Raw genomic sequence first — 67,560 nt, 5'->3', positions numbered from 1 at the left:
CTGAGGTGCCGTAGCTTATAAGTTACAACTGTTGTGAAAAAAAAATTATAATTATGAAACAAAAGTTAATAATATATAGTAAATATAAATTTTAAATAATAATTTTGATAATATTATTAAAGATATAATAAATTTTATATTATACAAGTGAAAAATTATATCAACATAGCTTAAAAGTTACAGCAGTTAGTGTTTACCAAACACTTTAGTGCTGTAACTTTTAAGCTACAGCTAACTATGGCCAATGGGCCGTGCCGTGCCGGCCCACGAGCCCTTATGGGCCGACAATTGGTGGGTCGTGCCGGCACGGCACGGCCCATTGGCCATAGTTAGCTGTAGCTTAAAAGTTACAGCACTAAAGTGTTTGGTAAACACTAACTGCTGTAACTTTTAAGCTATGTTGATATAATTTTTCACTTGTATAATATAAAATTTATTATATCTTTAATAATATTATCAAAATTATTATTTAAAATTTATATTTACTATATATTATTAACTTTTGTTTCATAATTATAATTTTTTTTTCACAACAGTTGTAACTTAAAAGCTACAGCACCTCAATTTCAAAAACACCGTAAAACCAACAACTATACAAGTCTAGTCTATAATAAGTAAAGACATATTCTCATGCAAACTCCTACTTCCAAATCTCAAACAAGTGTCCCCTTCCCCCACGTGTACACCGCCACCACCTCCATAGAGCACAACACTCCCCCACCTCTCTTCCTTTTCATCTCTCTCATTATATATAATATTACTTTACTCTCTTGTGGAGTTGCAAGGAAAGCAAGGTAGATCGATAATCAGTACTGCAAAAGCAAAAACACAACAAAATCAATTCAATGGCCGAGTCACGCCAGACCCAGCACTACCAGCAACAGCAGCAGCCAAGTGATGCCATCAAAGGCATATTACCCGAAAGGACACCATCTAAATCACAACTTCTTGCTGTCGTTACCCTTCTGCCTGTTGGTGGCACTCTTCTCCTCCTCTCTGGTCTCACGTTGGCCGGGACCCTCACTTGCCTCGCTCTCGCCACCCCGCTTTTTATCATTTGCAGCCCGGTTTTGGTCCCCGCAGCCCTCGTCACTGGCTTGGCCATCGCCGGTTTCTTGACTTCCGGTGCTTTTGGAATAACTGCGCTCTCCTCCTTCTCTTGGATGGCCAGTTTTCTAAGGAGAATGCGGGCCCCTGGACAGACGGAGCAGGCAAAGCGGTGCGTGCAGGACACGGCGGGCGGCCAGAAGGTTAGGGAGACGGCCCTGATGACCCAGCAAAAGGCCCAGGATACAGGAAGGGAGGCTAAGGAAGCAGGGAAGACATAGGTTTTGTGCATCTTATAGGCCCAATGGGCTTTGCTGTCCTCTGTTTTTGAATGGTCTTTTCTCAGTGAAGTTGTGGGGCTGCATGTAATGGAATAATTATGTGAATGGTTTTGATAAGTATGTACCCTCGTTCTTTTCGTTTCCTGCTTGTGCTGCGGCTCTGTTTGTAAGAATCACTACCCCCCTTTTTTTTGGAATAAATTTTTGCAAATCTTGAAGTTTTTCATGCTTTCTGTTTCTGAGTCAACAACAAATATGCACAGCAGGACTGTAAAGTGTAAATTATGTGTTAGCCAGCCGTTAGAGTTGGAGAAAACAACATTATTAAGGCTATGGTATATTTGAAAGTTTGATATCTATCATGTATGGTTGAACCAACCCTTCGGCCTTTGGGTCAGTTTGGTAGTTCCCCCCGCAACACCCCCCCCCCCCCCCCCTCTCCAAAAAAACAACAAAAAAATAAAAATAAATAAATACATTTGTCGGCTGACACTTATTTTTTGAAAAAAAAAATCAGTAATTTATGAAAAATCATTTTTTAAAATAGTTTTCGTTATAATAGAGTAATAGACCACATCAATTTTATTAAATTACATTGTAATTAAATTTTATGTAATCAATTCATTTTTTATTTTGTTTAAAAGACTTATCGGGGAAAATAATACCAACAAATTTATTTTTCATTCTAAACAATATCATATATTTAAAAAGGAATGGGAAATTATTACTTGCATATCTTTAAATTGTCTTATTATTAAATATATTACAATGCTTTCAGAATAATACCACTTAAAGTTGAGAAAATGTATTTATCATTAGCTAACGTTTGAAATGGGTTGGTATTATTTAGTTCGGTTTGGTTTAGATCAAAATCCGAACCGAACCAAAACCGATCGGTTCTTACAAGTTGAAACCGAAGAGAAACCGAAGACGAACCGAAGTTTTCTGACCAATCCAAACCGAGTCGAATTATGTTGGTTCGGTACAGTTTTAAACTTTGGTTCGGTTCGGTTTCAATTTTACAATTTCTCACTAGAGATTGAACTGCTCACTCAATACCAATGTTTGATATAACATGATAAAATTTACCAAAATAAAAACTCATAAGTCAAAGAAATACATGATTTAGAAAAAGAAATTGATAATAACAAAAAAATCATAATAGTTTTTCATTATCAAAATAATAATAATACACCAAAAATCTCATAGGTTTCAAATCACCATTTGCAATAACCAAACAAGGACATGTCACAAAAATCTAGCAAGCCAATAACTGAAACAAAGGCCCAAAAAAAAAAAAAAACTCAATTTCTCAAAATTAATTTTCCTGTGATCACAATAGAGAAGAGCAAATCACTCCCTGAGTACTCATCATCATTTTCCAGCGAGTTTAATTTCAACAACCAATCAAATTGATATACTTTCAATGTTCCAAACAGCAAAAGAAATGGCTTTGACATCAAATCCAAAAAAAAAAAACAAATACAAATAAAAAAAGCAAAAAGCAAAAAGCAAAAAATAAAAAATAAAAATTTTAATATTGTTATTTTACTTAAACAAATAAATGGATCTATAATAGAAAGAGAATTAAAAAAAGCGAGAGAAATAAGAAGAAAATAAGAATTCTTGTGGGATGGTCGAGGGGTTGTGATGAATGAGGGATAAAGGATGGATGTTGTGGGGGTTGTGACGAACTATCGGTGGCTGATAAGCGACTGTGCTAAGGGTTGACAGTGGTTGTGTGATATGAGAGAGAAGCGGCTGCGAGTTGTGTGTATGGTGTGAGAAAAGAGTGGTTGCCGATTGTGTGTGTGTGTTGAGAGAAACAAGCGGCTGGTGGTGGTGGAAATGGGTTGTGCTGCCGATGAGAGTGTGAAAGAGTGAGGTTGTGAGTGTGTGCTGCTGGCGGTGAGAAAGAGAAGGTGTGTGTTGCTGGCAGCTGTGTGGGAGATGAGTGTGTGTAATTGATTTTAGGTTTAGGTTTTGTTTAGCTATTTACATGTTAAAAACCGATCGGTTTGTTGGTTCAGTTCAATTTTAATCCGAACCAAACACAACCAATCGTTGGTTCTTCAATTTGTGACTCATTCGGTTTTTGCTGGTAAAACCAAACCGAATCAAATTGAAATATTTTGGTTCAGTTCAGTAAAAACTGAACCGAATGCCCACCCCTAATTTGAATATTAACAAAATTGTTGTCAATTAACGATTTTGCCATTGAAACTCAAATTAATGTAAAAAAAAATTATCACTTGTATACTCTTAAATTACTATGTTATGCAATATACTATAACACTTTTATTTTGTATCATTTGTCCACCTAAAGTTGACAAAAGTTATTTGTCATCCACTAAATCGTTAGTTGCCGTTTGAATGTAACGACGTCAGGGATAACTTGATCTTTTAATATAAGATTATATCTCTTAGTTAATTAAATATAAAAAAAGACTCTTAGGACCTAATTGTTTATACAAGCTTAAATAAGTAACATAAAGAATCCTATCTTTGGCACCTGTACTATACTTCATTGTATGTTTGTAAAAATACTTCAACTCAAAAAGCTTGCATCTAAGCATTTGTCCTAAAAGCAAAAACAACCAATTAATTGATTTTTTCTTCTCAAGAATTGGCTTCACACAGTTGCATTGTTTGTAAAGTTTATAATTTCAAAAACTAGGGTTCATACAAATAGCCGATGGTTGGTAGCATTGACTTGGAGCGGTGATTGTCAAATTTGGTAGATATGGTGCCAGTGAAGGTTAACTCGCGACGATGGAGGTCGATCGGAGCAATAATGATTTCATGGACGGAAAAATGTATTTTGTTAACTTCGGGTAGACGAATGATATAATTTGAAAGTGTTGTATTATTTTGGATAACAAGTCAATTTAAAGGCATACGAGTGATACTTTCTCTTATTTCTATATTAAAACACTAGATTATCCCTTTAACATTATCATATTCAAACGGTTGCTAACAGTTTAGTGGATGACAAATACATTTTGTTAGCTTAAAGTAGACGACTGAATACGTGTTGTTTTTTCAACTTAATGAAAATTTTCAGCCATTAAGCCATTAAGTTATTAAGTTAATTTTTTTTAATCTTTTTACTTAATCTAAAAAGCTTGAATAATACCATTAAAAGATATTCTCTAAAATATCCTCATTTAATTACTTGAATATTATTTATATTATGATAATATATTATGTTATTTTTATTCTTTGAAATGTTTATTATTTGTTTAACATTTATAATTTGTAAGGGCATAAATGTAAAAATATTAGTTTTAAGATTTTTTAAGTTAAAAAATAGACAACTTAATATTGATTTTTAGTGATTCAAAAAAAAAATATATATATCATTCAGATTTAGATATTCAGCTCTATTCAGAATTCAGACTAATTTATGTCTATTAAGATTTCAGAGAAAAAAAACAAACGCCACCTACATCTTACAAGGATGAATTACAAAAATTTTCGAGAATTATTAAGAACTATGAAATAGAACCGCACTTCGTGCGGCTTTAAAAAATTAATTTAATATTATTTTTTATTATTTTATACTTGATAAAACTGATAAAAAATATGAATTATTTTTTTAAAAATGACGCAGCCTTATAAAACTAATATTATTTATGAAAGTTAATTTTTTTTTGTTATAGGTCGATGGTGTGAAAACACTTCCTGATGTCGAATTCTAAAAACCAGCGAGAGATTCCCCACTCTATTTATGAAAGTTAATTATTTTTTTGTTAACTTTAAAAATATATATTAATGTGTATAGTTAAGTGTACACAACCTGTTCATCAATAAAAATTATGTTCACACTAATCAACTCTTCATTTTTCTTGGTATTAATAGACTCCTACATTTTACAAAATCTAATCCTTATCATCCAACTATCTCTATCATTGTTTAACTCATGAAGAAAAGAATACTCTATGAAGCACACAATACAAAAAATTTAAATAAGTCAAAAAATAAAAAATATAATAACATTTTTAAAGAGGATGTTGGTTAAATAATTAAAAAAATCCAAACATAACAAATCTTAAATACTTAATATTTATATAATTTGAAGAAACCAAAAGACACTAAATAAAAGGTTGCATAATTAAATATGAAATTATGACATTAAAATTATGTCATAGTGGTATTGGTGAGGGAAGATGAAAGAACCTTCCTTCCTATATTAATTAGTTGATGTATTTTAAACTACTAAAGTTTAGTTGTTGGCTTAATAAAATAAATGAATATTTTAAAACTATAATTAATTTATTATTAATGGTTACATATTGTTGAATTTAAATAGAAAGAAGAAGAGACATGTAATCTTTTATAATCTACTAATTATTTTCTATTTTTAATATTTTGTAATGTAATTATTTTTTAATCTCAACCAATATATTAGATTATAGAGAATATAAAAAGATGAGAAATAATAATGCCACAAATCTTAACTACTTAATATTTATAGAGTTTGAAGAAGCCAAAAGGCACTAAACAAAAGGTTGCATAATTAAATATGAGATTATAGTATTAAAATTAGACTCCAATGACATTATTGAGGGAATATGAAGGAACATTCCTTCCTATATTAATTAATTGATATATTAAGCCACTAAAGTTTAATTGTTGGCATAATAAAATAAATTAATGTTTGAAGACTTATAATTAATTATTATTAATGGTTACATATTATTGAATTTAAATAGAAAGAGGAAGAGACATATAATCTTTTATAATCTAATAATTATTTTTTATTTTTAATATTTTGTAATGTAATTATTTTTTTTTAATATCAACTAATTTATTAGATGATAGAGAATACAAGAAGATGAGAAATAGTGATGCCATATCACCTCCTCTAATCCCAACTTTATATATATATATATATATATATGTAGATTTTTAATATTTTGTAATGTAATTATTTTTTAATCTCAACCAATATATTAGATAATAGAGAATATAAAAAGATGAAAAATAATGATGCCACAAATCTTAAATATTTAATGTTTATGGAGTTTGAAGAAGCCAAAATGCACTAAACAAAAGATAGAATAATTAAATATGGAATTATGACATTAAAATTAGGCTCTAATAGAATTGTTGAGGTAAGATGAATGAACATTCCTTCATATATTAATATTAATTAATTGATGTATTTTAAGCCACTAAAATTTAATTGTTGGCAGAATAAAATAAAGGAATGTTTCAAGACTTATAATTAATTATTATTAATAGTTACATATTGTTGAATTTAAATAGAAAGAGAAAAAGACATGTAATCATTTATAATCTAATAATTATTTTCTATTTTAATATTTTGTAATGTAATTATTTTTTAATTTCAACTAATTTATTAGATAATAGAGAATATGAGATGATGAGAAATGGTGATGCCACATCACCTCCTCAAGTCCCAGTTTTGTATATATATATAGATATATAGATTGGATCACATGTTAATCTTACCTTTTTATTTCTACAAGATTTGTGCGTGAGATTAAGATGACATCGAAAACTAATGTTTTTACTTTTGGAGCGATTCTAATTGAGCTTATAACTAGTCCGCATCCACTTTCCCGCGATAATAAAGAACCAATCAAAATGATATCACTAATTTTAGAAGTTGGTAGACTTTTTAAGTCAGCTCATATGTTTTCTTATATGACGTTTCCAATTCTATTGATGAGCTAACTAATTTAATACATTTTTTAAATATAATTTGTGTTTAATTAACAATAAGATGAAATTAATATTTCAAGATGAAGACTCAGAGACTGCTTTGGAAGCTATTATAAATCTGAACCTGAAAGGAAGCTGCTACCCCACGGGAGAAATATACAAGGTTAGGATAAAAAGCAAAAGGTTATATATGTGTATATATATACATATGTGAGTGTGTATCATGTATGTTTGTATGTATGTATGTATGTATGTATGTATGTATGCATGTATGTACACACACACATATATATGTAACCAGGGGCGGAGACATCATAGTGATTCACTGGGGGCTTATTCAACAGTAACATAAAATTTTTTTAAAAAGTAATAAAAATATAAATTTAAAAGATTGATACATTGTATTATAACTTCATTATTAATGTTATTAAATAAATTTTTTTCTATGTAAACAACCAAAATAAGTAAATGTTTAGGAATTTTTTATGGGCGTTGGATTAGTAGTGGAATTGGAAAAGTAAGATTAATAAAAAAAATTATTAATGAGTTTGTGGGCCGTCTAAAAATTAAATTAATATTAATATTTATGGGTTTGATTTTAGTTTGTAAAGTCCATCTTTTTTTATTTGAATTTAAAAAATTAGAATGTGAGAATTTAAGTATAATTATGTATTGTAGGCTTGACTATAAATTAGTGGGGGCTTTAGAAAAAATTATTGAGAATTTTATGAAAACTAAATTAATTATTAATTTTATTTTTTTTTCCAGTGGGGGCTTAAGTCCCCACTGGTCCTAAGGTGAAGCCGCCCCTGTATATAACCATTCTTAAGTGCGTGCTCCTTTATTTTTTTCATGCGGACACACTTGTAAGTCATGAGATTTAATAGAGTCAGATTTTAATATTATTGAACCACATGGTTTAACAGCGTGTTTGTATTAAAAAAAAAGAGAGGATACTTACACTTAAAAATTATGTATATATGTATGTGCGCGCGTGCGCCTTCTCAAATGGCGAAATTATCAATAAGGTGTTTGAGTAAAAACCCAGTAAACAGAGCAAAAAATGAGAGAAATTGTTTAGATACTTTCTCAAATCTTGATACCCTCGATTGAATAGGAAAACTCGCTTGACGGGGTTAGCTAGGTCTTTATAAGGCTGTGTAACGGTAGATAAATTATTATTACATGACTTCACCTACCTTGAAAATTTAGAATGAATTCATGCACTGTGCAGTAAAATTTTCACACGCGCATAGACATTGTTGTATAGCATTGTTAGAAATTATCCAAAACCGAACTCCTTTAATCATTCTCCGCAAAATGATCATCAATTTCTTCACTTGATTCTAATTTGAACACGAGCACACTTATCTTACAAAGTCATTGGAGATTGAAGAAATAGATGACAAAATGGAAAACAAAATGCATATCGCCTATCCTATTGAAAATTCTGTTATTGGTAACGCAAATCAAATAGGAACCGAAGCAGGAACGTCGTCGTACCAAACAATATCTGTTGCATATTTTGGGCCTGAGTTAGGAAACCATAAAATTTGGACCATTAATGGTTAACGGATCACTGGGCCTGGGCTATAAGTTCAGCTAAGGGACTAAACGAACCAGCTTTTCAGCTCAAGGGGGAAGCACGTGCGTAGCAGAAACTACAGTTTAATTTAAAATTTTTAATTGACTCGAAAAAACCACAAAAAAAAAAAAAACGTTCCAAGCGGCGTATACAGAAGGATTGAAGGAAGAAGGAAAGAATTTGCAGTAGAAAAGTTTTGTTCATTCAATTTGTCATTCATACTTGCACTGCAGCAGCTCGGATCTGGTGCTGGTGTTATACGCCGGTGAGGTGAGGCCCTTTCATCAGATGGCTGGCGCCGCCTCGGCGCTCTTCCTTCTTGACATCAAAGGACGTGTGTTGATTTGGCGTGATTATCGCGGTGATGTCTCCGCTATTCAAGCTGAACGCTTCTTCACCAAGTTCATCGAGAAAGAGGTCAGTGATTCACCTCTCTCTCTTCCACTTCCACTTTCATTTTCACTTTCTCTGTACGTATCCACATCCGCATACGAGCTGAGCCTTAGCTTTGCTTGTAAAATCATGCTTCGATTTGATATAAGCACTGCTTCATTGATTTTTTAAATTTATGCTCGATCTGTGTCTGATTTAAAATCGCCGAGCTCCATGATCTGCTTATAATGTTGTTTTAGTTTTAGTGAAGAGTTTCTGCTCTTTTTTTTGGTTGAATAAACAGAAAGTAGTTGCTGATTTGTAATAGGTTCTTTTGGATTTGAAATGATTCAGGGGGATCCGCAATCGCAAAATCCTGTGGTATTCGACAATGGTGTGACCTACATGTTTATACAACACAACAATGTTTACCTGATGGCTGCTTCGAGGCAGAACTGCAATGCTGCCAGTATTTTGTTATTTTTGCATCGCGTAGCTGATGTAAGAAATTTCTAGTTATTTGATTTACTCTTTGTTTTTAATAAAAATCATGTCATATATGTACCAAATTGTGCATCTTCTACACTGATGAATGTAGGTGTTTAAACATTACTTTGAAGAGTTAGAAGAGGAATCTTTGCGAGATAATTTTGTGGTTGTGGTAAGAAACTGACTGGTCTTTTCTTTGGAAAATCTTACACGCTAGTGTTTAGGAAGCACTTGATGGTTTTATACTGATGCTCTGTGCATTTGGTAGTATGAGTTGCTTGATGAGATAATGGACTTCGGTTTCCCTCAATTCACTGAGGCAAAGATTCTTAGCGAGTTTATTAAGACTGATGCTTATAGGATGGAAGTTACACAGCGTCCTCCCATGGCTGTGACGAATGCAGTTTCTTGGCGCAGTGAAGGGATACGGTACAAGAAAAACGAAGTAGGTTGTCTGCCTAAGCAATTTTTTTTTTTTTTTTGGGTTAATGAACTGAGATGCCATTTCTGATGGAGGCTCTGTTGACATTTAATCAGGTTTTTCTGGATGTGGTCGAAAGTGTCAATATACTGGTCAACAGCAATGGGCAGATAGTCCGTTCAGATGTTGTTGGGGCATTAAAAATGAGAACGTATTTGAGGTGAGTGCCTATCTTCTATTTGGTTAATGGTTGAAAACTAAACAACAGTCTTAAAGTATGAGTTTTTCTATATACTAGTTGTAATCGTGTGGCTTGTTTCATAAACTCAATGACTTAGAAGTCTTAGAATTTTAATATGAACTAGTATGGTTGTCAACACCATGTCTATGCTAACTAGTTTAGCTCACCTTGTAAATCCATTGATCTTAATTCAGCCGTAACCAAATGTTAGGCAGAGCCATTTGAATCTATCGCTTGTACTCAATATTTTTTAGTTTGGTTTAGTTCAGGCTGACCCCTAAGGTATAGGTTCTTAATGCATTTTGGTGTCCTTGTTTGATTTGGTAACAAAGATTGCTTGTCTGACAGTTGTGTTAAATCTTTTAGGTTTGCGCTTGTTTATTCTATCAGTTTGCTCTTTTGCTGATGAAATGCTTCATTTCTCGTAGTGGTATGCCTGAGTGTAAGCTTGGCCTGAATGATAGAGTACTACTGGAGGCACAGGGTCGATCAACTAAAGGGAAAGCCATTGATCTGGACGATATCAAGTTTCATCAGTATGTTGACTTGTTTTGTCATTTGTATCTTTCTTCTGGTGTTTGGTTTTTCTTTTGTTTCCTTTCAAATCCTATTACTTGATTGCTTATATCTGTGTTAGGTGTGTACGTTTGGCTCGTTTTGAAAATGATCGGACAATATCTTTCATACCACCTGATGGATCTTTTGATCTCATGACGTATAGACTCAGTACTCAGGTTGATCTCTCTTGATTTCTTTCTAAATGTTTTTCCAATGTCTATTATTGTCTTCCACTGATTTCAATAGCCATTTTCAAAATTTCCCTCTTTAGTGAGTCTGGCTGACCTGGTTATGACTTGACTTTAATTCTGTCAATATAACCACCAATTCTAAAATCTTTGTAATGTTTTTGTTCGCTCAATCATAAAGCTGCTAAGTGCAATTATTATTATTTTTCAGGTGAAACCTCTAATTTGGGTGGAAGCTCAAATTGAAAGGCATTCTAGAAGTCGAATTGAAATAATGGTAAAAGCACGGAGCCAGTTCAAGGAGCGTAGGTAAATTTTTTTTACCATTTATGAAATTTACGAAGGACCCATTGGGTCTCTGAGATAGAAGATTTGTAGAAATCTGAAAATAGTATTTGGAAGTAATCCTGTATTCCAGCCTTAAGAATTCATTTAGGTTATTTTAATTTTTAATAGTCTCATGTCTTAGTATACAATGGAAGTGAGATTGGGTTTGCTCAAGAAAAGAGCATGCCTTTCTATTCTATTTTTATAATTTTGGGGAGATTTTGCATTCTTTAGAAAATACCCTGTCAATAGCGTTTGAGATCATTCTTTTCTGTTTTGATAACATAAAGCTGTGTCAAGGTCCTTACATCTTAGATACGATGTCAATGGGGATGCTTGTTTTTGAACAAGCAATGGATGTAAAATTTACTTTTTATGTTTGCAATGTCTAGAATTTGCTCAGTGTCAATCATAGAATTTTTTATTGACTTGAACAACATCTTGGTGGATGTAACAACTATTTGTTACCAGTGGTGAAGCCACCTGTGGGCTTTGGAAAAATTTTCAAATAAGTCCTCTAATTTAAGAAATTTATATACAATTATAATATTAACATTTTCAGTATTCTTAATAATTTTTTCAACATTTTTTTATACTTTTTAATTTATTCATCTCAACCTCAACTCATTTCTCACTGTCTAAGCCTCTCTCACTCTTTACCCTCTAACTTTGATGATAAAAAAAAAAATTAAACATGGTGTTAAATGCTTGAATTTTATTTTATTTTCCCTAAAATCAAAGAATTTGATTAACAATATAATCATCTCCAGTTCAATTTCAATTTAATATTATGATTTAATTCACTATCTAGATTCATGAGAAAATTTTATGATTTTTGTCTTTCATAATTCTCTCAATCAAGTGCTTTACGATTTGTGAACCAACTCAGTTTCTATTTTTATTTTTCTTGAAATTTAATTAAAGATAAATTTCTTATTCACTCTTATTTTATCCCCTTAGTATTATATTTTTTAAGAAATAATTTCAGTATGGCCCACCCTAAAAATCATAACCAATACCTTTACTAAAAATTATTTTACCCACCCAAAAAAAAAAAAAAAAAAAAAATGGCCTTGCCTCTGGTTGTTACACTTTTCAATTTGTACCATATTTCATGGAGTTTCACTTTCTGGCATTTTAGAGGATTTAAGTGCCAAATCTCTTTTCTTGGTGATATGATCACTTTTGTGTTAGTGTCTACTCCATTGTTAAAATTGAGTGGCGCCTTATTATGCATGGTTGGTGGTGAAGTCTTCAGTCTTCCAATCAAGCAATTTTATGTCCTATTTGGTTAAGTTAATCCGGAAGGACCATTATTAATTTTTTCTTAATTTACTCATTAGTTACTTTCCGCTTCAGCACTGCAACAAATGTTGAAATCGAGTTGCCTGTACCAGCTGATGCAACAAATCCCAACGTTCGGACATCAATGGGATCTGCTCGATATGCTCCTGAGAATGATGCTTTGGTCTGGAAAATCAAATCTTTCCCTGGTAATAAGGTAGGATTTGGTTCTATCTATAGATTGTCAGCATGTCATATGTATTTGGCAACTGAGATTTACTTAGTGGCTTCCTTGCATTATCTCAACCATGTTTGTCAATTGAAATGTTTAGGAGTATATGTTGAGGGCAGAGTTTAGTCTTCCTAGTATAACGGCAGAAGAAGCAGCACCTGAGAGAAAGGCTCCAATACGTGTGAAGTTTGAGATACCATATTTTACTGTTTCAGGGATTCAGGTATGTCTTTCAACATCACTGTCTCCTTGGCCTTCCCACCTCTTTTCCGTTTGCCTCCTGGGTGCCTTTTGTTTTGGTATAAATGTAACCTAAAAAGAGGGTTCTGATGAACTATGCTTCAAAGCTATTGGGCTTTAGGAGTCATGGATTGATATGTTAGCTTATCCACTGATTGAAATTCCTTGCACTTTTCCACAAATATCATTATTCCTTTAGCTCAGGTTTGTGCCTAACTGGATACTTGTGTGTTTGGAGATAAAATGAAGTTAGTCTTCTGTTGGCTGTGCATTAATATGTATTGTATGGATGCAAGCTTGCTGAACCACTCATATTAGAGGCAGATTTGATAAAAGCATGTTCAAAACTTCCTCATTCTGGTCCCATACTTGAGTTATTATTGTATTCATATTATGTGTATACCAAAATTTTTTTTAGCAAACTGTGACATGCTTTTCATTTGGCTTTCTTTTTTATTAAAAAAATAATAATATTCCCTTTTTGAAATTTGATTTTTGTAGGTTCGTTATTTGAAGATAATTGAAAAAAGTGGATACCAGGCTCTTCCATGGGTTAGATACATTACAATGGCTGGTGAATACGAGTTAAGACTGATGTAAAGGTCCATACTTCATTAGATGTAACTCTAAAGGTCCGTTCCAGGCTCTTTGATGTGCGTAAATATATCATATGGCTTTGAAACTACAGAGGATAAAGACCTTTTTCATTTGGGAAGTTTCTTCTCATAATTTTGGTTTCTGTAGTGACGTCCTTTGGTGATATTCTTTTCTTCAAGCTGTGTGCTTTTACTTATCCTTTGAAAATACCAGTTTATTTCGTAGGGATGCAATGTTCTTCCAAAAGTTTTTCAATTATTTTTTGTGGGAATTAATAAACATTGGTTGTAAAATTGATCAACAGGTAGCTTTCTTTGTATTATGGTTGTTGCTTTATTTTATTTTATTTTTGTATCTAATCTCAATTTTAAATTATAAAATTTTGGTACAAATTTTGAGACATTGATCTTTCACAATTTGATAATAGATATTGAAAGTGAAATTAGTATTTGATGTTGTTAATTCATCCACTATTAAATTGCAAGAGATCAATGGCTTAAAATTTATGTAAAAAAATCAAATTAATAGTTTAAAGTAAACAAGCTTAAATCATAAAGTTTCCAGCTGTCTAAATTTATTTTTATGTTCTATAAATTCATTTCAATTTTTGTTTTCCTTGATCACAAATTTGATCATTTCAAAATAGAAGTCCTGTTTGATATAATTTTTTAAATAGAATTTATTTAAATAGATATTTTGTGAGTAAAGCTTTTACAAGTAGAGTTATCATAAAAAAAATTTAATTGTTTGGTTGTTAATGAGAGTTTTTATGAAAAATTATGAAAGTATTTTAATAGGTAAAATTTTAAAGTTATGTTATAAAAAAAAATGAAATAAGATTGTCAAAAAGTAAATGATGTGTTAGATATTTTAATATTTTATATAATTTTTTTCTACGTTTATTATCAAAAGCTTAAAATTTAAATTTTTAGTAAAAGATAAAATAAGTAATTTAATTTTCAAAAATTCTACTAAACAATAACCAAATAACAAAAAAAATTAAAAAGAGTTTTAAATAAACACTTATAATCATTAAATAAATCATATTAAACCGACATTAAATCATCAACTTACCAATTATCAAGAAATAAAATATATATTGGATAAAATATGCTTTATATTACGTATTCACTTGACAAATAGCGTATAATAATCACGTGAAGTGGTGTGATAAATCTAATCTGATCTTGATGTTAGAATTGATTGATGCTCATGTAAAATTAAAGAGGGTGTAGTTTAACAACAATTAATTGAGGAAAAAGAAAAAGGAAAATTCGGAAAAAGGACTCTAAATTTGTTAAACTGACAAATCCACTTGTCAATGAATAAGATATGCGCCATACACCAAATGGTTGTGGCTCAGTTGGCAGCACATGTTGAGTTTGTGGGAAGAACTCTCGGGTTTGATCCCTACTAAATACACTATTTAGAATGGATAAAGAGCTTTAACTGTAAATACACCCCAAATATGAATTAATCAAGGCCCAATGCGGTCACGGGACACCGGATGATTTACGACCAAAAAACGATATGCGCCATACAAAAGTGAATTCCATATATGAATTCACAACACCACTTGTCAACGGATACGATAGGCGCTATTAAAAAGGTGATTATTAACGAGAGAAATCACGTGACTATGTTTTGGATTTAAGTTAATTTTAAGTTCTAAATTGTTGTTGTTTAGTATTTTGATTCAGACGTCATATGAAAGGGTAATGGCATGCACTTGGATAGTTTGTAGTCCATGGCACTTGACCAATCATTGATGGATATGCATGCACATTCATCACAGATAAAAAAGTTAACCGACAATTAAAAAAATATCAAATAATAGTTAAATGCATCACATCATTTGAGATGGAAAGTTACAAATTATGTACTATAAGAATGTAGGTAGAATAATATTTATACAAAAATTTTTTTTTTAAATACTGATAATATTTTTGCTTCACTCGCATTTCGTAAGGAATAAATGTCACAAATTAATTTTACATAATCATAGTTAATTGAAAGAGATTGAATCCATGAGACTCAAATTGTGAGGGTAGTGTTTGGCCGAGTGGCACGATAGTCAGTTGCAATCACATTTTATTACATCATATTTCCAATTTTAATGTATCTCAAGATTTTTTTGAATTTTTATCAAATGTTAGGTCACGAATTTACCACTAAGATATACGTTTCATGTAGAGTGTACCGTTAACAAGTGAAGTCTAGTGATTATGATTTTAAATATCATATTTTAAATGTAATTTTTTTAATTCCTTAATTGCATGCATGTTACCTCGTTGAAGTCGCCTGCATCCTCATAAATACAAGCTCACATTTCTTCCAAAACCGGAAATTTTTTTGCATAATTCTTATATTAATTACAACAAAGTAATGTCTCTCTTTTTTAAGAGTAATGGTTCAAAGTTTAGAGCAGGGTCAAGTTTGTTGTACAAAGCTTAAAATGATTGTGTAGAAATGGATGACATGGGAAAACTGAGAGCTGTGATGCGCTCTGACAATACGGAGAATTATCGAAATATTTCATGTTTCTCCGTACATGAGGTCTGTATTATAAATCCTACAACATACATGTAATTGAGGGAGGCACTTTAAGTCCGTACCACAATTCAGACTAATCTCCGCTCGCAGCAGGTCGGCCCGTAAGGGGTAAAGTGCTGACCAAAGTGGTGACTCCATAAGAGAGCGGGGCTTGAACCCCTGACCTCTCTTAAGAAGTGAGAGTGCCGAACCACTTACACCAACCAATTTTGGTTATCGAATTTCTTATTAATTCTATTAATAACATGCATGTAATTTTAGGCCATCAATTTGATTCTTCTGTTATCATTTCCGGCCTCTACTAAGGGTGCCTTGGACTTCGACGTAGCTTTGAAAATTAACAATTAATACATTGACAAAGCTACATAAAGGTAAATCGAATTATGTCATCGTAAAACTAACAGAACTGAAAGATTAATTTCATTGACATTCATATATCTATCATCAGCTCGTTGAATTTGTCTCACAGGTTGAGGCTCTAATTATAACGGCCGCTGGGAACCATTTCTTGGCCAAGAAATGGAGGCGACGCAGCAAGCAGTGAACTGTCAGCTTCGTCGCACTAACAGCTATTTTGGATGGCTATTGTCATATGAAGCTGTGATATCATCTTCTCAATTGCAAATAGTTTGTTTTTGCCGCAGAATTCGGCCATGACACCTGTGCTTTCAGCCTTGTTCATGAATCATGAGAGCTTCTGATATATGAAGAAGTGAAAATGTACACTTATACACAATGGCGGGCCTATATGAATTTCATAGCGGTAATTAATTAACCTGAATCACATTGTCGTAAAATTTTGGAATAACAACATAAAGCTTCGTTTTATTTTTGCTTTTACTATTATTTTCCTTTATTTATTCATTATAAGAATGAATTTATCTGGCTTTTCTCGAGGTCTGTGACTGGCTTTCAAATAAATAATTGTTGACAAAATATAGAACATAAAGCTTCGTTTTATTTTTGCTTTTACTATTATTTTCCTTTATATATTCATTATAAGAGTGAATTTTACTGGCTTTTCTCGAGGTCTGTGACTGGCTTTCAAATAAATAATTGTTGACAAAATATGGAACCTCATATATTGTATCTTTCGTATAATATAAAAACTATATCATGCCTTTACCCCCATATTAAAAAAAAAATCATGATTAAGTCATGTGATAGTGTGGTATTTTCAAGTTACAAAACTCATATAGTGTTTAATCATGAACTCACCAACTTGAAATAAACAACACATGTTATATAAAAAGAGTATCACAAAAATAAGGGATCAAATTGTAGGTTTTGAAGAACTCTAATTAATTTTTAATTTATCGAAGCACGAAAAGAGTATCAAGAATCAGTGAAATTAAGTGATGTATATATTTTGTCGGCTTTTTAAATTTAAATTCAATTTTTTAATACGATGTTTTGTTTTGTTTCCCACTTGTTAATCTATAAGATATACGTTACGTGAAATTACTTGGTGTATTTTGTTGGCTTTGAAATTTAAAATTTAAAATTTAATTATATTTTGTGTTTTACCATTTGTTGATGTTTACGTAACGAAATGAGTATCGCGCGGGTGCACGAGAAATCCTGAATATTTCATTACAGTTCAATTGCATGAGTTACTTTGTTCAGCAATATTATTAATTCAATCTCAATTTTACTTCCAAAATCAGAAGATTATAGTCAGTTCATAATATACATTTAGATTGATGTCTCCCTAGGCTCCTCTCAAAAAAAAAAAAAAAAAAGATTAATGTCGCTTTTATGGAAGAATTACGGTTCAAATTTTAAAGCACACTGAAGTTTGTTCCACAAAACCTGTTACGTTTGTGGAGTTAAAGAAATGGATGCCATGAGAAAAATGAGAGCATACATGACCTTTTTTTTTTTTTTTAATGATGCAGAGATTATCTTGTTAAATGGAGAACTTAATTTTGAATTTTATTTTACATTTCTTCGTATTCAAGGTTTACGTTATGTTGCGGAAGCGTTATTTGTTGTGATCTGATATCACTTGTCCGCAAATGCATAATCAATACATACCAATTATTTATAATAAAAATAAAGGACACATGAATTTTGCATAATTCGATAATAAAACCTACATCTATGGAGGTAAGAGAAAATAATTATTTTACTAATAATTAATAGAGTATAAGTTTGAGTAACGAAACCTCACTTCCCAAATACCCAAATACACTCAGTACTCACACACACACTTAGAGAAAACATTTCCCCAAAGATGTACATTCTCTCACATATTTATAAATAGTGCAAAACTCAACTAAGCACCCAAGGAAACACACTTTCAAATTTTCTAAGAACTCATTTACGAATATTCCTTCTCTCTGGATTCTCTCGCAAAGAACTCTCTTTGCATTCTTTCAAAGGGCTCATCACCTAAGCTCTTGCACACTACGTTTTGGGGATGCTAACAAATGAGAACTACTTCTCTATTTATAGTTGAACTTCATCATTTAATGCATTTAAAAGTCTAAGAAATCGACAACAAAATGTCTTGAAAAACAACAATTGAATTCTTTATTTTTGACAAATCATGCATGCAGCTCAAACTCTTCCAAATTATCAATTTTTGCCAAGAAAAGCATGTAGATTCGACACATTCAAAATGAATCCAACATGTAAGCCCCCTTTTACTTTTGATTTTTCAATAATTCTCTACCCTCAGCGAAGATTTGTCCAAATCTGAGCCGACTACCAATAAACCATCATCCCCAAAGTAATCTTTATTAAAGATCCAAAACGGTTGTGTCGCTTGAATTGCCTACATACCTAGCCACTAGGTTCAAGCCAACCGTAATTCATGATTCATGAAAGGAAATGCCTTTACAAATTGTCACATACTCATATCCAGGAATCGTTGCAAGCTTGTGAATTTTACCTAGATTTACTGACCATGCTCACTGTTTGAAATATATCAGGCCTTCTACTCAACATCACATAAATAAGATTGCCTATAGCACAACATTATTAAACATGAGTCATATTCTTATGCTTCGCTTGAGGAGAACGACATGAAGAAGAGTTCAGGAGCTAGAGGAGTACAAACTAATTTAGTCTTTATCATTTATACTAAACATTTATAACACCTTTTTCAAAATAAACCATTGAGCTAACAACATGCTCTCATTCTTCCTGTTTTTATGAAATCTTCAATCCAAATATTCTTTGTGCATCAACCAAGTCTTTCATCTCAAACTCAGAAGTATCAGCTTCTTCAATTTTATCTCTATTCTTCAAAGTTATAAGTCTTTTGTTGACATAGAGTAACAAATGGATGAAAACTCCATCTTGTAGTCTTCTGAAGTAAACATAGTGATTGGATTCATTTCTGGTGAATTATGCCCTTGATCAAATCTCTTGTACCCTTATCTCTCATTTGTTTCAATCTGTACAAAGATTTAACCATCCTATACACTTGATTCTTCTTTCGGCAATTTTAAAACTACAAGATTGAGTTATTTACATCTCATCTTCCACATCCCCATGTAAGAATACCATCTTAACATCTAATTGAGTCAACTCTAACTTATAATCCAAAACTAAGGCAAGTTGGATACAAATAAAAGTATATTTCACAACTGAAGAAAAAATACCTTTCTTCTGAGCAAATTATTTTGCCATGAGCCTTGCTTTATAACGAACAATTGCTTGTTTCTAAGATCTTTACTTCTTGGTATAACTCTATTTATTGCTAATAGCCCTTAATTCTTTAAGTAACTCCACGAGTTCCCAATTCTGATTTTGATAAAGAGACTGCATCTCTTCACTTATGACTAATTTCCATTGATTATTTTCATTGTTATGTACCATTTCACTGAAAGTGGTAGGGTTGTCATCATTAGTAATTGGAAGTGTAAATGCTACCACTATGTAAGCCATCTAGGTTTCTCTTCTTGATTTCTTTGTTTCTATCATCTTTATCTACTTCATCAATTATTTCTTCCTCTTATAGGACATCAAGTGAAACAACATCTTCTTTAACTCTTAGTGTCATTTCCAAAGTTAAACTCTTCTTTGATATAACATTATTTAGTCATAGTTGCATCAAACTCCATCCACTGCAATATCTCATTGGTCTTGTTTTTCCACATGTTGAGAACTAGAAGCCTTTCACATCGAAACTTAATCAAAAGTAACATTTCTGTAATACACAAATTTTTTCTCTTCAAGATCCTAAAACTCCACATTTGAATCTATCAAAGATCGAAAGGAATCATAATTTTTACCTCTAATTACAGCAAATTACAAATCTAGTTTTCTAAGTGACTTGCGTAGCTTACAACTTCAGTTTAAAATCCCTTATCTAAATTAGCATTAGATAAGACACATCATACTTTCTCTAGTAACGATCCATACGCTCAGATCCACGGGTACATTTCATTGTGCAACGTTATTTTAAACTCACATTTTGGCACACTTACAAGAATTGATCACAAGTATATCATTCCCTATCAGTATACAATATTTTAATCTTTCTACCACGCTGAGCTTCTACTAGTTTCTTTCATTTAACGAACATCTTTAGAACCTTATCATATGCTCGTATAGTGTACACCAACATGTGTCTAAAGAAACAATAAAACTCAATAATGATTACCACCAATTGATGCAATCTATGTTGGTTCCTGATAACTTTATTAAATTAAAGTTATAATGTCACTTTTAGACTTAAATCAATAATACGTAAAGAGTAAATGATGTGTTTTTATTGCATTTTAGTTATATTTTGCATGAACATCAATTTTAGTTTATTTTTAATAAATTGAGTTGTTTTAGGATAATTTCTACTTAAATTATATGCATAACTATAGGTGACCGAAAGCTCAAGTTTTAAGTAAGGAATGCTGCTACAATAGACTTGCAAAGACAATGAAAGAACTTAGCTATAGAAGAATTGAAATAAGTCTAGAATAGTACAGATGTTATAGTTGTTACTATAGCAATTATGGGGCAATGACAGACTAGATTTCGCACGCAACAACTAAAAGATTGCGATATAAAATTTTTTAAAATGGAGGATACGTGCCACATACTTTCGGTTGCCCTAATTTTTAGTTATAAAATGAGCACGCGTGAAAAGAAAAAAAAAAAGAGCCGTCACTTAAGGAAAAATCACAGAGAACACAAAAGGAAAATAGAAAATAAGAGGGATTTGAAGGCTGCAACAGAGGAATCACATATCGCAAGATTGAATGGACTTCGACTTTTTATTTTATTTTCTATTTATTTATAAGGATGTATTTAATGGCTGAAACAATTTTATTTACTGTTTATCGCAAATTATGAACTAAATTTGATTGTGGTTGAGTGATAAGCAATCTTAATGGATGTTTGACTGACATATGTGTGTTGCTCTGTATTTGCTGTAGCATTTTGTCTTAATTGTATTTATTTCAATTCCCTATTTCAGCTAATCACCCATTTAATGGATACTAGATAAGAAAGAACCTAAAAAATGTCTAATTTAATTGATCAAATTAAGATAATATTTGGTTTTAAATCGGGTCTCCCAAGTTGAGTGTATCTTAATTTCAATAGGGTCATGCTTGATCTAAAATTAGTGATGAACTAGACATATGAATTCACATTGTAGGGTAAATGAAATTTAGGATGTTTAATGATATATTTAATGTTAGTGTAATAATTTGTCAATGCTAGGTCACATTAGGTATTAAATATCCAACAGGCGACAGCTGGGGATTCATGAAAGATTTTGCCCAGTAATGTAGTAGATGCTGTAGCAAAAGTACTATAATTGAAAAAACAGTCAGCGCTATTAAATGAATTTATTCACTTAATTACTTTATTCCCATTGATTACGTCATTGTGTTTGATGTGAGAATTTTCGTTATTTCATTTTTATTTCAATTAAGTTTGTTGGTTTTATTAGTTGTTTTATTTTCATTTAGAACAAAACTGCACTGTTAAGATTGCTGTAGCAAATCTGATAACATCAATCCCTGTAGAGACGATCTGAATATTCATCAGTATATTACTTGTTGTGTATATTTGCACATTAACACCAAAGCAATAGAAATAACCCAACAGTTCTCATACATGCTAAGTTTGATACTTGTTTTCCTACCTACCAAACGATACTCACATAATTCTATTTTACAGGTTTTGACACCTTTTTAGAAGTCCATATCTCATCTCAATTTGCAATGACTTTCTCATGCATGTCTCCGATCGTACACACTATAGCTCGGCGGTGTTATTGTGCGTCAAATAATGTTCACATCATCGCTTGTACTTCCCTTCCAATAATATAAGTTGGTATGCCAGACATTTTTACAGAATCTCAATTGCCCTATGTGTGAACTTTATTGTACTATCTTCAATAGTAACTTGTAGCCTTAGCTTTCAAAGCATCTACGGAAAATTAAATACTTTTAATAATATGAACGTACTTAACTTCTTCTAATTTTCTGATCACTTCATTGAATCATGACTCGAACTGTTTTTATCTTTATTTTTGCAACAATGTTGATCACTCTTCATCACAACTATACCAGATCCATAACACAAAAATCCGCCAATAATTCCCTAAAGTAACACAAATGATAGATTACTTCGATGTCAAGTATCCACTTGTTCAAACTTGCCATATACGTCTTAAGCGTAATGTTCAATGAATAATCAGTGTCGCATGCTAGGTTTGCTGATACTGGTTTCTTCCTATCTTTTTTCCTGAGCCTTCGAACAATTTTTCGTTTAGTGGCCCCTTTTACAGTAAAAAGCACACTCATCTCGGGGTATTCTCTTCTCGATTTAGTTCGAGAATTCTTTCCACCATGTTTTATCTTTTTTTTTCTTTATTATCCATCATCTGCTCATTCAAGCTTCAGATGATGCTTATTTAGAATATTTGTCGTTGTTTCAAAGCTCTAAATTGTTCAATGTTGCGCCGACATCTTTGAAGACGATCATGCTCTTACATGCAACAACATAATCAGAAAATGGTTGTATTATTCTGGAAGTGAGTGCAGAAGAATCTTAGCCTTAACTTCATTATTGATCTCTTCATCAAGATTGTTCAAATCTTAATACTTGTGCGTGCATTGACACATTTGGCTTCATTCGAAAGCCATGCACTTGGTTCATTATATGAATGCAATGCACTTTTCTTCCAAAGTACGTCACAGAATAATCACGCACTCATCATCTTTGACCCAGTACTTTACTTCTTTGAACAAGCAAGACTTAATATGATCAAAAGTCTTCCTTTTTATATGACCTCAAAACATCTTCATCACACTTATGTCTTTTGTCTTTCATAGCAACCTCAAGATCAATTTGAATTAGGGAATCCATAACTTCGCGTTCTGCATGCCAAAGTTGTTCCCACAATATTTTGAAAATCCATCTCATGGCTTCCTACAACCAGTGCTACATGACGAGGTGACCAATCTCGCCTCTAGGAATATTCCTCTAATCTAGCACTTGTACAAACAACTTTCGAAATAGTTAAGTAGATCTTCCATTCGACTTTTCTGCCATTTCAACAACTATTTACACTTGTGCATGAAAAATGCACCAAAAAAATTTCCAAAAAAAATTGGAGGGGTCACAATGGTCCCATTTAAAATTCAAACTCCGTAGGTAATTTTATACCTATTGATAAAATTTACCTAGACGTGTACTTATCCACACAACCATATTATAGGCTCTTGATACACCTAAGTATGAACTATTGATTGCATCGTATTTGTGAATAGTACCGTATTCATGAACAATACTATTCACCCGAAGTACTAACCTTGAACTACAGTGTATTCATGAACAGTATTGTTCACCCCAAGTGTGAACAGTGCCATGCATCTTAAGTACAAACCTTCAGCTTTGATACCACTTATTGTGTTGTGGAAGCGTCATTTGTTGTGGTCTGATACCACTTGTTCGCAAATGTGGAATCAATACGCACCAAATATTTATAGAAAAATAAAGGATACAAAAATTTTACGTGGTTCGGCAATAAAGCCTACGTCTACGGAGGTAAAGAGATAATCATTTTACTAATAATTAATAGAGTACAAATTTGAGTAACAAAATTTCACTTTCCAAATACTCAAATACACCCAGTACTCTCACACACACTTGAAATAAACATTTTCCCAAGGACACACATTCTCTCACATCTTTACAAATAATGCAAAACCCAACTAAGCACCCAAGAAAATGCTCTCTTAAACATTTTAAGAGCCCATAGATATTCCCTCTCTTTGAACTCTCTCATAGAGAATTCTCTCTGCACTCCTTCAGAGAGCTCATCACATAAGCTCTCATACACTACATTTTGGGGATGTTAGCAAATGAGAATTGCTTCTCTATTTATAGTTGAGCTTTACCATTTAATGCATTTCAAAGTTTAAGAAATCGGAAGCAAAATGTCTTGAAAAACAGCAACTAAATTCTTCATTTTTGACAAATCATGCATGCAGCTCCAGCTCCTCTAAATTGTCAATTTTTGTCAAGAAAAGCATGCGGATTCGGTGCATTCAAAATGAATCTAATATGTGAGTCCCTTTTACTTTTGACTTTCCAATAGTTCAGAGTTCAAACGATCTAGAGGTTCATATTTTATTTTTATTTTTATTTTATCATATTCTGATTTTATTTTATTTTCCTTGGAAAGTGAATATATCACCTTATTTCTTCTCTCACAATACACACACACACAAGTAGGTTTTTTACAGTTGTAATCTAAAAAATAGATTTAGCTTTAATTTCTTTATTTTTATTTTTTTAAAGGACGTAAATTTGGCTATCGTTCCAATGTTAAATAATATTTAAAGCTTTTACTTAGTTGTTATGAATGGAAGAAATCATTTAAAAACATGAATCGACTGCATTTGTCATTTATGAAATGAATCAATAACATCAATAGTACTAGCATATATTGCACAATTAATTAAGGCCTTGGGTAATCAATTTGATTCTTTGTTGCGAGATCTAGTCATCTAGGGATGGGAGAGAAGCTATAAAGGACGAATATTCTTTTGAGAAGCTTTTTATTCTCCCCTCTTCGACCCTTATTGGTTTTTTGGTATTAAGATATGGGAACATTAAAGTTACAGCCGGCATAAAAAAAAAAATTATAATTATATAATAAAAGTTAAATAGTGTATAATAAAGTTGATTTTTAAATAATAATTTTAATAAAAATAATGAAAATATTATAAATTTTTCATTACAAAATTGGTTGATTAAATGAACTTAATTAGTTTCCAAACTACCGCAGGCATTTCAAATACTTTGGTGTGTAACTTTTAAACTATAACTACTTAAATTTAATACCAAAATGGAACTTAATCTTCATGGTAATATGACCAACTGATAAAATGGAGGAGGTGGAATTGTTAAGTGCTTTATAAGATGTTCATCGCAATTATGTTTACGGTGCGGAGCTTATTACTGAAACTTTGTAACAATATCAAATAGTCAATTCAGTACCTCGTTTTCCTCATTCTTTATTAATTCTTCATCGATCTCCCAAAAAATAATTATATATCATAGAGTATTCATTAGAAAATTATTCATACAAAAATTGGATCTCAGTTACAAATTCTAAAATGAAGCGCATATTATATATAAAGTTTTCTGGAGAATGGATTATATTTTCCGATTAATTTTCATTTCTATTAGTTTTATATATGATGATGACACGTAATTGATTCATTAAATTTACGTACTTCAATGAAGCTTTAACATCCTTAAGAGGGAGATTAGAAGTTGACGCTGTCGAAGCTTCCCCCAAGCTGTGTCTTCCAAGAGGCTGGAAAGTGGAAACAACAGCAAATTAATTAAGAACATATCAAGATTGATTGCCCATGTTACCTTTACACGCATCATGCTAATTGATGGAATCTTACCATATTGATTCATTATTATAAAATAAAAATATAAACTGTTTAATTTGATTAAGTAATAATTCATAATTATATAACACCTCATCTACGGAGAAATTAACCTGAAATATTTCGGTAATTCTCCGTTATGCAAGAGCACATCAAGGCTCTCGAATTTCCCATGCCATCCATTTGTATACAATAACTAGCTTTGTCATATGATATCAGGTGTTTATATTTAGGTTGTTAATGTCGCTTGTTTTATACATGAACAAACAATAAATTAAATCTAAATATGAAGGTTAGGGTTTCAACTACTACCCTAATATTTTCTGTCCGGTTAATTTGACAACTTGTCTACAATTATCACAATATGTTATTTATTAATGTTTATCATATAAAGATAAAATTATAATTCATGATGAACTAATAAACAAACACTGTTGACTAATTGGTGCGGTAGTTACATAGATAAATAGTTACCTTAGTTGAGACTGAAATGTTAGAATAATAGGAACCCTAACATTATTGAAATCTCAAACATATAATCACAAAAGTGATAGTGTGTATAATTCATTTTCTTGTAAGGATTGCTTGGAAGTTCTTTTGTTAGTTTATACAGTGCGTGGGTCCAATTAAACAAAGGGCTGTGCAGGGGTTGATAATAAGCTAAGTGAGTTCTCGTACGTGCAGTGTGAATGTGCAATTGCATAAATTACCTTCAGTTTGGTAACCCAATTGTAAACTAGATCAAAGTGTTTTTTTTTTCCTTTTTTTTTTAATAGAGTTTACCAATTAGCACCCACAATTGAGACATCGAGTTATAGATCTTTTAAAATTTTCATTTACGTTTAAATGTTAATCTTATTTAGAAAAGTTGATACAGTTGACCAGTTGTTGAAGAATAAAGATAGGCTTTATGAAGAGAGAAAGAGTGTCATAATACAGTTTGTCAGAATCGATTTCTAAATCTCGGATTTGAGAATGCTTGAGTTCCATATGTTACCTTGTTGAGGTGGCCGTCGAGTTAATGATGTGTTCAAAGCATGTTAGGATGTTCTTACTTTTGATGCATTATGGCTCAAAATATGAATTAGGGTTAAGTTCAAATGGCCTAAGTATGAGGAGAACCATGCACTCTCACAAGATGGAGAATTTCCGAAACATTTCATATATGTTACTATTCTTCAAAATTACACCACATTTTCGTTGGGAAATTTTAATCCCACCCAAAATCTTATAAGTAAAAGTATAAAATTAATAATAAATAAAAAATATATAGAGAATAAAATCAATCACACAACATAAGAATTTACGTGAAAAAACCTTATAATAGAGAAAAATCACTACTATAAAGGATAACGAGAGAAAAATTTGACTACGTAAAATTACAATCATTCTCGTATTTTTCCTCACACCCAAAACCCCAATAACACCTAATTTCTCATTGGACCTATCGTTTATCTTACACTAAAACACATTTCTCTCACACTAGAAATGTCTAGATGCAGAGAAAATTATTGTTGTGTCACGCAAATAAATAGATTCAGCCTCCCTATATATAATAATAGTTACTTTTTACAAAAGAAGAATTCATTTTTTGTATAAGTTGTATCTATTTGGGAAAATTACTTAGTCATCTTTATTTAAAAAACAGACAAATTTCTTAACACATTCCAATCCTAAGGTATATGAAGGTGGAGACCTACCTTATGCAAGTAATATGGAGGTGGCAAGTTTTACAAATACGCAATATTACTTGCATACAATACCACAGCCCACAGGCTTCTGGTGTTAACTAAGCTTTACCAATTCTGCAGTTGTTCGAGAACATGTATGTATCACTGAAAATTTTGTCATGATATACCTCATTTTCCTTTAAATTCTTTTTTTTTTTCCACTTATTGTATCCTGGAAAATATCAAACATGACGAACCTTGAGATGCTTTTAGAAGATCACTATGCAGAAGCATCAACAAAAATTATTTCTACATCGATCTTATAGCAATTCTACCTGGAATTGATAATCAACTAAAGAGGGGAAAAAAAAAGTAGACTCCAGCTCATTATTCTACGTGTACATGATGAACTCCAGGACAAATCAAAACTAGTAGAGCTCTTACAAACAGATCAGTAAAATTGTGTCGCTTTCTTCTGTTAACACGTACAAGAATGGTTCAAGCCTCCCTTCTCTCTCGTTTATCTAATGAGTAATGTCATGAAAGGATCTTCAACATGTTTATCTAATGAGCAATGTCATGAAAGGATCTTCGACAATCTCTGAACAAAAAGATTGTAGTTTTCATCTCGATCCAACATACTTATCCTAACATATTTTGGACTAAACCCAAAGTGCTTCCCACTTCTTGTCAAGATCTTGTTGCCCTTAAGGAAGCTTTCACAATCTTCTATCTCTTGCTCACACTTTAACCAAGCAAAAGCTGAAAGTGATCAATTACTAGGTTAATGTCACTACATGAGTCTGCATTGAAGAGAGCTGTAATTCATAAGAATGTCACATGAAAACCATTAACTGAACTGTTACCAGGTTGAGGCTCGAAAGCTCGACCAAGAAATGTGCAGAATTGGGAGGGCAACTCTGGCACACTGAATAGACCACTCTTTTGCACTGCCATTCTCAGTTGCTTCCACCTCGTGGACATTTGATGGTTGGTGAATTCGAAGAAGCACTCGTCTTCGCTGCCGGATGGTTTACAGCTGTCAGAAACAACTTTTAAAACCTTTGCTGCTCGAAGCTGTGAATCCTTGGATACACCAATGGTGTTGAGCTCTATGTATTTGGTCATTTTCTTTGCCACCTCCGTGTCTTTAACCAGAGCCCAACTGTAAGATTAAAGATGTAGCACTGAAATGTTAGAAATTTAACTGCATATGCAGTCATTTTCTTTCCTAAACTTGTATATATCCTATCCATGCTCATATATATTCTTGGTTAGTTGTAGCCAGAAACCCAAAAGGACTGCTCCTAATAACCACTATGCTGTGAAACCATTAAGTTTATGTATTTATAATGCTAAACTCAATCTCCCTTGGAAGAAACTAATTTTTCATCTATATGATAATCAGTGAGCAAACAGTTGTCATGACAACAAGCAGTGTGATCAACTTACCCTATTCGTGTCCCAGCGTGGCCAGTGCTTTTGGAGACAGTGAACAGCATAAGATCATGGTCTGCAGGATAGGTTATCGAAGTGTACTGTGGCCAATAATATGCAAGGTCATGAACCAATATCCCTCCACTGCGATTCACCACAGATTGCCTGACAGATCCATCAGGGTTGTTTGGGGAAGTCACTAGTTCAATGTATGGACCATCTTTGTTGAATCTTTTAGCATCACCAGCCCACTTATACAGCCTAGATTTGACGCAATCGGTAATGGAAGGATAAGACTGCAAGTAATTAGCAAAATCAATATCAAGCCAACATATCTCAAAGCTCTAAACATCCAGCTGGGATGTGGTGCAAGCAACATTGGTATATGGAATAAAAACATTGAGGTTATATTATCTTCTATGTCCTTTGGCAAATAATGCTTGACTAGCACGAACATTATGATTAACTTTTCAACAAATAAAACCACCATCATTCTATCGAGCAGGAATTATTCTGACTAAGAATCCTTTGGTTTGACATAATAGAGGAACACAGGATAAAAAGTCAAATAGCCTTCTTGTACTATCGTGTAAAAGTATGGTACAAGTAATTCCCAATGTCTGGAAGAAAAAGTATATAAACGTGCAAGATCTCGATTTTCTAACTTGTTTTTCATACATCCATAGCATTCTTTTCATGTATCTATAGATCTAGAAATTTATTTCAAACAGTTGAACTCTATTGATCACATTTCAAAGTCAACAAAGGTCAGCCATTGGCAGGTTATTAACTTCCAAATTCAAGTAATCTGAAAGTGCAAAAAATATATGAATAACCATATGCACTCTAGATTATTTTATACAGTTTTCCCACATGGAAATATGCAAAATCTGTGTATGTCACATGCACGTGTTAGCATGATAGAGAGAGAGCAAACCAAAATTTAAAGGTTGTAAATATTACAAGGGAGGAGCAACTATAATGCCACTAATTATTTTTTCTGCAGTATTTTGGGGACACAAAATCAACTACAAAGTAACACAACTATGTTTTCAATGCACTTGAATGTTAAAAGATGACACATTCTGAGATCAACCACGATGGCAGATTCATTAATACCACAATAAGAAGTATCAATAAGAAAAAAGCACATCTACTTTTACTAAGTAATATTGGAACGCAGATTCATTAATACCACAATAAGAAGTATCAATAAGAAAAAAGCACATCTACTTTTACTAAGTAATATTGGAACGAGTGGCAATTTCCATGACTACTTAATTAAAGAAGACAATAATGTCAGAATTAGCTAGCAGACAGAATCAAACATATTATATTCACACTCACAGAATAATAAGGGGCTGCAGAAACTACACTAATGGGTTCCGATGCATCCTGTGAAGACAAAGCATACAGAGCAGCCTGGAAGAGTTGCGTTGAACCCGTTCCAACAACAATGTGATGATTTTCCGTTATTGCATTTCCAACCACTTTGTGCAATCTAACAACTTCCTTTGCAAACTCAGGCTCCAGGAACCAACATAAGTTACGGACATCAGAAAAATAACTCAGAGATTGCCAGCCAGGAATCACGATTGTGGTCTTGTCACCCACTTTTTGCCAATATTTTTCATACATAGTTGGATCCCCACTGTAAGAAACAAAATACAAATAAAATTAAAACCTTAAGCAAACTATTGGTAGTAAATTAAGCATATAAAAATCATGTATGTTACAACATAATATCAATAAATATATTCTGATATCAAATTTGAGCTAGAATATAGTCGATATACAACTCGTGCTAACAAATAGTCCTAGGCTTAGGTTATGATATGTGAAGTGAAACTGTAAAAGCACTGTGATAGCTGTACAAACTGTAAGAACAGTCACTGCATTGGGATTCTTAAGCTATCATCAGGGATATGGGAAGGCAGCATTGGCACGTCCCTATATATCAACAGATCAATGATTAGATATGTGTATGCAAGGCTTACATCATATCAACATAACACTAAATGTCCAAAAGACCAAAAGATGGGTTTGTATTTGTAATAGGCATACATCAAAACAGGACCCCACAAGGAGCAAGATCCAGACAACCCAGTTCCATTTACCTAAAAGAGACTTTAAAAGCAACAATTTGCAATATAAGCGGCCAAAGTTCACAGATTTCAGACAAATCAAATCCTTTAATGAGACTTTTAGATCTTCTCAAAGGCCACAACTACAAAAGAAATCCGCATGATATGAGTGTGCACAAAGCCATCTGGCCCCACAAACTAACATGCATCTTTTTTATTATTTTCTTTTCTTTTTCAATTAGCCTGCCACAAACATGCACTTTGTTCAAAAGCTATAGTGACCTGTGCTAAGCGCTATCTTGTGCATCTAGGAGCTCTTTTCAACTGGCTAAAAAACTGAAGCCTTTTTTTTTTTTTTGGGTAGAGAATTTGAGGTCCACAAACTAAGGTACATGATGATGCTGCTCATGGAAAATCGTCAATGAGTACCACCTATGCTGCACGTTAGTATGAAGAACAAGCATAAGCCCAGCCCCTCAACTTGGGAACAGACAGAGGACAAAAACAATCATCAAGTACCCAAAAAGGGGGGAAAAACGAAAAAAAAAAAAAAAAGCTCAATTCTAACATGCACCATTGAGAATCTCAACTTACAAACAATGACTCTTTGAGTTTGAGCTGTCTTTGTCTACCCTGGCAAATACTGCATCACTGGGACAAAGCATTGATACTGGGAAATGTTAACTCCTTACTGTCCCAGCAGCAGCAGCACATTAGAAAAATAGCAACTGTGAAGTTGGAGATGCCCAACTGGAAATACCACAATTCCCTTTTAGCCCTCTAAGCAAGTGCATTAAACCGTAAATCCCTTGGATTGGACAATTTTACCCATAAACTAAAATTTAACATAACAAAACTAAAACTCTATTATTGCAACACTTACTGGTCAACATTGATAATTCTTTCCCCTCCGTCTTGAGATTGAATGTCAGTACTAGTAAGCGAAGATGATGGTGATGGTGATGGTGATGGTGAAGATGAAAGAGACAGATGAGTCCTCTCGCTAACGTGCTCCTTTTCTTTTAAGACACAGCCTGCCATTACAGAACGTCTCTGCTGTTGCAGAGAGAAGCTACTATCAAAGTTGCATTTTTCACTCTCATGCATAGCCCTCCAAATCAAACTCACGTTCAAGGCTAGAGATACCACCAACAGGTTCTTCAAAGAGAACAAAGGCGTAATCTTGGCCATCTTCTAAAAACAACGTAAAAAACCAGAGTGCAAGAGAAGAGTATAAAGTTGTTTCGGTGAACGTGAACCTGTGGAGAGTAAAGAAGAGTCTTTATAGAAAATACCCAGAAGATGAAAACGAAAGATGGTAAGTAAAAACAAGTAAATAAAACATTTTGTCTTCTGGTGTGTATTTAAACTAAAAGAGGCAAACTTGACAAAGTAATAAAGGACTCAGCCTTTGAGCATGGAAATTTGTATTTTTTATTTTTTTGAACTTGAGAAAATTTTCAAAAAGAAGGTTTGTGTGAGTTCATTCGAAAGGCCAAATGGGTGTTTATTGATAGCTAAAAGAACACCAGAAGGACAAGAAGTTCCATCAGTTTTGGAGCTTGAATAGAAGAAAAGTCAATAGAAAAACAGTGCTACTACCATTTTGCTTAAGAGAAAGAGAAAAGGAGTGATGAAAGAGCTGGGGAAGGAGGAGTATGGAGCACAGAAGCAGAGAAGCCTTGACTACCGACAAGATATTTTATTTTCTCAAGAATCAAGAAATCCACTGAGATTTTCTCAGTTTCTCGATGCCTCCCACTCCCCAGATCTTTTAAATAACAAGAAGAAAACAAGCACAGAACCAACTGTAGATCACTGTTCCATTTTTCGAGTAGTGTATGTAGTTAGTGTGCGTCTGTGAATATAAATAGGGGTGTGCCGTGTGTGTGTGTATATATAGACTATGGACTGTGTTTACATAGAAGCGCGAGAAAGAAGGGTTAGCAAAAAGAAAGTTGCTTTCAGTTCATGTACAGTTTTGCACTTGCAGTAATCACTAATCACTATACTTTTCCATTTTTTTTTCTTTTCCTCTCTTTAACTTCTGTCTTTAGCTTTTTATTTTTGTAATTTTCACTCCATCTCGGCATCTCTGTGGGTTATTTCCTGCCTTCTGTTTTCAAAAGGACTCCTTCTGAGTTGTAAAACAAATTGAGTTGAGTTTTATTGTGATATGTCCCACTCCCAGCAACAACCATTTTTTCCGTTGGTTAATTTTGAAAATTTTTATTTGGATAAATTCCAAACTCTCTTCTACATCAAAAACTTTAAAAAAAAAAAAATTCTTAGACCCAAAGATGTAATCTTAATTTATCTAATCTTAAAAGTTAAAACAACTATCCTCTATGAATGAATATTGTTAAAGATGATCAATGGTCGGCACGACTCATCAAATCAAGGCTCATTAGGGTCCATGAGCCGGCATGGCATGATCCACTAAGTGAACAAGTCGTGTTATGCCGTGCCTAAATTTTTTTTTAAGGCCAGCACAGCCCACACAGCACGAATTCACTCATGTCGTGGACCGTGCCAAAAAAAGACCCACCAATATATTTTTTTTAAGTTCACATGTGTGGCGTGCTTTTTCAAATAAATTAGCCTATGCACTTATAATAATAATAACAATAATAACAATAATTATAATTTTTATTAAAGGAACAATTAGAATTTCATTATCAATTTATCACAATTTCACAACTATATATTTAATTTCACAATAACCAATTATTATACAACAATATATAAATTTAATTCCTTAAATTATAGCAATGATTAATACAAATCTATAAACTCAAGCGGCCAAAATATAAAAATATTCAAACAAATCATTCAAATTTCATTTATTCATTTAATAAGTATAAAACAATTAGAATATTTTTTTAAAACTAAGATTGCTTTTTTTTTTTGTCTAAAACTTGAATAGAGATGAATTAGTCTGAATTCTGAATAAAATTGGATGTTTGAATCTGAATCATATGCTTATTTTTTATCTTAAACACTAAAAATAAATATTAAGTTGTTTTTTTTTCAACTTAAAAAATATGAAAACTAATATATTTACATTTATGCCCATATAAATTGTAAATGTTAAACAAATAATAAATATCTTAAGAAATATAAATAAGTTAATAAATTATCATAACATAAATCATATTTAATTGAATACAACTCTTTAATATTCTAAATTATATATGTTAATCAATTTTATTATAGTTTCTGAAGTTTTCATATGAAAAATATTCATATAAAATTATAAAAATAAATAATGCTAATTTTTGAAGAAAACAATAATAATAATAATAATAATAATAATAATAATAATAATAATAATAATAGTCTACCACTATATATCATCACAAGTTATCTAAAGATGAGTAATAATGCTAATTATTAAATTTTATTTAGGAAAAAATTAAAAATTAATTAATTTCATAGTGATACTTTGGAGAATATTTTTTAATGATATCATTCATATTAAGTAAAAAAAAACTTTAAAAAATTGCTTAATAACTTAATGGCTGAAATTTTTATTAAGTTGAATAAACAAATAGACTTAATCATTTAACTGAATAAAATTAAGTCAATTAAGTCATTAAGTCAAAAAAACAAACGACTTCTAAGACTTAAATTAATTTTTAAAAGCCTATGTGCTAATAAAATATATTAAAATTTTTAATTTCAAAACATTTGTAAAATCATAACATTTTATATTTATTTTTCATTAAAAGATTTTACTTTGATATACTTCGGCTGGCCCACCAATGAAGAGTGTTTATTAAGTATTTTTTTATGTATTGTGCTTTAGCTCATCTCTAATTGTGTCATGCTTTTAAGTTTCACGTGCCTAAAATTCTAAGTCTGACCCAACTAACGTGCGCGTTGTGCCGTTCCACATACTCGTATCGTGTCGTACTGTACAGACACATGCTGTGTCACGTGCCACCCGCCCGTTGGCCATCTTTAAATACTTTCTTAGCTTTTTTCCCAAATAAATAAATAAATAATTATTGGGACTCGTGTTAATAATAATGGTCTGTTAGAAGCCGCACATTCCAACACCGTCCCATGAACAATTGAGGCATTCATTTGGCCCTTATCATTTGTATTTTGACTTGATGTTGTTTGAATCAAAGAGTTTAAATATCAAGTAAAAGCAGTAAGATGAATACCCGATCGACAATTGGAATCCAATTCATTTGTTTCTTGATCGTGCTTGCTTTGACCTCTTGAATAATTAAATTAAGGAACTCCAGAGATTGGAAGCATGAAAACACGAGATTCCCGTTGCAACGTGCCAAAAAACAATCATTATTAGTACCCAAGGAGTGTTTTACTTTTCTCAGTTTTCAGCCGTATGTTTTTTATTTTAAACAGAAGTCAATGCTAGCTTTTGCGAAGTGTTGCCTCCTCAACCGTTCTTTATTGCAAGATGTTCAGCCGGAGGTCAATGTAGAGGTTCAGTGCCATCTCCATATTGATTTGTTCTTTTTTCATTTTTTTCCATTCTATCAGAAATGTCATTAAAGATGAAAGGGATCACACAACCACATTCCTCACGTACAAATAGCCTGGACCTCAAGCTGATTTTCAGATTTAGGGTCCACAAAGATCATCAATCAATCATGCAAAAATAATAAAGAAGGTTTTAAGGTCTTGATTCTTGAAAGACACGGGACCAGTTTTGATGTCATTAAGAGCTCAGTAATGGTAATCCTCTCAAAACTCTATCCTCGATTTTAGGGATGGCAATTTTTTTCTACGGGATGAGATCAGGATCTTATCCCATTTAGGATAGGATCGGGATAAATTTTTTTTATCCTATAAAAAAATTTAAGGATGAAATTAAAATATTTTTTTATCTCAATTACATATGCGGGACATGAGTGAGATTGATAAATTCTGTCTCATCCCATCTCATTACCTATTAAGAATGAAAATTTTTTCAATTGGGATGGGATCCCGCATGATCTCATCTCTTTTGGGATAGGATTGAAACATATTTTTGTCCCAAAAAAAATATAGGGATGGAATTGAGACGTTTTTTCATCTCATTTGCATATACGGGATGGAACTGGGATTGGTAAATCCCATCTCATCCCATCCCATTGCCAACCCTACTAGGCCCCCACAGCCCAGTCACACCCTAATGCTACGGGTGGCAATATGAGTGAGGATTCATTTATTCGATTCAATGCGAATTAATGGTTTTGAATTTAAAAAAATTGATTCGTTTAATAAATAGGTAAGTTCGATTCGATTCAAATCGAATCGAATTCACTTACTTATTAAACGAATCAATTTTTTTAAATTCAAAACCATTAATATTAACGAATTGAATCCGAATTTGAAGATATTGATTCGTTTATTCGTTTAAGATTCGTTTAACAAACGGATTATAAACAAATCCAATACATGTCGATTTGTTTAAAATTCGTTTAATTAAATTACTTTTTTTGTCCTTAAATTTATTTGAAATTTTTTTAAAATTTGAAGGTTAATATTGTAATTTGGATGACTGTGTATTTAATCCTAGAATATGGTTTGGGTTATTTGTATTTTGTTGTAGGATATTAAATTTGTGGCTTTTTTATATTTTATTTGCTTAATTTTGTTTATTAGTTATATTTTTCTAAACAAATTGTAAACGATTCCCAATTCAATTTGATTCATTATGGATTGGAAATAGGATAAACGAATCCGGACGAATAATAAACGAATCCGGACTTGATTCGATTCATTTATTAATTCTACTAAACGAATCGAACCAAATATTGGTTTAATAAACCAATCAAATCCGAATCCTAAAATTTCAATTCGTTTAATAAACGAATCGAATATGAATCAATAGAATTTTGACCTAATTCGTTTACGATTCAATTAGTTTATTCATTTTGCCACCCCTACCTGATGCATAAGACTCAATTTAAATACCGATTATCTTTTTTTATTAAATTGAGAATTTTGAAAAGTGAGAATTTTTTTATCGAGAGTATAAAGGACAAATAAATTTTTTATTTATATTGTAATGAAACTAGAAATCATAATCTCATTTACATATTTATTTTGTCTTAAATTAAAAGTGAATTATTTTAAATTATAATTCTACCCTTATATAAATAACTATAATACTTAATTACAAAGTGGATAAAAAAATATTTCTAAAATAAAATATTTAATTTATTATTAATTTTATTCATATAAATTAATAATTATTATTAATATTCTTAATTACTTAAATCATAATTTTTTTATTAATTTTAATTTTGTAAATTAAAAATTATTGATAAGAGCAACATAAATAAAATATTATTATGAATAATATAGGAGAAAATTAATATTTCTTAGAATAAACTATATATTAATATTAAATAAATATAATAATATTATATTTTCAAATAATAATATTATGTTGTAATATTATTGACTCTATGTGAATATAATCATATTATTTTAAAGTAATTTTAACTTAGAATCAATGCAAATTATTATTTTTAATAAATAAATAATATAAATAAATATAATATTTAAATAATATAATAATATCATTTGAATAAATATGATATAATTATTTTTAAATAAGTGTAACATTATTTTATTTTTATAAATATCATTATATTATATTATATTATATTTAATATTTTATTTTAATAAATATAATTATGTTATATTTAAAGAAAAAGGGTTAAAAAATAATATCTCACTCTCACCTCCCCCATGGGAGTGGGAATCCCACTCCACACTCCAAAAGTAGGTGTGACCTACAGATTGAGATTCTCACACCCACTCTTAACTAAGCATGTAAACACTAGAGTGTGATTAGGGATGGCAATGCGCCCGCAAACCCGCCCGCTACGGATAATTTTGCAGATTGTGGGCAGGTTTGATATTACAAATTGAAACCCGCACTTGGATGCAGGTGATTTTGGTATTAGTCTAATATCCGGTAAATACCCGCATTGATATCCACTAAACCCACAATGTCTTTTTAAATATTTTTTATCTAATTTTAATTAAAAATATATATATAATTGTGCAAAGTGCAAAATAAACAATGTTTTTTTTTTTGTATGGTCTATTTTTCTTTAACTTAATGCATGAATTATTTCATTATAATAATTTTTTTCTTCGAATTAATATTTGAAAAGTATTATTCTTTGGAAAATATTAATCTTAATCATTATTGTAGGCATAATGTTGAATGGGTGCTAATGATGGTGAATGAAATAAATATTTCTATTGGAGCTTGTGTTGAATGATAATATGAAATATAATTATTAATTTTAGATACTAGTTTGTGGTTTTTCTTAAAGGATTTGTGTATTTTATACTTACATTTGAGAATTTGTGTTGGATTGATGTTGAAATTTTATTTTTTCATTTACATTGGTTAAATTTAAAATTGAGTATGTTATATGGAATTTGAAGTTATTATTATAAATTTATATATTGAACATTTGTGATTTTAAATGTATAAACCCGCAAAAAATCCATAGGATATCATTGCCGATTTGGTAATTGTCAAAACCCACAGCGGATGGGTTTTTTTAAAAAAATTAAAACTCGCTATGGGTTGTGGGTGAATTTGGTAATTTAAATTTTGTATGGGTTTGGATTTAGTAATGGCAAACCCGCCGCGGACGGTGCCCATTGCCATCCTTGAGTGGGATGACTCTTCACTCCATATTCCCACTCCAATAAGTAAACACACCCCTAATGAGTCTCAATTTCTTTATAGTGGAAGTTATTTCTCCCTCCAAAAGATAGACTAGTTTCTTCTTTAAAGTAGGGAGTAACCATAATAAAAATTACACGAATTGATCATAAACCTACTTCACATGATTTAATGGCTAATCTTAGCAGCAATCAAAGGGATGGTCACAGTAAAAATGATAACAATAATTATGACAATAACAAAATGTGGTCCTCTATATAGGAATATATTGATTATTGAGTCCTGAAGCTGCAGCAATTAAGGGGATGGTCCTTCTCAAGTTGCAAAATGCCAATCAAATCGTAAGACCATTGAAGCGGGCATTTTGTCAAGGTCCCCTACTGGGTTTCTGATCCGTGGAATGATTGTCATGGGTGGTAGATTATGAACTCAAACCCACCAAACGACAGGACCATCAACAGAGAAAAGAGAACAAAATCGTCACAAGTTCTTCTGAGCCACTAGAAATCTAATGTAAGCTCTATGTAATTCATGGAGTGGACCTGTTTGAGTCGCTTGGACCAACCTAACCTCCGGTCTTGTCTGAACAGTTTGAAGAACTCTAGATAAGTTGATTGCATGTCAAGAAAAGTAACGTTAAGCAAATTAACAGCGGTCTAATTTACAAATCTAAGCAGAAATCAGCTGCATAATGGCTTCAGCCTTCAGTTTCTATTTTCAGCATGAAATGAAAGATTTTAAAGTCTGAATCACATCATTTGACTTTTAAAGACAAATTTCTGGGAAAAGATTGCCTAAATTTTAGGAGCAAAGTGTTCATTCTACCTAAGTTCAGACTCGGAAGTGCTTAAAGCCAACCAATACGTGGGACCCAACAATACCAAGGCATTAAAAAGACACCTCAAAAAGTGATAAAGTATCACCCAAGTCCAAGTGCGAGATTATCAAGAGCTCTCCCAATAATAAATTTGGTTAGCAACTGGACATGGGGCCTTAATATCCCATGTACAACAGATCTTGAAAGGGGCAACTCATACTGACATACAAGATATCAACTTTTCTGAGGATGATTTCCACCTAATTGCACTTTCTCCCATTTATTTGCCCACACGCATCATTGCTAGCGTTTAGACAGAACAAGGTATGAACCGGACTCTTTAGAGAAAACTTACACAAGTTGGGCAAACAATTTTTACACTGCGGCCCAGAACCGATCAAGTTTATTTTTTGTTATAGCAGCACCACAAATGGTTAAAATATAGCCATGCATAACACGGGACGAAAAAGGGTTGTCCCAAGGGTGATTGACTGGAACATATACCTAAAATCTTGGCCACAGCCTAATAAAAAAGGCAAGGCATTTCAGGGCATTTTGCCCGGATGAGAATTGGGTTCAAGATGAATACTAATCTAACATCCCCATTGCTTAAGAAGAAATATTGAGAATTAGTGAACTAAAGGAATCTTGAGAATTAGTGAACTAACTCCTATGAAGAAAGAAAATACATTATTAAGAACTATTATTGGCATGCATAATCAGTGTGTGTGTGTTTTTTTCCTCTCCCAATAGAATTCAGTGTGATTTGTTGGTACCACATTAATATGTTAAATTACACATCAACCCAATAAAAAAACAGTATGAATGATCTCCTAACTCGAAAATGTTGATACAGAAATGTAGTTCGAATTTTATACAGACCAAATCAAACCAAGCCCAGAGGGAACACACAATAACACAAGCTAACCTATCATTCCAAGGCTGGACTTACCCATTATTCATCAGCTTGTCCAGCACCACATTGAGGTCTACCGACTGCCCATTTTCTGTCAGTTTTCTCACAGTTGCTCTCACCAGGTCTCTCCGGAAGCCCATTGTGGCAACCTTGTCAACAACATCATCAACAGGCACCCTGTTTGCACTCCCAACAGAAGCTGATTCACTATCCACACTAGATGCCATTGGAATAGCATGAGGTAATATCTTGGCTGTTGGCAATTGAGAGAAACTACTTCCACCACTAGGTTCCGAAGGAGATGTTGAAGATCGCAAAAGTTTCATATTTGTACCGCTGGAGCCAAAAGGTGATTCACCATAGGGATAGAGATTCTTGGAATTTGAGTGCTCTGGCATCAATGAATACCCAGAACGGTACTCTGAATAAGGCCTTCTCGGAGTTTGGTCATGCATTGGCTGAGTAGAATCCACATTTAACTGTTGGGCTGGGGAAAACCCAGCAGGTGCTAGAGAGGAAGAGGATTGTCGGATGCTTTGAGATGGCAAGTAAGAAACAAGTCCAGGGTGCTGGCTTGATGGATGATGTGCTTGAAAATAAGCTGCACTGAGAGGTGGGTGCAGATGAGGCTGCTGGTCCAACTGTGACACTGATGGAGGTTGAGGTGATGGTTGATAAGGTTGATGCAGTGTTGGAGGTGGTGGCTGTGATTGCTGAGTTGAAGTCAAATGATACTGCTGATGTGTGGCTTCCATAGGTTTTGGCTGATTATTTTGATACAGTGCAGCAGCAGGTGGCTGTGACTGCTGATTTGTATGCGTATGGTATTGTTGATGTGTGGTTTCCAGATTCAGAAAAGTTGATGGGCTGTAAGACTCGTATTGTGGTCCTTGCACAAAAGAGGGGGTAATATTCTCTGCTAATTGGCTAGGAAGCTGTGGAGCAGTTGCTGCAGGCAGAGGCAGAGGGTTCTGATGATGTAGGTTATGAGGAATACTAGAAGGGAGAGAAGCAGGTTGGGGTGGAGAAGCAACAGGATTTGAAGGAGCATCTTCTTTAGATGAATCAGTTTGAGAGGTGCTGCTCTGCTTTCCCAATTGGGGGTCACCCTTGGACAATTGAAGTTTTGCCAGCTGCAGTTGAACCTCTGCTATCTCTTGTTTATCTTTCAAGTCCTTAATACCACCTTGAACCTGAAAGAAATCACATTAGATTGCACAGGGACACAAACCTTTAAAAGTAAATGCCAGCTAACACCAACATAAAACTGCAAAACAAAATCTGATGTTGATTGTCGACGGAACCTCCATGAGAAATTCTGATTCTATTGAACATACAAGTTTCTGTTGCTTCCCATTGACATTCAAAATAAAAGTCAATCATTATATATTAGTATATTACAAAAAAGACAATGATAAATCATGTCTGTCAATGCAAATTTGTGATGCACAACTGCATATTAACACAGTGAACATGTATTCGGCCAGATTACAGACTTGTCAAGAAATCAACTGCCATTGCAACTAAATTCACCTCTCTTAAAAACACTAAGTATGCCAAAATAGAAGACAGATAAAAACGAAGAAAATCCATGACTGTTTATGTCCCAAAATCACTCAAAAGATTACCAGCACTTAATTCTAGAACTAATCCATACCCTTTTGCTGATAATTTATACAGGAGCTTGAGAAGAAGATGTCTTTAAACATGTGACCCAGCAAACCAACTTCTTAAAAGATATTAATGGCAGAAAGTCTTCTCCAAAGGCAGCCTTGTAGAATGAAAACTGTTTTAAAGGATTGAATACAAAGGAAAAGCCTAGAGGACTGAATTGCAAGATTCAGATGGATCGATAGTGACCTTGAACAAATTTACACTGACCAACTGCATAATAAGACAACAATCCTCAAACGGAAAAATAAATAAATAAATAAAAACCACAAGAAATGAAGAAACAAAAAGTTTATAGCAATTGATAAACTGTTCCAACGCAATGTGAAAAGATACTACCAATACATGTGCACAATCATTAACATTATGATTAACAGTTACCATACGTACAACAATATCACAGACAATCAGCCAAGAGAGAGAGATTGCATTCTATGGGTACTCATGTATATCAATAATTAAATGAAGTTAAAACTGATTAATCTAGCTTTTTTATGTTGCTTTACCACCTGATGATTCCTACAAGATGGGTTGAATAAACAATTTTGCATTCTTACAACTTCAGCATATGCATGAAATTTAATAACAAAAACTACAAACTAAGCATTAACATCGCAAAAAACAAAAGACTTTGGATGTAAAAGAATACCTCTCTCATAATATTGTCCAGCTCCCTAAGCTTTCCATCAGTCTTCCCATAATTATATTCGATGGCTACCTTCAAATCGTCAACAGAATTCTCCACTCGACGCATCCTACTCTCTAACTGAGTCACTCGTGCACTCAGACCGCTCACCTCATGTAACACACTACCAACATGTTCCTTGATCTTCTGATCAATCTCAGAGATCAAATCCGCTTCACCGCCATCCACAGAACCCTTACTCTGCGTGCCATCATTCAAAGCACCACTTCAAATACATATAACCAACAATGAAAACACAAAGCAGCCACAACATTTATTCAAAAATTAACGTTTCTCGTGGAACTTAGCCATAATTTTAAAAATCAAACAATCCAAAATCTATTATCAATATGAACTAAATAAAAATAAAATTACAATACGGAAGGGGAGGGAAAAAAAAAGAAAAAGAAAAAGAAGTCTTTAATAACTAAAAACAAGAAATTCCTCGGAATTGAAAAAGGAAAACGAAATTGTAATGAGGGAGAGGAAATACCCTGAGGCTGACCCGTGTAGGTTTGTGCTTGGGCCGAAGCTGAATTGAATCAGAGGAAAGAGCTTGAAATCCATAGTCTCCGCCATCTGCTTCGTCTGAGGAATCGTCAGTTTGATGATGCGTTCTGGAAAGTTCTGTGATTTCCTTATCTTTATAAGTCCACGAATTTGAGTTTCTCATTGTATTTTTGTAATTCAATTTTTTAAGTTCAAAAATTATCTCCTCTTCCGCTGATGTTGGTTTAACAAATCCGAGGATCGTGAACAGTGATTAGGGAATTTCAATTTACTTCTCTTCCCTGCGCCACTCACAAAGCACAGTTAGTGATTTGCTGGGATACAACGTGATCAAGATTAAAAGGCCAGATAGAGTACGACACTTCACGGAATCTTCTATTCTCTCCCTCACGTTGATCGCACTTCCGTCCAGCAAGTTTTCCAAATTCGGCCCACTTTTAACAGATAATTACAATAAATTTACATTATTTTAAAAAAGTTTAAATAAAACAAAAAGTTTACAGAGTTAATCAAATATGAGGGCAGTTTGGGATTACTGGTTAAATAAGTTGTTTATGATGTGTCGATGTAATAAGTAATTAATTAAAAAAATAATTTAGTGTTTGATAAATTGTGTTGTTGCTATTACTGTGAGTTTGAAAAGCAGTGTACATGCGTTTAGTAAATTTTACTACAAACGTGTTATTTTATTATATAATGATAAAAATAGACATGCCCTTTTCTTTTTAAAACACTTAAAATTATATTAAGTAAAAAAAATTTAATAATTTGTTACATAAAATATGATAAAAATTCATATTAATATCTAATCTAGATAAAATAAAATAGTAATATGCATTACTTTTGCCTTAAACTTGTTGCAATAAACATTATAACTATAAAAAAAAGTATAAATAGATTGAATGTTAAAAGCCATGGTTATGAAATTGATTTTAAAAATTATGGTTAATTTTCATGTGAAATTCTTCATAATTCAAAAAACCTTGCCAAAAAAAATTATATAATTATATACAAGCTTTTTTTTAATCTTATAGAAAATACAAGTATAATATGAAAAATATGAACTTACTAGATCAAAACTTTAATATTAGAGATAATATATAGTAGTTGTGGTGGTAATATTATATTTAATGGCTCATATATTAGCGTGTATGCAAAAATATGACTAACTATCTTTATTAAATATTAATTAAGGTTATAATAGAAACTTTAAAAAGATGTGGTAGCTTATTTAATAAATTGCTTAGAAAAAACAATTCATATATGCTTTTAAAAGTTACCGTCAAAATAGAGAAAATTATTAAATAAACAGCTTATTAAGTTTCAACCTCAATCTGAAATGAGGCCATAATTAAATTTTAAAAATTATTAAAATAAGATCTCATATTTTTTAAGACAATTTAGTCACCTTATATTATAAAAGGTAAACTTATTAAATAAAAGACCCAGACAATTTGAGCCCATTAATTTATGTTCTCATGAAATTATAGAGGCTTTATGATTGATGAGAATTTATCGTTAATCATAGCAAGTTAGAATGTAAATGAACTGCCAATAAAAATTTTCGAGAGAAGAGATAAAGTTCATCAATGAAGAAAGAGAGAGAAGATATGGTTCATAGTGGGAAAGTACCTTTATTTTTTTTAACTGAATTCTCTTATCCTTAAAAATGTAATTTTGTTCAATTAAATAATTTATTAATTAATGAACCTAAAGAGTGAAATCATGGGTTCAAATAACCACTTCCTATATAAAACTCATCTTAAAACCAATCTTTGTGGTTAATTTAATCAATAAATTGTCTAATTTTTTTGTTAATTTGTATATCTGAAAAAATAATATATGTAACTTTCGTAGATTGGATTACAACAATAACATTATACGAGTAATATTACTCAAATTTTAAATAATTTAAAAGGTAAAAGAACTTAATCTTGTTGTTATTGTGATTATAGCAAGCTCTTTGCGTTTAAAGATTTTTCGTTTCGTAGACAATAAATCTTTTTTTGTTTTTCCCTCTACTAATCATTATAATCAGTATCAAACGATTTTTAAAGAACGATTTGTTTTTTCATTTCTATATTATTCACTCATTCGTTATGTTGCCTCGATAATATTGGGAGAGAAATTGCATAGATTTTAAAAGGCAAACATTTTGCTCATAATTTTTCTAATATCTTGTATTGTATTTTATTGAGAGAGCGTTTGAATGTGGCTCTTTTAATTTAATCAAGGTGCAATTTGTGAGTTAAACAATTACTTTTTGTGTGTGGTATAAGTGTTTGTACAACAATTGGCCGGTATATAAATTGATACAAAAACAAAAACACTTTATTAACGAAAATCCAAAAACTATAGCCACATTACTCAATGCAAGTTATGTTATTAAAAAATAAATAAATAAATACAGGGAACTTGTTTGTTTTGATGTCTAAAGTTTTAATTTAATTTAATTAAAAATGTTTGATATTTTCATTTGTTTGTTTTTGTACTCAAATCTTATTATAAAACATTTTTATCCAAATAAAAAAACAAATTTTCATACTTTTTTTCAGAATAAAATATTTAAATAGATAATCAATTTTTTTCTCACAAATACTCTCATGAAATATATTTATTTCCTGCCAACTATTAAATATCATATTAGAATTTACCTTAATCTTAAATTTTACTTTGGTATTAAATACTCAACATACATTCAGTTTGAATTTTAAACAAATTCTCTTACGAACAAATAATAATTTTTTTATACAAAGATACTATGTTAAATTGTAAAAAATAATGCTATCAATTTTTTTTTATAAATTATATATCATATGCTTGCCTTATAAATATTTATAACATATAAAAATTATTGTACTAGAAAACACAATAAATATATATCTATTCAAACTTTAAGTATATATAACACTTTCAAAATCATAAATGTAGAAATATTAAATTATTACATCAAGTATAGATGTTATAAAAACAACAAACTTGTTACTTGAGACATCATAAAATTAAAAAATATAAATATATTATTTTAATATATACATTTAGACCTATTTATATTTCATTAAGAGCCATTTAAATTTCATATAAAAAAACAAGAGCAGTGTTAAATGAACGAAGGGACGACAAATACGACAGCGGGCGCTGCCGTTTTTGTAAGTCCTACTTCTATTTCTCTTTCTGTTTAAAAAATAAAAATAATGAAAATAAAATATTAAAATAACAAAGTTCACGCGTCTGCCTCTTTCCTTTCTCCTTCATTACACTGCTTTCCTTTCTCCCTCATCGCAACTCTTTCTTTCTCGTCTCCAAGTTGCCAGCCGCTACCATAAGCTCCACCGCAGCAACCGCTTTCTCCCGTCTGCATGCAGTTGCCTCATTCCCAACAGTACAACAACAAGTCTCTTTGCTCTCATACCCTCACATACACAACTGTCTCATCCAACGAATCGATCTGTTAACATCAGTTGGGTTTTGAGGGTGGGTTTTGAAGAAGTCATTCAAGGCGATCAAGCTTCACTCCAACTTCCAAAAGCTTGGATCTAGTAATAATGTCATCACTGAGCCTTTTGTTGTTGTTGTTCTTGGCTTTTGTTCTTGACTTTGCCATTTATCTCTTCCATCAACTTTGCAACCTCTTGAGCTTAGATCTTTATGTATATTGGTCAAATTATTCTAGTTTGTTTATCAAATTTATTGCCCACCGTTGCCATAAAAAAAAAAAAACTTAGAGTTTATAACTTTGATCAAAATTCCCATGCTTGTCAGTTAAAGTGAAGCTTTTTTTTGTTGTTGTAATTTTTGTAGTGTTTAAAGCGACTATGTTGTTTAATTAATTATTTTTCTTCTTTTCCCGTGTTTTGTTTTAATTTGCTTCTTTGTGTTGCAATCCTCAGCAGGATACTTCTAAGATTAATTACAATTTCAACGAAGTAAAATGTAAGTGGCCAGAAAAGATTAAGCAAAAGCACACAACTTAGTAAACAAATTAATTTCGTTCAAAGCACCAAGTAATACAATCCAAAAAAAGGAAAAAAAAAGCACTACCGCATCCTTCATTCTTAAAAAAAGAAAAACAAATACAAAGTTATTTTGTGAAATCACTTCTAAAGAGTTGAATCGCAGATGTGAGAGAAAGAGTCGTCAAATCACTTCAAAATACTACTGCGATTATTGTGAGAAAAGGGACTGTTGCGGTGGAGCTTGTTGCAGCGGCTGGCAGCTTGGAGATGAGAGAGCAAGAGTTGTGATGAGGGAGAAAGAAAAGAGCCAAACGCGAAGGTGACTTTGCTTGGAGATGGCAGCTTTGCGAGAATATTATTTTTCTTTTTTAAACTTATTTTATTATTTGTGGGCCCAATAAAAAAGAAATTATAAGTAAACGAAACGGCAGCAAGTGGCTGCCGTTTCTGTCTTCCTTTTGTCGTCCTAGAGTTCACTTATCATTTTCCAAAAAACAAACGGCTTTTTTGAGTCACTCAAATAAGAACTCGACCACGGTCAATTTTGAAGAATTATTAGGCCACGGAACTTGAACTGTGGCCATCTGATCTTCATAACTAAACTCAGCACTTGCTCCATCAACCTTACACATCAATGGTTTTTCCGAAGCAAACACCTTCATTTCTCCACAACCCTTTACTTCAATTCTAACCAGATTCTCATCATCATCAAAAGCAAGAGACTGAACAGCACCGCCAGTGTTAAGCATGTTCACCAACCCAATTGGAGCAAATTGGATTGATCCTTTTGGCAGGACTGTTACTGGAGAAACTGTAAGCAACTCAAAATTGAATGGCTCCACGGTGACCTCCAAGTCATCTGAAAACTTTAACAGCTTCAACTTATTTTCTTGGAACTTGTAAACAGCAAACACATCCACTCCTTTAACTGAAATTGGGTCCTTCCCATTATTCCATTCAATGTCATTAGGACTAGCCAGACATGTCAGAGTGTTTGAAAACATAGAGAAGCCAACATTTTTCCTTGTTACAGAGCACCATCCTCCTCCTTGACAATTGAAGAGCCCCAGCACCCCCGTATGCTGTTGCAAATGTATATGAATTTAGAAATGTGATAATTATCAACTTTTGTCAAGGAAATTGTTCATTAATAGAAACGTGATGTAGTGTTTATGTACTTACTTTGTTAAGATTCCAAATCTTGAGCACTGTTTTGCCATCGTGTAAGGGATTTTCAAAGAGGCAATCTCTGGTTGGAAGAGCGTAAAATTGGCATCGTAAAATAGAGCCATCGGGCATCACCAGGGCTTTGAGCAAGTCGAAATTGTGGTTTCCAACAGAGTCGCTTATGTAAATTGGTCCTCCGGAGATAGCCCTGGATGCTGCGTGGAATTCGGCACAAGGGTGTGTAGATTGGAACATGTCCCAATCCGGCTGAATGACATTGCCCATCCACAAGCTATTGTAAGCGCAATGCACCATGTGACAACCTTGTAGCCAAAATGTCCCGTTTGTTACGCCCTTTGGGTCACTGCACCAAAAGTCATCTCCTGTGCAGGATACGTAGATAAAATTACGTTAGCTAGCCCATCATATTATTGTTGCTGCTGTAGAAGAGGAGAGGTATCTGAATGCAATTTTTACATAGACTCACCCACGCGCCCGAGTGATATGGTCTCTGTTCCAAGGTACATGAAGTCATTGCAGTGCTCCATGCTGGCTATCACACCATTCCCTTTGAAATGTTTCCTGACAGAAGCAGTTAGTGCTTTGTAATAAGCTTTCGCAAGCTCAACTCGACCACCAAAATCCTCAGCCACCATCTCAAGCAACTGTTTATATGTACCCGAAAAATTGCTCCAGTTAGAAATTTCTACCCAATTAAGGTTAGAACAAGAACCCTTAATTAATTCAAACCAATTATACTGAGGTCCAACTTAATTCGTTAATAATAAACATGATCGAGAAGAGAACTTTGGGATGCTAATGCACAAAATCATCCCAAAGTCGAAAGTGCTTTCAACAATGTGTTAGCAAGACAAGATTCCTAATACTCACCCAAGGATGATAAGCTAGCAGGCAACTCACTGAATTGACACGAGCCATGACAGTGAGATGACAGGGAATTTCTTTCACGTAGGTGGCATTATATCCTGCAATTTCATTTACAATAACACATGCAGTCGTTTTCATCATTTCATCATGCCACTCTCCTACATTCAATTTCCATAGATATATGTTATTATATTATGCCTCAATATCGTCACACTGTTCCCAAGCGTAATTATTTGTCCTGTATCTAATTTTTAAATTAATTTATGAAAGCATAGTTCAATGACCTCATTGGATCAAGCTATAATGGCACACCTCGCAGACGCAGACATTAAAACCGTAAAATTAAAAGATGAATTAATTAATGTCCCCTAATTAATGACTCTCTAGCCTTCTAGAAGCATCCAAGTCAAAGTGTTAATTTATAATTTGTACTATAAAAAAGAGGTTAAGAATGTAACAGCTTACATGAATAACATCAACTTTGACACCATCAATCCCCACTGATTCGAGATGAAAGTGAAGTCCCTCGTACAAATTTTGGACCAGCTCCGGCGGGACCAATCCAACGCCATTATCGACGATCTTTTCCACAGCCAAATCTTCCATAGTCGTGTGCAAACCCTGCGACAATTTAGGAGCAATGAGCCTAGACTCAGGCATGCCTGCAACATTGGGTCTAATCCCACCCCAATATCCACACAATGCATGCCATACATATACATGTTCTACGCTCTTAAACTCATCCTTTAAGTCCCTAACAAAGGCACCCATCCCTTTATTGGAGGGCACCCTGGGACTCTTATAGTCCCTAAATTTATAATTCTCTTCAAAATCTATGAGCCTGCATGGCATTTGTTCGCCAGCGCTCGTTCGATTCATTCCTTCTTGATCAATGATGGGTTCATCGTCATGGCAAATGGACTGCCACCCATCATCAATAAGGACCAGTCCTGGAGGGCACCCGCCCTCCACTAAGCCTTTGACTCCTTCATAAACACCCTTTGGGTGCACTTGAAGATAAAATGCATCCCAAGTGCACCAACCAAATTTGTCTACGATACCTGGCACTGTTTTTTCTTCAAGTAGCTTAAACGTCCCCAAATGAACCCTTACGACCTTCATCGCCTCCTTAACAAGACTGTAAGGATCGTCACCGACACGCATATACAAACAGCTTCTAAAGCTCGAGCCACGAATCTGTGAGGACCCACTTTCCACGCACATGTCCACGTAGTTGTCGGTTCCAGGCTGAAGAGAAGCTCTAAAGGGTCCCTCCAGGATTGGAAGAAGGAGGACGTAGGGGCGGCCCAAGTCATTTTTGTCCAAGATCATCAAGTGGGTTTCGTGCTCCATGTCTTTTCCGCTATTGCCAACCCAGTGGGTGGTCCACCAGGCTTTGAACCTAAATATGCTCATGAACCTGATACCATTGAGCTTGCCGATGGGTACAACGTGCCGGTCACTTGACTCGTCAGCGTCAAACCCCACGAAACAGCCGGCCATGTGCTTGGTCTTGTTTGCTGAGGTAAATGGTGATGGGGTGGCTATGATATTTATGGGTACTTGGGTGAAAATTGGATGGCCATTGGCGAGAAAGTTCGAACCTTCCAGAGAAATAGATGGTGGTATTTGACTGTCAAGGAGGCCAATTGCATCAAGCACATTTTTGCTTAAGCTTGGAGCCATGCACAGTAATTGTAAGAAAGTTTAATTGAGAGGACTGGAGAGATTTTATTATGGACGTCTCTAAGTTATTAGTTTGTGTGTGTCATAACGGCCAGAAGCGGTGGTGCATACTATATATAGAAGCTCAGGTGGGGAAAGATCGAGGAATCTATAGGTGACATTAGGTTATAGTAGAAGCTTGGTTGTGAATTGCTTGTGTGTGGAAACAAAGCAGAAGTTGGAGTTACTTTTGCTTTCTTGTGTCATTCAACTAACAAATTTTTATGGGGTATAACTGTGATTCCGGTTTATCCATTTCTAATCTTTACTAAAGAATGTGTCTATTGATTTTCGAGTCAGAATTAACATAAAAATTTGTAATTTTGAATTTAAATACATATTCAGATTATATGAGGAAAACCAATAAATTAAGGTTGTACTGCTGATTTATGGTCGGAAAATGATCATAAAGTTGGAAAATCTTCTCAATTCATGTTGCAAGAACCCTCTAAGCTTCTGTTGATTTGAATTTTCTTCAAATTACACTTTACTTATTTTTTGCTTAACCTCTTATCTATAGATTTACACTCTATTTATAACATTTTAAGAGTAGTGATCATCTTCCTAATGATCACTAAATAAGTTTAAACAATTGTTGGATTAATCATCTTCTTAATGATCACTTAATAAATTTCACTATAATATTTAAGATATTATAGAGTTGTAATTCAAAATGATCATTTACTCTTGGTCATGCTTCTCCATGGGTGACCTCAAAGTGATAAAACCCTATATATATATATATATTTAGATATATATTTCCAATAGTATCCGTAGACCTACCGCTAAAAGGTAATATTTCAACTGTTGTCTTGGATGTTACAGAAGTATGAAGCTAAGAATAGCATACGTTTATGCCCCTCAAATTCATGAGTTTGATTCTTCAAAATCCCTAGCTCGTGGGTGTATGTTATACATTGAGACCCTGGAGATTATTCGCTTGAGTTGAAGATCAATCCGATCCAATATTAATAGCAAATTTTACGTGCAAATGTACGTTTGCGAAGGTCAAGAAATCCAGTGTGGTTTCAAGATTTGAGAATTGAATGAGTACCTCTAGCTTGGAAACGTATTGGATCGGGGGACCATTTTTCTTAAAGCGGGGTCTATTATGAAGTAAGCTGTTTTGTTCTTTTTGCCCTTTCCCCTTTGAAAGATCAAAGATATTGTAATGTAAAGTAAGCCTCAGGGAACTAAAATATATTGGAAAATCTTTTCTTTGTTCACCCAGTCGCCGGCCCTCTAATTACGTCTTTATTTGCAAGTTGTCGAACTTTGCTTTTCAAGATGTTTCTCGAATTTCTTTACTGTATATGTCTCGATTGCAGCCAACTTGCAACTAACTGCAAGGAGACTCTCATCTCACACACTTCTTAACGCCACAGTCTTAATTGCATGGATGCTCTACTCTCATCCTTTGGCTTTATCAATGGCTGTCTCAAGATCTAGACTTGTAGCGAAATGTCAACAATCCAAATGCAGATTAAGCTGTATATAATGTCTAAAAACCAAAAGATTTGTTGATTAGATCAATCCACGATGGTTGATGCCGTCGAATAGTTTTTCTTTATTGAGTAGCGCACTGTACAAACCGCGATGTCATACTATTTAGGACGAGAGAATTGTGATTGAGAAAGTGAATTTTAGAGATAGATTGTTCAGTGCAATTTGATTAGTCGTACCACAAAGTAATAACACCAAAGAGGCAAAGAAATGTGTGTAAGCGACTGGACTGTACGTGAATGCAATTAATTAAATTAAAGTGGGAGTTGCATAGACCTATCAGAAAATGGCAATCCCTATAAAGATAGAGGATCCTCACAAAATTAATTTTAAAAAAATGATTTTACAGGGTCCCTTAGAAGTTTCTAGCTAACGGAGGCCTGTAGTTATTGCTGCCGCCCCGGGCCCATGCGCCGCAGTCGCGTTGGTAAAACGGGTCATTGGATTATGTTCGTGTCATGTCAGTTTCGTGTCGTGTCAAATTTAGGTCAACCTAAATTCGGTCCATTTAATAATCGTGTCAAAATATTGAGATCCAAACCCGACACGAAAAAATAATCGAATTACCCAATAACCCACTTAATATCTATATATTAAACAAAAGTTACATCAAATATTTACAATTTGTCATACATGTGTATGCACATACATACATACATCCATACATACATATATAATTTATCAATATTATAAAATATACATATCTACTAAAATATTACATACACTATTGAGGTTTTAATTATATATGTGTAAATAATATTATATATCGATATTATAAAATATACATGTCTACCAATATTTTATACATTTACACTATTAAAGCTCTAAATGTATTTAAAATTTTATAAATAAAATATTGTGTCTATATTCATCCTTTTAAAAAATAAAAAAATCATCCTAATATTTGAGTTTTGATGACAAGAATCTGTAAATTATTTTAAAATAGAAAATATAATCGGGTCATTAATCAGGTAAATGGGTCAAGAATTTTAACCCTAACCTGATACGGAAAAAAATCGTGTTAATCCGGACCCGACCCATTTAATAATCGTGTAAATTCAACAACTCATATCTATTTATTGCTGTCGTATTCGTGTCGGATAATCGAGTCATGTCAAATTTTGCCAGCTCTAGCGCCATAGATTAGCGAAACAAACTTAAAGCCTAACTGAATTGTATTTACTAATTTGTCCCTGATTGCAGAAAATTAGCGCGAATCGCACGCGCATGGACGGATGTAGTGGTGAAGCTACTACTAGTAGCTACTAGCCAGCGCAGCCGAGGCAGGGGCATTTCTCCATTTTCAAGTCCGCGTACGTATAGGTTGATTTTTATAAAACATTAATTAAAAATCACAAAATGAGAAACGCAAAGTGGCGGGGTTTGCGTTTGTCCGTGCCATGTCCTGAGGAGCACGTGGACATGAAGGAGGCCGAGCGTGACACGGATGCGGCAATATCTGCATTTATTCAGTCCACGAGGCGAGGGTGCAGCTAACGAGCCACAAATACAGTTTAAGCAGATGCCACGTCGCAAGTCAAGTCTGGCCTTACTAATGCTGATCAACAGTTTGAGAGCAGTGAGGTGGATGCATGATGCAGGGAGTACCAATCCAGCCAATCTATTTATCCAATTCTCGACGCGCGCGTTTGTTAATATGTCCTCTGTCCAGTACTCGTCTCCTTTCTAAAATAAGGTAAAATTAAAGACAAAATAAACCCACCGATTATCAGAAGCGACAAAGTTATGATAGACAATTTTGTATTTCCTGGGCGCCGAAGCCGATACTTTGTCATCATGTACCCTTCCCGAAATTTGTCACTGTGCACACTATGGTTCATTCGTCAGCTCTGTCTCCTGTAATTATTATTACACGACCTCATCCATTCAATTGTTCTCTTCTTATGACACATCATATTGGACATACAACATTCTTGGGCGTATTATGTCCTGTCGTGACTGCAGTACATTACCTCGTCATGGGCCCGTTTCAGGTTTTAAGCTTCCAAAGCCCAATCGCAACTTTTCGAACCTTTCTCCTCATTTGACGGGAATGGGGGTTTGCTCCCCTGGGCCGTGACCTAACTTAAATATGGAAAGAAAGTTGAGCTCTGGTCTCACGCGAGGCGCACGTGCAAACCTCAGTCAGCCCACTACTAATCCGAATTTTCAACTTATTTATTTGTTTTTGGTTTACCTGTTTGTGATTTTGGCTGGGAGGTCACCAGAGCCCGAAAAAAGTGCTAATTTCAGAAAAAACTCCGCCTGTCAATAAAACGCTGGGTGAGTTTTGAATATTCTTCCAACTTCAGCTTTTCGGAGCTGAACAGAGAGAAGCGGTAAAAGAAATGGCGGGAACAAACGAACCAGATGATTCGAAAGAAACAAAAAGCAGCGATCTCTTTGTGTGGGACGAAGCAAGTCAGCTCTTCTTTCATGCCAGGTTTATGGTTTTCTTTTTTCTTGTTCTTGTGTTTCTACCTATAGATTCTTTCTTTATTTCTTTATTTCTTTCTTTTTTATTGAGCTGCTTCGAGAGTCTCGTTGCCATAGCAATATCATATAGAATTACACCGTTTAAATTTTTTAACTTTTGTAATCGAATCTGCGTTTAATATATTTTCTGGATTTTACTCGGCTTAAGTAAAGTAAAATATGTTATTGAAATGCTTTTACCATTTATCATTTATTATGACTATTACTATTACTTTTTTACAATTCTAATTCTAATTTTCTCTGTCTCAAATTGCTGCAGTAGTGGATTTTACCATGACCCTAACGCTGGATGGTACTATAGTAGTAGAGATGGTCTTTATTACAAATTTGAGAATGGCAATTATGTGCTGTTGGAGTCTTACAAGGTAACGCCTTTATTAGATTTCTTTTTTTAAATTTATTTATTTATTTATTTTATTCAAGTAGCAATCATAAGCGCTGGTTTCGTAAACTGTCAGGTTGATGAATGTGATAGAAGTTCACGTGAAGGAACTGCCACTGAGAATCCTGTTCAAGATGAGCAAAGGAAACAAGTATGTGGTGATTGTGATGATTACTCGTCAATCCAGCTACATGAATCTGAAGATTACATGTGCGTAAGAAGTGGTCAGGATGAGTCCAGTCAAGGTGAGCCATGCTGACTGTTATGTATCATACGTACCATGTTGTTTGTGTTGTAAAATGTGATTTAGGAAGACCAATTCGTGATTTCTATACAAGCATGGCTTGGCAATGTAGTTATATACAACACAACTTACATGGTGCTGTACAAACAACATGTTAGCTGATGGTTGACGATTTTGATGGGTTTGTGCTTGTATCTGTAGTGTATGTTTTCTGGATCAAATGATCATGGTAATCCATTTAACTGCATCTTTGGCTTGTAAATTGCTGTTGTCATAGAAGTAATGGGTTCGCTTTAAGAATTTTGCCAGAGAGTCATGCATGTTAGGCATCTAATTTCACCTAACTCAGTATAGAATTACCAGGTTGGAATTTTGAGCTTCCAAATCCAATGGAACTAGTTGGGTACTGAGACACGCCCTCCTCCATCAGATACTGATAAATCCATCGTTATACTTAATATTAAAAGGGGAAAAGAAAAAGTTAGATGATCAATTATTATTCTATCTGACACACAGTTAATCTCCTATTTGCTAAAGCAGCTAGTGAGCCTACTTCGTAAAGTATCTTTTACAGTTTTAGTTAACAACAGGCATCTCTTCTTCGGTGGTGAGACTTCGATCAATTAACTAGTCCTTTCATCAACAGGACATATGGAGCACTCTATCAATCAAACGCCTGAAAATCCTCCTCCACCATCAGCATGGTAAGCTACTTCAGCTACTCCTGTTGTTGGTCCATGTTGCTGTTTTTAGTGTGGTGTTGCTGCAATATATCTTTCCTAATGATGGTTTTCATTGGATTCAGGTTAGAAGAAACACTGATTGACCTTTATCTGTCTGGTTATAACCAAGTAGCCACTGCTGATGATGGTGCAATGATAACTCTGGGGACTGATGAGGGGGAGAAATTTAAGGTTTCAGCTGATGGTTGGTTACATTTTCTCTGTACATCATTTTACTGAAATTTAATTGCTGTAATAATTTCAAATAGGCATAAGCTGTTCTATATTATTTGGATGCAGGAGATAGTGAGCTAGAAGAAGGGGAATGGATCCCGGAGGATGGTTTTATTCATTCAAGTGAGGAAGTCTCAGAAGAAGGTTTATCCCTTCTATCAGTTATAAATCACTTCATATCCATTTTGATTCCTAAATCCACTGCTTGTTTAATCTCTATGTGTTGTCGTCCAAAAAGCACAGATTTGTACCCCTTTTGCTAGATATGAAAAATGTTTCAGCTAGATTCAGTTAAGACTCATAAATTATCAACTCTTTGTTCTCTTTGGAAGACGTTTATAAATTCATAAAATGAAAAGAAAATGCATACATTTAGCTTGAAACTTACGAGCAACTTTTAGTAGGTGTTTGTTGGGAAGAAGAAAATTGGAGATCTCAGTATGGTCAAGTTACTCAACCTGAGGAAAACCCAGATCTGGGGCTCCCAGTTGTTGAGTTGTGGGAATGGTCAAGAGTTAGACAACGCAGAAAGCGTGGAAAAGATCAGGTGGCTAGACTGGTTGGGTACTTGGTGAGACGGTCGGTGAAGCTCCATCCTTCAATGCCTTCTGGTGGTGGTCTTTTGAGAACCGCTCCAATATGTGAGGTTCGTCGAGATCTGGTACGAGTTACAACAGGTTTGCATATGCCTTTTGTCCATTTAAAAGCATGTACAATCTAGTGATTCAAGTGGGACGTTATTGTTTGTTATTTTATATGCTTCATTTGTTGAGGACAAAAAGAACGAAAAATAATGTGGTGATTTGAAATTCTAAAAAACATTTACAATGTTGTTTGTGACTATATGATTGATAATTGTGAACTTATGTGGCTGCTTTTCAATATACCCCATTCAGGACAAGTGTACAGATTGCGGACTCCTAGTGCAAAATATCTAGCTTCCTTGTCATGTTACGATTCTTGTAACCCAACAAAGGACTGGGGCTTTCCAGAAATTTCTCCTCGGTCCGAACCGACTAAAAATATTGAATCAAAATCATCTGATGAAGTTATTGAGTGCAAGGGTACACCCAATTTGCCAGATCATCTTGCTGCGTTTGGAAAGGTAATCATTTGTTGCTGAGATACCTATTATATATCTTTGACGAATATATATTGTATAGAAAGTGCCTAAAAGATACTTGAAGAATTAGTTTTACTTGTGATAAGACATACTAACATTTCAAGGAAGATGGTTTGAGTAATAATGATGGTGAATTGCCCTATTGGCAGTAACTAATGCTGTTGCTCTTCAAAAACATTGCGATAGGCCAATCTCTCATTGTCATTTTTCTGCATTTTGTGTCAGCTGGATATTAGTAGGATTATCATTTATTCATTTGAAAAATTGTTCAGTGGAGTTGTTGATAAACTGTTTTTCGAATTCAACTTTTTTATCAATTGAGCGCTTTTTCATTTATGGATATACCTCAGTATCTTATGTATAGGACTCTTTTTTCCTTTGAGAGAATGTGTAGGACACTGCATATTCTGCATCAATAATGTCATCATGTTTGAGTCGACGTTGACTTTGCACCATGAGTGATGTATGTCAGCATCTTAAATTCAAATGTGCTCTGCTATTGCTGCTTATATATAGCCTAGTAATCACATGCAATTTTTTTTTCCCCTTTTCCTTGTTTCCTTGTAATGCTTTTTCCGCTCTATTGCCAGCATAGAAGCTGTGCATATAGGGATAGAGCAGCTGAGAGAAGAACCTTGCATGGTGGTATTGGTGTGGGTCCAGGACAAAAGAGAGCTGCAATCGGTGATGATGGAAGAGAATTATCCCCTGATTCTACTCGTACAGAGGATGCTGCAGCTGAAGCCTTAAAAATGTCATTTGGAACTGGTAGTTATGCCAGAAATATTTTAGAAAGCATGGGTTGGAAAGAGGTAATCAGATCATCGTATTGTTTTCCTGACATTCTGTTGAAGACAATAAAAATAAGAATCTATCGTTATGTAGAAAATAATCGAAGTTAGAGAGCCTCTACCAAGTAAAATAGTCTATATTGCATATAATTACACTGTTATTACAATGTGTCTGAACTAGGTAAAAAGAATAGTTTAATCGGCCCCAACACTAGTGTGAAGTGTCATTCAAATCAAAATATTTGGGACTATTTATTGCTTGTTTTGGTGCCAACTTTCAAATTAACGGTTTTAACAAATGAGATTGTTGACCAACTCAACGGCCAAGATGAGCTTGAAGCTGTTCTCATCTCTTTCTTCTGATATGAAAACCTCTGCAGGGGGAGACGCTTGGCAACTCAACAAAGGGGTTGGTGGAGCCTTTGGAAGCAATTGGAAACATTGGGAATGCTGGCTTAGGATGGCCGCAGGGAAGAACAAAGCACCACTGAAAACAATCAGAATCCATCTCGTGTAAAAATATAAGTACTACCTTCGTAGTCTCACTCGAGAGCTGTGAATGTATGATTTTTGACGTTCACTTGAGTTTTGGTTGAGCAACAGAAATTTTTACTGGACAACTTCGAGACCGCTGTCCTGCTTCCAATATGATTTCCCATTCCTCATGGCAGCGGATTGAGAGCAAATAGCAAACCTAGCAAGGAATTGCATAGTTAAAAGTTGATGCGTTGAAACAAGTCGTCGAGAAGAGTGGATAATTATTCCATCTCGGAGGTGAGGCGTTGTCAGAACTCAGCAAAACAGAGTGTTTACAGGGTGCTTTGAAATGGCTGATAAATGGAAGAATTGGGTCTCGAAACTGAACACGTGTCGGATACTTCTAATTAAATGGTTGAAAATAATATGTTGGCTTGTGGAGGCAGACATGTCCCATTTGTGATTGTGAGAAACACTCCTACTTCTCTGTCTTTGACTGTGTGCTAGTGTACTGAGTAAAGGGTTCATTTGGCATTAGGTGTAGTGTATTTTAATATAGTGCATTAAGTTGCACTAAAATATTTTTTTAGTATGGACGGTACTCTAGAAAATAGTATTGTTTTATATTAATGCAAAAAATAAATTAATATTATTTAGTTTTTAATTTTTTTTCCTTATAGAAAAAGATTATGAGACGGTGGCGAGGAGTGATGGATTTTTAAATTGCTTGATGCTATATTTAATTTTGACAGAAATAAAGAAAAGGAAAAAGTGAATGGAAAAGATGAAAAAATTAGCTTGAAAATGAAAAAAAAAAGAAAAAAGAACAAAGTGAAAAAGAAATCTATATTCTTATTTTGAAAAGAAAGAAAAAAAATACAAAAATTAATAATTTGGGTATAAAGTGAAATTTATTGAAAGCTTGGGTGCAAATTAGGATTTACTAAAAACTTGGGTATATGTAGAAATTTAAACTATATTAAAAATTTGAGTTTTAACTTTTTATCGGTTAGTTGACCATTGAGAACTTTTCACTTAACTGTAAAAATTAACAAAAAAATAATAATGATATGTGAAAGGTAAATTGAATTTTTTTCTATTTGTAATAGTATTTTTAGAGGTAAATTAAAGATTATTATTTTAATTGGGATAAATTGCAGTTTGCCCTCTGATAACATCTAATAGCTTTGAACATAACTTACACCTAAATTGTAAACTAGTTGACATGTCGGTAAACAACAATCCTTTACTTAACACGATTATTAGACGAATTATCACAAGACTTACTTGTGCGACTCTGATTCAAATAAACATATTTTTATTCAGATTGTCACTGGTCATCGCAAAAAATAATGAATTATTAATGCTCGCATCACGTTAGAGTGAATTAAAGTAGAATTTACTTTTTGGATTCGATTGAGAATCTTAACGAGTGAAAATTCTAGGATTGTTGAGATTGCAAGTGTGAAGTATAAGTAAGTTATTTACTTTCACTAGAATGGAAGTGTGGAATAAAAATCAAAATCTAATTTATGTGTTTACTTTATCTCGGATTGAGAGTTAATTATTTTAAATTATAATTTTTCCTTATTTAAAGAATTGTAATTTTAAATTACAAAGTGAAAAAAAATATTTTTAAAATAAACTATTTATTTTATGATTAATGTTAGTCATATATAGGGATGGCAATTGTACCCGCAAACCCCCAAACCCGTCCAAACCCACCCGCCAAAACCCGCCCGTTGCGGGTAATTTTACCCGTTGCGGACGGGTTTAGTATTATAAATTAAAACCCGCACATGGATGCGGGTGGGTTTGGTATTAACCTTATATCCGGTGGATACCCGCATGGATATCCACCAAACCCGTAATATTTTTTTCAAATATTTTTAATTTAATTTTAATCTAAAAATGTATAAAGAAAATAATGTCATTAATTAAATTACCAAATAGCCAAAGGCTCAAAGTTGTGTATGTGTGTATGTGGCCTATATCCTATTCTAAAGTCATAATCTAAAGTCCTTCGAATTAGTATTTGAAAATATTAATCTTAATTATTATTATAGGCATTGTGTTGGATGGGTGCTTATGGTGGTGAATGAAATGAATATCTTCTCTTGGAGCTTGTTTTAAATGATAATATGAAATGTAATTATTATTTTTAGATACTAGTTTGTGTTTTTTAAATGGATTTGTGTAATTTATACTTAAATTTGAGAATTTGTGTTGAATTGATGTGGAAATTTTAATTTTTCATTTACATTATTTAAATATAAAATTGAGTATGTTATATGGAATTTGAGGTTATTATTATAAATTTATATATTAAACATTTGTGATTTTAAATACGAAAACCCGCAAAAAATCCGCCGGATACCATTGCGGGTTTGGTAATTGTTAAAACCCGCTGCGGGTGGGTTTTTGTAAAAAAATTAAAACCCGCTGCGGGTTGCGGGTGGGTTTGGTAATTTAAATTTTGTGCGGGTTTGGGTTTGGTAATGGCAAACCCGCTGCGGGCGGTGCCCATTGCCATCCCTAGTCATATAAGTTAATAATTATTATTAATATTCTTAATTATGTAAATCACAAAATTTTTATTAATTTTAATTTTAGTTATGTAAATTAAAAATTATTGATAGGAGCAACATAAATGAAGCATTATGATTAATAGCAATGTGCAAAATTAATATTTTCTTAGAATAAACTATTCATTGTTATTAATTCTTAATATAAATAAATATAATGCTATAATTAAATAAATATATAATATAATATTTTTAAATAATTTTAACTTATTGCAAATTATTATTTTTAATAAATGTAATATTATTAAATAATATAATAATAGTATTTAAATAAATATGATATTTTTATTTTTAAATAAATGTAATATTATTTTATTTTTAAATAAATGTAATATTATTTTATTTTAAAATAAAGTAATATTATAATATATTTAATATTTGATTTTAATAAATATAATTATACTACATGTAAAGAAAATGATAAAAAAAGGAAAAGTTAGAAGTGTCTGTGAGAATAAGTATCACACACCTCACTTCGAAAGTAAATGGAAACAACGAAGCGAAATTCTCTCTTAAATAAGCATGTTCATGTAAACAGTAAACCAAAAAAAACCCCACTTCTTACTTCCACTCCAATAAGTAAATATACCCTATAAATTCCAAACGTGTAATGACATAAGGAAATCTCACTTCTACTCCCGTAAGTAAATACACCATGTTTGAAAGCTTTCAAACGTGGAGAGACACAAGGAAATATTACTACACTACCAGGTAACAAGTTTCTTCTAAAGACAATGTGAACTCGATTCAAACATGGCCCGAGGCTCTTACAGGAATAGTTGGCAATGCACTAACCATTTTTCTTTTTCTTTTTTAAAGGGCAATGCACTGAATTGAAAATTAGGGAATATTATCATTCGGAGTCGTCCAAAGGACTACTCAGATTCGAGAATTACTATTAAACTAAAAAATAAAAAATAAACTAGTTAATGTACACAGTACAAACAACAAAGCCCAAGGGGGAAGCTTAAAAACTATAAATATCCGACAAAATTGCTCAAGTCTACATCTCAGCTTACAGCTTCCCCAGATACTGTTACATCATTTCCAATATTCTTATCAGAAACTGAATCATTCTTGTCCTCTTCCAATACGCTCTTCTGGCGCAACTCATGTTTCAGCTTTTCAAGTTCATGATCATTCTCTTCTAGCTTCTCTCGTAACATAAGCACCTGACCGGAAATGCCATCAGTGTACAAGCAATGGGTATTTAAATTCACATGCACTCATTCAACAATAGATGTTCAACAAATTACAGAGCTATGCAGCCATTACTATAACAGACCTTGTTCAGACATTAAATAAATCTTAAATTCTTAAAACAAGGGGCTTCTTTATGTCTAATAGCTTTTCCTCATCAACTTCCATGGTAACCACCATTAGACAAATTGATATCCCTCTACATGTTCTTTTTTCTTCAATTGTGAACCAGATGCAACTCATGAATTTCCAGGTTTGACATAATACGTCAGCCAAAAGAACTCTTTTTTTAGAACATCAGCTAATGGGACACATGGTCTTTGTATGGGTTTTCCTGATCAAGGTTCATATTTATATAGTTCCTACTTAGGGATCCAAGGACTTCAATAATGAATGATAGATGATATGTAAGCATAAAACACAAAGCACAAATGCACAAATATATGTGCTCAAATCAATGGTGACAAAATCTGTGAAGTTTTGCTGTTAATGAGGAATGGTGTGATTCAACCTCTTTGAAACAATTTTTACTTGCTTCAAATTCCCACCAACAAGATTTCTTTTATCTCTGTCCACGAATTAGATTCCAAATAGAACTTATAAACCCTAATTACCATTTCTTTTTTCAACCCCATTAGGCAAACTATCAGAGGATTGTGCTGCTTCATTGCGAAACCCCAAGTATGCTATGTTTCATCCAAGTATACGAATAAATAATAGGAAAGGAATGAGAATGATGATACCATTTCATTTGATCTTTCTACATCATCCGTCAGTCCATCCATATGTTTATAGAGTGCTGCAAGCAACAGAATGAAAAATGATTCAATGGGATCGAACTGATGACATATTGCAACACAATTTAAGAGTCACTAACCTTCAAATTGACTTTTAAGTTCTGCATTTAGAGATTTTTGCAAAGCGAGTTTTACTGACAATTGATGTGTCTGCAGAACAACATATAGAAAAGAAATCAATACAATAAGTTAGAGCAAAGGATATAGATATGTCGAAATTTCTTCAACAATGTCATGTAGAATGCGTCACGGAATTTAATTCTGAATTCAAGCACATAAAATTGCATTTTAATATTTTAGTACTTTCAACAAAAAAGTAATATCGAAATTTAGCCATCCTCAGCAGTAAACATGTTCCTGTCCTACTTCAGGAACTCGCATGTTCAAAAACAAACTTTCGCTCTTTATTTACCACACCAGAGAACCACACCGCCCACCTTCTTTTACCCTTCTATATATAGACATGCCATTGTTTTCTACATGCATATGCAAACACAATTATCCATCAAATTTCTTTTGGAAACAAAATAAATATTATCACTAATAAGATTTATTAACAAATCCTTGAAATAACCACTCAGGAATAACATGATATTCGCAGAAAATATTACTTAAAAAGAAAAATAAAAATGGTTTTCTAAAGAAAAAAGTAAAGTTACAATACCTCGCCTTCCTCATTTTGACGACCAATCTCATCATTTTCCTCTTGCAAAGTCTTACACTTTGCCATCAGTGCTTTCCCCATCTTGCTGTTTGCAGTAAAAGAAACAGCAGCTATATTTTCCTCCAGCTCCTTCACTTTTTTGTCCTTCTCCTCAACCAAATTCTAGCATTGTGGAATCAAAGAAACCATCAACAACTTGTCTGATGAGCAAAAAGCATACAAAAGCAAGCTCACATGAAGGGTCCAAATTTTTACATGCAAGTATCATTCAAATAGTGGTGAAAATGGCAATAAAACTAAAGATCCATCATGATAAGACAGCAAAAAGTTCACTTTAAAGTTCAAAGTGTTAAAAAATTTAAACATCAGTTCATTGTAGAAAACCTTTTAAAGCATTTCCTGACAGCAAGTGAAGCAATTGTTAGATGTAATCTTCTAAGCAGCCAAATGGCTCACAGGTAAAGCACTCAGCATCTTCATTTTTATAAAAACGACAATGATGTTTCAAAAAACTTAATTAGTGATTTTTTTCCCAACAACAATCATCAATGAAAGCAGAACCATTAGTTCTACAAAGCTAAAAGTGCAACTCTTATCAGCTTCCTATGGTCTCTAGTCCTTTAAAAATCCTTCAACTTCTTTCCTTCAATTGAAACCATATCCACATGCAAAAGAAAGGATTTCAGGATGAGCGAGAGCTCCATATTAACATATGTTTGCAGAGCATCAACCAAGGGTTTCCTAGCAAGTGGCCCCGCATTACTCAGAATTTTCAGACAAGTTACTCCGATGACAAATATAGCATCAAAGAACCCAACCTGGTTAAAATAAGGTAACACATATATGAACTGTGGCAAAGAGAAATTTAAGTAGCAATCACGATTTTTAAGCACAAACCTTCAAACGTCTAAATTCTTCATGAATTGCTGGATCTAGCAGTAACCTCCTTGCCTAACACATAAAACACCAGAGAAAAATCAGCAGCCAGCAAGATCATTAAAACAGGACAGCAATTAGTGTCAGCCTTTTGATTGATCTACACAATTTTATTGGAGACACCTGATAGGTATAGATTTATAGTTTCTTATCAAACAATGGCGAGGAAATGACACAGTATAAGTTTATTCTATATAAACATCCAAGTCTGAATAACACAACATAAAAAAAGCTGAAGCAAGAACTAAATACCGCATACCCCTGTTACAATATTCTATAATACCTGCATCAATGGTGGCTTAAGCTGAGCCTTCAAATCTCGAACCGCAGACTGAACAGTAAGATGCAATCAGTGTTAGGGGAGCATAACATCAATTGAGCAAGCAGAATAAAGCTTAACAGAAGAGAAAAGTTCAGAATCATCATAAAATACTGAAAAACAAAAAGGAAAAATGCCTCAAGTTACAAGTTGCTAAATTTCCATCACTCAGAATACCCACACTCCATCCATGAAAATCTTATACCAATGTCTAGCAAAGGACAAACCTATTATTTGTACAGAGAAATAAAAAACATCAATTTAATTTGTTCAAGTCTCACCCAATAACCTATGCATCTCCAGAATAATATCAATTAAAAAGGACCATCAGTCAATCAGTTTCACCTGCTATAATACTTCATCTTCAATTAGCTTAAACTCAAGGAACTTGGCCTACATGACAGTGAACACATAAGAGGGATTGAAGGAAGCTATAAGTAATTCTCACTCTCTAGTTGAGGTGCCCTGGTGCACTCAGGCAAAATGAACCATGACAAACGAATCTCTCACGTGAGGTTCAAATGAACTAATCTTCTTTCTAATAAATATATTCCCAAAAGGAAATGCAACATGAAATCATAATATCCATGTTAATAATATTTTAACAAATAGACACATCAACCAAAAGATGGGGGGTGGTGGGAAAGGAACAAAAAGAAGTCTTACCTTCAACTCCGCTATCTCCTGCTCCCGTTTTGCAAATGTTACAATGAAGGCAGCTTCCTTTTTCTTTGCTTTTTCTAACTGATAACAAGAATAAAACATGGATGAAATCATGCAGGAAAAAATGCCTTCTCACATTACCTGTTACGGGTACAGAATTTAAAAAAACTAACCTGTTCCTTCAGCATCTCCTCGGAGGATTTTAGGGTCTGAAGATAATTGATGACTAATCTAGGTTCTACAAAGAATAGAAAATAGACATAAATTGTCTGAAACGTAAATAAAGAACTTATGATATGATTACCAAAAAGAAAAGAAAAATTACACGTTTAAATAAACTTGAAAATGAGCAAGTACAACAATCTATGGAAAGGCTAACCAGGAGATGTCCCAGGAGGTATGAAGAGCTCATTTTGGAATGAAGAATGCCACTTCTGAATCTCCGACTTCGCAGCTTCAAGTTCCAACTGGAAACATGGCCATAATTCAATAACTCAACAAAATTCTGGGAGGCATCAAAGGAGGCAGAACCATATTCTATGCCAAACCGTTTAGCATGTTCCAGTAATAGCACGAAATCTTCAAAATTAAATTCCATTTAGAGACAATTGCAATCTTGGAACACTTGTGACACCATCCAACATGTAATGTATACAAGTTTGATGTCCCGAATAACTAATACAAGTTTGTAGCTTCAACAGCCTAAAAGTAGGACAATTTTACAGAAGATTTTCTAAAAAGACCAAGCCAAATCTAATAGAATCAAAGGGGAATCATTTAAAACAATCACCAAACCACATCCCATGTAAGTTTGCATGGTCCGAGAGTACCATGTATTAACTTCAGCATCATCATAAATAAGGTTCAACACCCGGCCTTCATACCTTATTGGTCCTTCTAAAGGAAAACTGACTGATTTTCTTAGATGTTGTAAAATTTATACACACCGAAAGAAAAAAAAGATTTACAGACCTTAAGAACAAATTGCAAATACCGATTTTCCAAAGGAAAATTTATCCAAATTTAGTGAGATTGCAGTCTTAATCCTCAATGTCATAGCCTTATCTTTTAACATTAGCGCAAGTAACTTGGTAGTTTCAAGGACTATCAAGGACATATAGACACGCATCAACTAAAAATAAGACACACATTCATATAAAGAGAGAGAATTAATATATGTATAAGTATGCCAATTAATAGAAAATACATACTTGGCATGTTGCAAGTGTGTCCTTACAGTTC

General features: G+C 33.2%; 7 protein-coding genes across 11 annotated transcripts in view; 3 read left to right on the top strand and 4 right to left on the bottom strand.

Annotated features, from left to right (window-relative positions):
• The first annotated feature begins 761 nt into the window (after window positions 1-761).
• LOC112100311 (oleosin 18 kDa-like) lies at window positions 762-1,505 on the top strand. The gene has a single exon (XM_024189400.1). It carries the CDS (start codon window positions 846-848, stop codon window positions 1,326-1,328), a length of 483 nt encoding a protein of 160 aa, XP_024045168.1. The 5' UTR covers window positions 762-845; the 3' UTR covers window positions 1,329-1,505.
• A 7,194-nt stretch (window positions 1,506-8,699) lies between these two features.
• LOC18046976 (AP-1 complex subunit mu-2) lies at window positions 8,700-13,872 on the top strand. Its single transcript, XM_006439828.2, has 11 exons — window positions 8,700-9,021; window positions 9,331-9,477; window positions 9,575-9,637; window positions 9,734-9,910; window positions 10,003-10,106; window positions 10,556-10,663; window positions 10,765-10,861; window positions 11,085-11,182; window positions 12,560-12,701; window positions 12,817-12,939; window positions 13,458-13,872. Exons 1-11 carry the CDS (start codon window positions 8,893-8,895, stop codon window positions 13,554-13,556), a joined length of 1,287 nt encoding a protein of 428 aa, XP_006439891.1. The 5' UTR covers window positions 8,700-8,892; the 3' UTR covers window positions 13,557-13,872.
• A 14,192-nt stretch (window positions 13,873-28,064) lies between these two features.
• Window positions 28,065-33,194, bottom strand: LOC18046975 (tryptophan aminotransferase-related protein 2). 2 transcript variants are annotated; one of them, XM_006439827.2, is made up of 5 exons: window positions 32,056-33,194; window positions 30,436-30,739; window positions 29,104-29,384; window positions 28,518-28,816; window positions 28,065-28,413 (listed from the first exon to the last, which is right to left on the bottom strand). In XM_006439827.2, exons 1-5 carry the CDS (start codon window positions 32,361-32,363, stop codon window positions 28,229-28,231), a joined length of 1,377 nt encoding a protein of 458 aa, XP_006439890.1. In that variant the 5' UTR covers window positions 32,364-33,194; the 3' UTR covers window positions 28,065-28,228. The 2 variants fall into 2 exon arrangements, with proteins under 2 accessions (XP_006439890.1, XP_024044528.1); XM_024188760.1 differs by lacking the exon at window positions 32,056-33,194 and adding an exon at window positions 31,767-31,908.
• Window positions 33,195-40,457: 7,263 nt separating this feature from the next.
• LOC18046974 (LIM and SH3 domain protein Lasp) lies at window positions 40,458-43,865 on the bottom strand. Its single transcript, XM_006439826.2, has 3 exons — window positions 43,430-43,865; window positions 42,901-43,137; window positions 40,458-41,773 (listed from the first exon to the last, which is right to left on the bottom strand). The coding sequence occupies exons 1-3, from the start codon at window positions 43,607-43,609 to the stop codon at window positions 40,613-40,615; spliced, it is 1,578 nt and encodes a 525-aa protein (XP_006439889.1). The 5' UTR covers window positions 43,610-43,865; the 3' UTR covers window positions 40,458-40,612.
• A 3,929-nt stretch (window positions 43,866-47,794) lies between these two features.
• On the bottom strand, window positions 47,795-51,230 carry LOC18046973 (galactinol--sucrose galactosyltransferase). The gene is made up of 4 exons (XM_006439825.2): window positions 49,923-51,230; window positions 49,057-49,234; window positions 48,585-48,952; window positions 47,795-48,484 (listed from the first exon to the last, which is right to left on the bottom strand). Exons 1-4 carry the CDS (start codon window positions 51,141-51,143, stop codon window positions 47,915-47,917), a joined length of 2,337 nt encoding a protein of 778 aa, XP_006439888.1. The 5' UTR covers window positions 51,144-51,230; the 3' UTR covers window positions 47,795-47,914.
• A 3,637-nt stretch (window positions 51,231-54,867) lies between these two features.
• On the top strand, window positions 54,868-59,760 carry LOC18046972. Of its 4 annotated transcripts, none has more exons than XM_024189088.1 (10): window positions 54,869-55,128; window positions 55,441-55,546; window positions 55,640-55,808; window positions 56,454-56,511; window positions 56,613-56,734; window positions 56,830-56,886; window positions 57,168-57,440; window positions 57,660-57,868; window positions 58,477-58,698; window positions 59,058-59,760. In XM_024189088.1, exons 1-10 carry the CDS (start codon window positions 55,034-55,036, stop codon window positions 59,166-59,168), a joined length of 1,422 nt encoding a protein of 473 aa, XP_024044856.1. In that variant the 5' UTR covers window positions 54,869-55,033; the 3' UTR covers window positions 59,169-59,760. The 4 variants fall into 4 exon arrangements, with proteins under 4 accessions (XP_024044857.1, XP_024044856.1, XP_024044854.1 ...); XM_024189086.1 differs by having other exon boundaries at window positions 56,830-56,907; window positions 57,165-57,440; XM_024189087.1 differs by having other exon boundaries at window positions 54,870-55,128; window positions 56,830-56,907.
• Window positions 59,761-62,382: 2,622 nt separating this feature from the next.
• LOC18046971 (FKBP12-interacting protein of 37 kDa) overlaps window positions 62,383-67,560 on the bottom strand; it is a 5,955-nt gene continuing 777 nt past the window's right edge. The window contains exons 5-14 of the mRNA XM_006439823.2: window positions 67,530-67,560; window positions 66,698-66,785; window positions 66,492-66,556; window positions 66,322-66,399; window positions 65,620-65,667; window positions 65,298-65,351; window positions 64,401-64,562; window positions 63,817-63,886; window positions 63,683-63,738; window positions 62,383-62,911 (exon numbers count right to left, since the gene is read on the bottom strand). The exon at window positions 67,530-67,560 is cut by the window's right edge and continues 6 nt beyond it. Coding sequence (XP_006439886.1) covers window positions 62,750-62,911; window positions 63,683-63,738; window positions 63,817-63,886; window positions 64,401-64,562; window positions 65,298-65,351; window positions 65,620-65,667; window positions 66,322-66,399; window positions 66,492-66,556; window positions 66,698-66,785; window positions 67,530-67,560 — 814 coding nt within the window. The 3' untranslated portion in view covers window positions 62,383-62,749. The remainder of the gene's footprint in view (window positions 62,912-63,682; window positions 63,739-63,816; window positions 63,887-64,400; window positions 64,563-65,297; window positions 65,352-65,619; window positions 65,668-66,321; window positions 66,400-66,491; window positions 66,557-66,697; window positions 66,786-67,529) is intronic.

This window comes from Citrus clementina, unplaced genomic scaffold (assembly GCF_000493195.1).
Source record: "Citrus clementina cultivar Clemenules unplaced genomic scaffold, Citrus_clementina_v1.0 scaffold_3, whole genome shotgun sequence".
NCBI classification, from domain to species: Eukaryota; Viridiplantae; Streptophyta; class Magnoliopsida; order Sapindales; family Rutaceae; genus Citrus; species Citrus x clementina.
Note: the sequence above shows the minus strand (reverse complement) of the source record. Positions and strands in the feature narration are given on the sequence as shown.

Bases quoted from the DNA above. Each gene is read 5' to 3' on its own strand.
- LOC112100311 (XM_024189400.1), top strand. From the start codon at position 846: ATGGCCGAGTCACGCCAGACCCAGCACTACCAGCAACAGCAGCAGCCA.
- LOC18046976 (XM_006439828.2), top strand. From the start codon at position 8,893: ATGGCTGGCGCCGCCTCGGCGCTCTTCCTTCTTGACATCAAAGGACGT. The intron at 10,862-11,084 runs GTTGATCTCTCT...ATTATTTTTCAG, and splicing joins CGTATAGACTCAGTACTCAG to GTGAAACCTCTAATTTGGGT. The intron at 12,940-13,457 runs GTATGTCTTTCA...TGATTTTTGTAG, and splicing joins TTACTGTTTCAGGGATTCAG to GTTCGTTATTTGAAGATAAT.
- LOC18046975 (XM_006439827.2), bottom strand. From the start codon at position 32,363: ATGGCCAAGATTACGCCTTTGTTCTCTTTGAAGAACCTGTTGGTGGTA. The intron at 30,740-32,055 runs GTAAGTGTTGCA...TGTTTCTTACAG, and splicing joins AGAATTATCAATGTTGACCA to TGGGGATCCAACTATGTATG. The intron at 29,385-30,435 runs GTGAGTGTGAAT...AATTACTTGCAG, and splicing joins CTGCAGCCCCTTATTATTCT to TCTTATCCTTCCATTACCGA.
- LOC18046974 (XM_006439826.2), bottom strand. From the start codon at position 43,609: ATGAGAAACTCAAATTCGTGGACTTATAAAGATAAGGAAATCACAGAA. The intron at 43,138-43,429 runs GTATTTCCTCTC...GATGGCACGCAG, and splicing joins CTACACGGGTCAGCCTCAGG to AGTAAGGGTTCTGTGGATGG. The intron at 41,774-42,900 runs GTATTCTTTTAC...GATTTCTTTCAG, and splicing joins TGGACAATATTATGAGAGAG to GTTCAAGGTGGTATTAAGGA.
- LOC18046973 (XM_006439825.2), bottom strand. From the start codon at position 51,143: ATGGCTCCAAGCTTAAGCAAAAATGTGCTTGATGCAATTGGCCTCCTT. The intron at 49,235-49,922 runs GTAAGCTGTTAC...ACATATAAACAG, and splicing joins TCAAAGTTGATGTTATTCAT to TTGCTTGAGATGGTGGCTGA. The intron at 48,953-49,056 runs GTGAGTCTATGT...TATCCTGCACAG, and splicing joins CATATCACTCGGGCGCGTGG to GAGATGACTTTTGGTGCAGT.
- LOC18046972 (XM_024189086.1), top strand. From the start codon at position 55,034: ATGGCGGGAACAAACGAACCAGATGATTCGAAAGAAACAAAAAGCAGC. The intron at 56,735-56,829 runs GTTGGTTACATT...ATTTGGATGCAG, and splicing joins ATTTAAGGTTTCAGCTGATG to GAGATAGTGAGCTAGAAGAA. The intron at 57,441-57,659 runs GTTTGCATATGC...TACCCCATTCAG, and splicing joins TCTGGTACGAGTTACAACAG to GACAAGTGTACAGATTGCGG.